This window comes from Nyctereutes procyonoides, unplaced genomic scaffold, assembly GCF_905146905.1.
Source record: "Nyctereutes procyonoides isolate TBG_1078 unplaced genomic scaffold, NYPRO_anot_genome, whole genome shotgun sequence".
Classification (NCBI taxonomy): domain Eukaryota; kingdom Metazoa; phylum Chordata; class Mammalia; order Carnivora; family Canidae; genus Nyctereutes; species Nyctereutes procyonoides.
This window is the reverse complement of record NW_026575046.1, coordinates 67,761,796-67,826,921: the sequence shown is the minus strand read 5'-3', so window position 1 is coordinate 67,826,921 and position 65,126 is coordinate 67,761,796. Positions and strand designations below refer to the sequence as shown.

At 41.9% G+C, this 65,126-nt stretch overlaps 1 protein-coding gene across 1 annotated transcript; it reads left to right on the top strand.

The window, feature by feature from the left end:
* The first annotated feature begins 12,189 nt into the window (after positions 1-12,189).
* Positions 12,190-51,977, top strand: HKDC1 (hexokinase domain containing 1). The gene is made up of 18 exons (XM_055325608.1): positions 12,190-12,252; positions 17,164-17,326; positions 22,688-22,836; positions 22,948-23,067; positions 27,865-27,960; positions 29,039-29,138; positions 31,263-31,446; positions 34,177-34,332; positions 35,369-35,602; positions 36,406-36,710; positions 37,173-37,318; positions 37,414-37,533; positions 41,794-41,889; positions 42,046-42,145; positions 43,578-43,761; positions 46,143-46,298; positions 50,331-50,564; positions 51,830-51,977. Exons 1-18 carry the CDS (start codon positions 12,190-12,192, stop codon positions 51,975-51,977), a joined length of 2,754 nt encoding a protein of 917 aa, XP_055181583.1.
* The last annotated feature ends 13,149 nt before the right edge of the window (positions 51,978-65,126 follow it).

Here is a 65,126-nt window from a genome sequence, read left to right as displayed (position 1 = left end):
CTGCCTTTGGCTCAAGTCATGATTTGTGGGTCCTGGGATTGGGCTCTCTGCTCAGCAGAGTCTGCTTCTCCTTCTCCCTCTGCCTGTCTCCCCTGCTCCTGCTCTTTTTCTCTCTCTGTCTGAAATGAATAAATTAAAAAGTAATTGAGATGGCAATCTTTATTCTTCCATCCTTTGCTTTCATGGAAATAAAGTCTGAACAGGTGGCATTGACTATATTTCTCCCTTGCTTGTGGATAAACAGGAGTGAAATGCCTAGGACATATTTCTTTTGATATTCTGCGTTTAAGCAACTTCACCTTCTTGAATTTGCTTTCCTCTGTGATTTATACTATAGTAGACCTAGTCCATTCTTACCTAGATGGTCTCAAGAAACACTCACGAATTGACCTGGATAATGGATGTGATCTCATTGTATTGAAGTGGTAACGTACGTCACTTGGAGTGTTGTGATTCTCCCACTTACTCCAGGTTGGGGGCCACGTTGGTAAGTCAGAGAAGACAGGCAAGACACTTGTAAACGTAGGCCAGGTAAATGTTAACGAAGCCTCAGATGAAGCGGGGCTAGGGGCTATTGTAAGGGAAGGGCTGCTTGAACACTGAATTAGGGAGAGTAATATTGTTTACCCTCTAACCCTTCTTTTCTTTGTAGGGATGGGAGAGCTTTATGGTTAGGCAGAAGAGACTGAAGAAAGATGATATCAGGTGCAGCAAAAAGGAAAAATGTAATTGGAATGACCCTGAGTAATTCTCTGCAGTGTGTTTACTTGTCGCCAACCAAACAGCCTGGTCTCCCTTCCAATAAGGTCATGTTTTCAGTGATTCTAAAACATGACTGTTTAGTTTTTCCTTGTAGCTTTCTCGCAGGTTTTGAAGTACTTGCATGAAAGCCCTCCTCGGATTACTGTGGATTCAGCTGTACATCAACATAGGCTCAGATGCCCACCTGAGTTACAGCAGAACAGAGCTAGGTAATTTAATAAATTGTGAACAGTAACATAACTGGTTAGGATTAATAACCTTTGCCTTATAATGCTTTGTACGTTGTATTTGTGGACTAGTATAAACCTGCAAAGTGGAATTGGGGGCTTTGAAAAAATGACTTACTGTGACTCACAAAACATACAAAATGATCAAAACACCAGAGTTTCTTATAACTTAGAACCAGGAGTCTGTAGTTATGATGCAGTCATTCTAGGTGTTTCCGACTCAAACCTATTAGGATATAATGAAAAGTTATGGTTTGTTAAGAAACTGGCAAATGGATAAATGAATCAGGCTATTTTCTTGCTCTATTTCAAAGCCAGAAAATATATAAACGAGCAGAAATAGCAATGTTTTTAAACAGACTTCTGAATTATCATGGTTATCTAAAAGCCTGTCACTTAACATAGGGAAACAGTTTCAGACAGAGATAAGTAACAGTTGTCTTTATGGGCAAAAATGCTAGAGAACAACAACAAACTTGAAATAAGATTGGGCTTAGAAGACATTTCAAGAACTACTTTTGGTAAATTTGGGTAGAGGATGTGATCTTAAACTTGGTCCTTCAAGGCTACATTTTTACTGTCTACCCTAAAATTTGATACCATGTGCTCCCTATCAACTCCATGTCCTTAAAAGTCCCTGGTTCTTCTAGAAGTCTGGGAAAGGCTTGTAACCTTAGTGACTACTTTGAACTGCCAATTGACATACCTGTAAATTGCAGTGAAATTGATAATCCCTGCTGGAAAATCTCAAGTACTTGTAATCAGGCCAAGACATGTAGGTATATACATACATATGTATGTGTCTATTAAATATATATATTTAATTCCTTAAGTAATTTGTAATGTTCACAAATTGCCTGTTTTAACAGCTGCATTTTCATCTTCTTAACATGCATAGCACTTGTTAGTCCTTTTAAAATGTAAATAGGGGCACCTGGGTGGCTCAGTCAGTTAGGTTTCTGACTCATGATTTTGGCTCAGGTCATGATCTCAGGGTTGTGAGGTTAAGCCCTGCATTGGGCTCCATGCTTACTTAGCACAGAGTCTGCTTAAGATTCTTTCCCTCTACTCACTCGCACTCTCTCTCTTTAAAAACAAAACAAAAAACAAACCTGATAAATAGGTGGATGTGGATCACGTTTTATCTATAAAATTCCCTTTGCATATAAGTTTTTAAAATATAATAAATTCAAATTCAAAAGAAATGCAGGATATAAATTCAAAAGAAAGCTTTTTTTGAAAAAAAAAAAACTTTAAGCCACACTTCGGCATATTAACTTTAATCTGTATACATAAGTTAAATAAGCTTAAACTACTTTTAAAAATTATTTTTTTGTCAAAGGACTACACACACACACACACACACACACAGTTTAAAAGCCAGAGGCAAGTACTTTCAACTCTATTTCTTCTAGTACTTACTTCACTGACACTACATAATATGCCTCTCCTATTATTTCCTGAGTTATTTTAAGAACTTAGCTACTGATTTCCTGTTTTCAGGTGAGGATTTAGCTTTCTTAAATCTCCCCTTAAATCAACTCATTCTCTCCATTTCCTTTTTGATATAGCTGTTGCTTCTTTTTTTCCCTTTTCCTTTTTTTGGGTTATTGTTAAATTGGTATTTAGAAATTATGTTCATGACGTTTGTACTACTTCACAGGTCATTTCTCTAACTTTATTTTCTAACCTCTCGAAATCTTAGTTTATCATAGTGTTTGTTTCTTAGAGCTCATTATTAAGAGGAGTAACAATAAATGACATAATGTCTTTATCTGAGAATAGATTTAGATACACATTTGAAAGGAAAGATGTAGATACACTTTTGAGTCACAGAATTCTGAAGAATAAAGAGTATATATATTGGGGTGTTGAGGGAAAAAGAAGATAAGAATTTTGTTGCTTCATGTGAGAATGTTGTTATTCTAATAGCTTATGATCCTGAGTTCTAAGAAAGTAGATGCTTTCAGTGCTGGGTGTTTCATGGAGACTTTTGCCATTAGAAGCGTAGAATCTGTACCTTGAGAGATGAAGGAAGAAAACCTCCCATGATTTGGTCTTCTACATTCTACACAGTGATTTAATTTCGTCACCACCTGGTCCATATACCATGACTACTCAGATATATATACCAAATTCATATAAAAGATTTCCAACCGAATTACCAACTCTGCCTGCTGTTATTTAATTTTTAATAGTATTAGAATTCATATATTTCCACATATTCTTTTAACTAAATCTTGCCCTGATGTTAAAGCTTATCTCACGGATTTTCCTAGGCTAATGCTTTCTTCCCTTACTAATGTAATAAATACATCATATCTTGTATTGTTACAGCAAAGTTTACTATATATATATATATATATATATACACATTATTATATTTACTGACAACCTAGGTATAGTATTTCTTAGAGGCCATTATCTAATTAGCTGAATTTAAACTGCTGTAAGCTAATTTAAGAATGCTATAAAATGTAACCAGAGAATATAGATGTTTAAATACTATCAAAATAAAAAATATTGGAAAATGTGTCAGAAAGTATGCCTTTATATCATTCCCAGAAAGTCTTACTAGGAAATTCCTCATAAAGTCATATAAGCTTTTTATCAGTTACGAATTTTTCTAACTAGCCCAAAGTTAAATTTTTTTCTTTGAACTTAAAACTCTTGCTAGGAGTACTGAATTTTTTTAAAGTGTCATATACTTCCTCCCTCCCCACCAAATTCCATTGTTTTTAGTTATTTTGTTTCTTGGATGCAGTATTTTATTTCCCTAAAGATACTTTAGATTTTTAAAAAATTTTCTTCTATTTCATATATATTTTCTTGTTTGGTTTGATTTCTGCCTTTACTCTTGGTAACTTTTCTTGACTGTCTAATAATCTTTGGCTATGTTCATACTTAAAAGTGAGGAATGAAACTACTGGGAAGCTCTGTTGACATGGATAGGGCTTATTAACTTCTGGGTTTTGATGCTGGTTGATTGGATCAGAAACTGGCATTTTAAAGTTAAGAAATAATTGACATATAACATTGTATAAGTTTAAGTTGTACAAGGTTGGTTTGATATGTTTATATATTGCGATATGGTTACTACAGTAACATTAGCTGAATAACTATCATGTCATATTTATCATTTCTTTTTTGTATTGAGAACAGTTAAGATTTAGTATCTTAGTAACTTTGAAGTTTATAATATAGTACTGTTTTTTAAAAATTCTTTTAAAGACTTTATTTGAAAGAGCTCTAGCAGGGGGGAGGGGTGGAGTGAGAGAGAAAGAGAAGCAGACTCCCTGCAGGGAACAAGCTTCTCCCTCTGCCTGTGTCTCTGCCTCTCTCTGTGTTTCTCATGGGTAAATAAATAAAATCTTTTTTAAAAATGAAAAAAAAGTTTTTAAATTTTACATGGAGGCTACCGTGGGGCCTGAACTCATGACCCTGAGATCAAGACCTGAGCTGCCACCTAGACACCCTGATTTTCCATGTTCTTGATCCATTCATCTGTTGATAGACACTCAGATTATTTACATATCTTAGCTATTGTGAGTAATGCTGCAGTGTTCATATGTAGATTGTTTTTTCAATTTATTGATTGTTTCCTTTGCTATGCAGAAGGTCTTTAGTTTGGTGTAGTCCCACTTGTTTATTTTTGGTTTTGTTGTCTGTGCTTTTGGTGACTTATCTAAGAAATCTTTGCCTAGACCAATGTCAAGGATTGTTTTCCTTGTGTTTTCTTCTATGAGTTTTATTATTTCAGGTTATTCATTCATGATTTCGGGCCTTACGTTCGTTCATTCATTCATTCATTCATTCATTCATTCATTCTAGAGAGAGAGCATGGGTGGAGGGGAGGGCCAGAGGCAGAGGGAGAGAGAGGATCTCAAGCAGACTGCACTGAGCACAGAGCTGGACGGACACAAGGCTCAATCCCAGGACCGTGAGATCAAGACCTGAGCCAAAACCAAGAGTCAAGTACTCACCCGACTCTGCCACCCAGGTGTCCCCAGGTCTTACAGTTAAATCTCTGATCATTTTTGAGTTACTTTTGTGAGTGGTGTAAGGTTGGGGTCGCATGTGGACATCCAGTTTTCCCAGCATCATTTACAAAAGAGACCATCCTTTTCCTGTTGTGTGTTCTTGACACCCTTGTCAAAAATTAGTTGACTATATATGTGGAGGTTTATGTGTGGGTTCTCTATCCTGTTTTCCCACTGATCTATCTGCCTGTTTTTATGCTCATACCATACTGTTTTGATTAGTATAACTTTGTAATATACCTTGAAATCAGGTATTACGATACCTGTTCTTTCTCAGGATTGCTTTGGCTATTGGGTTATTAGCTAGCTTTTAAAGTGTATTCTCCAAATACCGGCATCTATAGGGTTCAAAAAAAATAAACTTAAAAAATTTAGAATAGTTTTAGATGTACAGAAGAGTTGCAGAGATAGTACAGAGTTCTCCTATAATCCATACCCAGTCCCTCTTGTTGTAAACATCTTACATTATTGTGCTACATTTATTATAATTAATGAACCAATATAGATTACATTATTATTAACTAAAGTCCACAAATTGTTTAGATTTCCTTAATTCTTAAGGTAATGTCCTTTTCCTGCACCAGGATCCCATCCAGGATACATTGTTACATTTAACTATACTGTTTCCTTGGCTCCTCTTGGCTGTAACAATTTCTCAGACTTTTCTTGCTTTTGATGACTTCAACAGCTTTGAACTGGACTAATCACATATTCTGTAGAATGTCCCTCATTTGGGATTTGTCTGATATTTTTCTTATGATTAGACTGGAATTTTGGGGCTTGGGAGGTAAAGTGGAGGTAAAGTGCTATTCTGATCATATCATATCAAAGGCATGTACTATCAACGTGACATCCCTGATGAGATGATGTCGACCTTGATTATCTGACTGAGGTAGAGTTTAGCAGGTTTCTCAGTTACTCCCTTCCCCCTTTCCATATTGTATTCTTTGGAAGGAAGTTACTGTGCAGCCCACACTTCAGGAGGGGGCAATATGTTCCACATCCTTGAGGGGGTATTTTCTACTAAATTACTTGGAATTCTTCTGTATGGGAAATTTATTTTTTTCTCCCCATTACTTATGTATTCAATTATTTCTTTATATCAGTATAGATCTATGGATATTTATTTTACCCTTTGGGTTATAATCCAATAATACTTACTCTTTTTGCTTAAATTGTCCTAACTTTGGTTATTTTCAGATCTTTTGGTTGGTTCCTTGTGTCCTTGTATCCCATTGACATGTCTCTAACTTTCCTTTCCTTTTCATTTTGTTTTAAGCATTTACTTGTTTTCTGGCACTACAAGATGCTCCAGGCTCATTTTGTGTATACTCTGTCTAGAAATCAGACATTTTCCCAAAAAGCCCAGGTCCCTTTGTGTGTGTGTGTTTGTGTGCATGTGCGCACATGTGCATGCGTGCCTGTGTATATAGAATGACATTAGAAACTAAGATCCAGGTACCAGATGTGCTTGTTATTACTATCATTGCTTCTATGGTCTTTTACTGGATGGATATACTAACTCACATACATATGTTTATCTACAAATATTTATATATCCATATATGTATTTGTCCATGTGTATCTATGCTAAGGTAATTATGAGTTTATACTGATGTCCTCAACTATAATCCAGTAACATGGATCATGGTAGCCTTCTCTCTTTACTTGTTAGTAATTTCCCACTACTACAGAGAAAACCACTTCCTGCCATCCTCTTTCCATTAACTTAATGATCCAATTCCATTATCTGTGGGCAGTGGTTTCAGAATAGTCAAGCTGTGCTCCTGGAGGAAACAGCTTTAGCAACCAGTGTACAGCACTATCCTTTTCTAGCTACTGTACCAGGGCCTGTATGAGGTACAGAGAATAAACAAGAAACTGTTGGGCACCTGGGTGGTTCAGTAGTTGAGCCCGCAGGGAGCCTGCTTCTCCCTCTGCCTATGTCTCTGCCTCTCTCTGTGTCTCTCATGAATAAATAAATAAAATCTTAAAAAAAATAAACAAGAAATGGTTGCTAGGTTGACATTCTTTCTGTCATGACTCTAACTTACTAAAACAGCAGGAACAGGAACCCAAAGTCTTGAATGACTGTTACACTGTCGCAGTCAAATGACCCCAGCAGGGCCTCAAAACCATGACTTCTACAGGAAAGATGAGACTATGGGGATGGTAGAGACATTCTCTTGACTCTGGGGCTGAATGAAAATGAGCAGTAAGTTTGGGGGCATGTCTCAGGGGCTTTAGGGTGAAAAAGGAGCAAGTTTAGTTCCTGTATGTATAGTACATCTCACCCTTCTCCAAGCCCCGATTACTTGGATAATTGACTCCACTCATTCCACTCACTTCCAGATAGACTGAGGTCAGCATCTTCTCTCCCTCAGGAAGACTGTCTCTCATCATTTGTAATGCAGTTAGATTCTTTTGTCAGTCTGCATTGCATCCATGATCTAAATATTTTCGTAAATTCACATACATCAAATTCATTCCTTGTGCTGTAAAGTTCTGTGGGTTTTGACAGATGTATTGCATTATATCAGCATCATGCAGAAGTTTCCCTGCCCTGAAAACTCCCCCATGCTTCATTTATTTAATCCTCTTCTTCAAACCCTGACAGCCACTGATCTGCTTACTGTCTCTATAGTTTTACTTTTTCCACATCTAGGTCCATTTACCGAGGAAAAACTGGGTCTCCCAATTCCTCCCAGTGAAGGAGAAAAGGATGTATACAGATAGATGTCTGCTGGTACAACGTGGACAGAAAAAAAAAATGGTTTGGGATCTCATTACTCAGACGGTTTCAGAGGCTTTGGGGTTCAGTCTCTCCAGAGAATAAAAATCCATTCTCTAGTAGGGCTGATGGTTGGCTGGTCTCCCATTGCTCTGGGTGGAGGAGCACATATGATGCCTGCTTTTTTATATAGACTTTTAGCTCATCTCCCATTTTTGGTTCTATGTCTTGCCTCTTGCTCTTCTAAAGTATCAGGGCCTCCAGTTCCTGAGCATTTTTAAAGTTAAAAATGCCATTGCTCTTTTCTCAACAAAATCATGGTCTGCAGTCACTTATGCCTCAGTGTTTCCTCTACTAAGCTAGTCTCTGTCAGCTTTCTGTCTTCCAAAATTATGTTAAGATTTCTTATTAACCACTGTTTCATTTCTCTTTTCCTTGTGGGTTTACTCCATGTTTAACCAGAAGTCTTGTTTGCTTTTAGAAGGTTACTATTTTGTGCAATTGAGATTGCCACTACTCTAAAAAATGTTAAAAGCCACATGAATTGCATTATCTTGTATGACTAGTTTCTTCTTGATATGTATTTTGCAAATACAGCTCTTTATGTAGTTGTGATTAAAATAATCGTGTGCAGGGATCCCTGGGTGGCTCAGCGGTTTGGCGCCTGCCTTTGGCTCGGGGCGCGATCCTGGAGACCCGGGATCGAATCCCATATCGGGCTCCCGGTGCATGGAGCCTGCTTCTCCCTCTGCCTGTGTCTCTGCCTCTCTCTTTCTCTCTCTCTCTCTCTCTCTGTGACTATCATAAATAAAAAAATAAAAAAAATTAAAAAAAATAATCGTGTGCAAATAATTTCTTCATGGGCATTCCCAATCCTCTCTTGGGCAGGAATAAACCTATAAAAAATGATCAGTAGCATTCTTTTGAAACTTGCTGAAGTTAACATTTCTGCTTCATTTGTGGTTGCTCCCATAGAGACACCATAGTAACTGTAACTGTTGTCAGGGTTTGGAAATTTCTACATTGACTTTCCTGTATGGAAATTTGCTCTCTCACTCTCTTATTCTTTTGCAGCAAGTGGCATGTCAACAGGTTGGACTGATTTATATTTGGACACCTTAATTTTGGATTTATCATGAAAAAGAATATGGAACAGAATTCAAGATCTATTTTGTTTTTTTTTTCCCCCTTTGCCCCAAGATGCATTTTCTTTGGTAACAGGAATAGAACATTTATAAAATTCCTAATCATTCCAGTAATTCCAATAAATGGAACTGGTACCTTCTAATGGTTTCTGGTTGTTTCACTGAATGCACTGAAAGGGCTGTGTGCATTTTTTTATTCTAAGGGACCAAATGGGATGAAATGAAAGGGCAATCTTAAGAAGGGGTCCCTAGCCAGGTGAAGGCTTAGATCAAAGAAATGCTTTTAATGTGCCCATCATGGGCCACATAGATTCTCTTATGTGATCTCATTTACTTTTATTCTCAAAATGACCACTGGGGTAGCCATGAACCCTTTATAGGTAGGAGCCTGGAGCATTTGTCTTCAGTGAGGGTGGAGCCAAAGTGGGATCCCAGGGCATGTGCACTTTGCTTTGTGTTTTCTGGGGCTTTGGGTGGCTTTTCTTGGGTCCCACATTTCCCTATGCTTTCTTTCCAGGTTAGTGAGAGTCTGTATAACACAGTGGTTAAGCATGGACTCTGAAGCCATACTTCCCACATTCAAATATTTATTCCTCTATGTTCCAATTGGCCCCATGCCTCAGTTTATCTACCTGTAAGTTGGAGAGAATGAAAATGATAGTTGCTCTGGGAATTAATATTGTAAAACTCTTAGTATACACTATACAAGTATTTACTAAATAAGTGGATAAATTCCATTAAACTTATAGTCCTCCTACCACGCTCAGTACTTGAAAGAGAGCAGATACTATCTTTAGGAGAGAGTTTTATGGAAATAGAGATGTGTACAGAAGTGAGAGAGTTTTCCTTCTTACATGGGAGATTTAAGTCAGACTGGTAAGATCCTTTAACCAAAATTACAGCAGTGCCAACTCTCAAACGAATTATCTTAAAATCTAAGTGCTTATAAGACTTGCACCCAGTTATCCTTGAATGACTATATAGAAATTTACTAAGAGTGAAAAATTCCAAGGATTGGACTGGAATAATCAGATTATTTTGTTTTTATTCTATAAATGTTTATGATCCTTATAATTGTTAAGCTCAGTTTAGTTGTCTTACTCAGACCTGGAATGGAGATACTGATGTGCCGACATTAGAAACAGAATGATGTAACAGATGAACATCCTCTGATATCATCTGCCTGATTAAAATTCCAAAGACTGCCTATCTGGTGCACACAGTAGCCATGAGATTGTAGAGACCTTTGATTATGGCTTTGGGTCTTTTTGTCCACTGGCCATTGTAGTCTTTTATCCCAAGGGTGAATAAATCAATGGCAGTTGGTGCCATACTGCACCTCAAAGGTTACTTTTTAAATGGAGGAATTAAGACAAGTATTGTTACCACCCGTGGGCAGGTGACCTGCCCCAGGGTGTTATCCACAGCCTGTATGGACCCGGGCTAGCATGTCTGTGTCAGAATACCAACAATTCCACATGGTTTGGGGAACTGAATAGTTTGAGCAACTGAAGGTTAACCTGTGTTTGTTTGTATAATAGACAAAGTAAAGGAGCTAAAAGAAAGTTCATAGTCTGAGGGGTAAACAGGCTGGAAAGGATAGGGTTTCTCAATCAGGAGACAGTTTTATATCAGCATGAGGACAGTATCTAGAGTAATTTTAATCAAACGCCATGCTTACACTGGACTTCCAGTGGCCCATACATATGGTGGACGGGTAAAGAGCTCTGGCTGGAGAATTGGTGGCTTCTGAAGAGGCAACAGTTGGAAGTTCTTTCACTAGGCAAGTGCTTGGTAATCATTTGATTCATGAGACTGTGCAGTAGAAAAGCAAATAAAGCTGAGTCTGCTAAGCTGACAGGGAAAACACGTTTCTTCCCTTGCATTGAAGAGCAGGTGCTATGTAGGAGTAAGAAACATTGGGGTGTTCAGCAAACTTGTGTTAATATCTGGTCTGTTGCTAAATTTTAGGAAGCCTGTGGTTAATATTTGGGAAGTTATGGTTAGGAATTCCTTCGTTATTTCCCCTCACTGAGAAGACCCTGTTGGAATGATCTCTCTGTATTTAGCTATCCGAGTAATGGGAATTCTTGACAGTACCCGACAGAAAGCTGTGCTATTAATAGTTTTCAGTTGATTACTGCACAGAGGAAGAAGGGAGGTGATATGGCATATTGGTTATGAGCTGGGCCCTGGAATGAAACTTCTGGGTTTGATTCCTCATTGTACCATTTATAGGCTTTGTGATTTTGAGTAAGTCACTTACCCTTTTAGGGCCTCAGTTTCCCCATCTATGAAATGGGTACCATAAGTGCTCCATCCTTGCTAGCTACTCTTGTTAACACCATTGTTGTTACTGATTTTGTTAGCTGACCAATGACTGTGGGAAGAGTCCAAGGTCCACTGTACTCACATATCAGCCCTTTTCTGGGTCCTCACATCAGGTATGATGAGTGAGATGAGTGAGTAAACCACATATCTTTGTGATATGAGACATTTCCTGTCTGTGACTTCAGACTTTAGTTTTTCTCTACAGTGGCAGCTTTCTGGTGAGCACCCGTGACTTCAATTCATCTTCTCTCATGGATATTTTTTCCTGGGTCACTACCTGTACAGTCAAGGTTTGCTGGCTTATCATTGTGAATAGATAAATTTTTATCAGTGCTTTTTCATTACCACAGGCTATTAAGCAAGAGATCTGCTCTGTCACAAAGGGAGGGATTTGCCCCAACATTCTTGAAGTCTCCCTGAGCAGGGCAGTGTTTAGTCTTAATTAAGACAGTGCTGCAGAGGGGCAGGGAGTCAGGAGTTATATCCCTGGGCTGAGAAGAAAAGGACTCAAGAGAAAAGGCTGAGACCAGGCACTTGCAGAGCAGCTCAGCTGGTTGAAAGTTGGCTTTGTTTAACGCCCAACTTCTCAGAAGATTTTCCTCGGCTGAGTGGGCTTGGTGGAGCACTGGCTTGAGAGTGTTGCTTAGCAACGAGATTTTGTGGCACTCAATTTTCAGAGTCAAGCAACCCATCCCCTGCCACCCCTCCACCAGCCCTCAGCTACCATCCCAAGCCTCCTATTAGACAATCAAGTGTATGCTGGAGGGAGGGACCGGAGAGAGGGGGCAAAGTTTAATCATTGAACCCTAAGCAGCCTGGAAGTATTTAATCTGCAGCACCTAGTTCCCGGAGGCCTCCAGCCTGAACTGGAAGTGGGCAGCTCTCCAGAGACGAGGGAGTAAATACTGCACGGAAATCTCTGCCCATCTCCAGAGAAGCCAGACTTGGAAAAAATGTTTGCAGTACACTTGATGGCATTTTACTTCAGCAAACTGAAGGAGGATCAGATCAAGAAGGTAAGGACTCACAGAGCTGAGAGAGCACCGATTCATTCTTCACTGGTAGAACTAACTGATACTGTGCTTACATCCAAAAGGATTTAAGAAAGCTTAAGAGAAAAGACACAGGGAGCACAGGACCAGTAAAGAGCTCATGCAGTGGGGAGAGGAAGTGAGTCGTCGTCCACCCCCCCCCCCCCCTCGGCTCAACATTACATATTGTCCTGAGCCTTGCATTTCACTTGGCACTATCCTGGTAGATAGGGGATGGGAGGGGATGAGGAGAAAGTCTTCAGAAAGGTGGAAGATGATTGTGTTTGATACAAGGGGAATTTGGGGGGGAAGGCTACAAAGGAGGGGAGAGAAATTTTGAGAACTTTTAAAGTAATTCACATGATTCTTCGTATGCTTGAAAGAATTTAGCATGGGAACTAAGGGTGTGGGTTTTAATGTACAATAATTGAAATATTTATTATTGGCACATGCTGTTTGCCGATGATAGGCTGTTAATGGCGTGCATTATTTTGTCACTTTGCTCAAGAAACGTCTCCACAAAATTTGTTCCAAGGTAGGCCACTTAACAGTTGCCACGGCTCAACTGGAGCCCATCAGCATTGTCCTTTGGCAGCCTAGAGTGAGCTCAGCCTGCCATGCTAGCCACTCCAGCTGCCAGTGGCAGGGCTCTGGGCACTAGTGTCTTTCAATTAACAGATAATAGAAGTCATCTCAGCAAGCCGACTTAGCCAAGGTCACCCAAGTATTTCAGGTGGAGTGAGGATTAAACCCACGTCTCTGACTTCCCTAGCATTCTTTCCATTGTGCCATGATGCCTCCTGGCTTTAGAGAGAAAAAGCATGGCCCCTTAACAGCCCTCTTGTGCTTGGTGGGGTAAGCCTTCACTAAATTCTATTCATCAAAGATTTGGGTTAGAAGTTATAGCAAATCTTAAAATATGGCAAATCAATCTGATTGAAGCTGTCTTAAATTTCATATAGTGATTCGATTCATGGAGTCCTCTGCCAGCTTCTTAAGGAGGTAGAAAAATCCTCTTCACCGCACTGCTGAAGGATTCACTTTCCATTATTACTTGCTTAGTAAAGAGGAAACCTGCGGTGGTGTCTCTCTAAACCTCCAGGGGGCAATCTTTGGAAACTTTACCTTTGGTTCTGCGAATTAGTTTCATGTTCTTGGGCCCCTTGGTGGTGATTAACCTTTTTTTACATTCTAGAATCAGGGAGATGTGTTTGTCTACCAGCTCAGGTACAGGCTTAGGAGGGAGGTTATGCTGCCTCCACTGATTTGTTCCAGGTCCTCTGGGAGGATGGTCAGCCTTTGTCAAGGCCTGACGTTGGCCCTCCCCTCCTTCAAGAAAGCTGAAGAGTGAGCTGAGTCAGGATAGTCAGGAGCACTGGTAGCCACTTCAAGCAACAGGTGTCTGAGATAGGATGGGCATCTGGTTTATGGGTTGCTGGATGAATCATGGGTTCTGAGAACACAGGTCCATGTACTCTTCCATGTGGTGAAAACACACCTGGTCAAAAGGCACAGGCCCTTTCTCCAGGGTCAGGTAGCTGTCCCCTCCTTAGTTTCTGTACTTCCTGCCTCCAGGATTGTCAAGACCCTGGGCTATACTTTGCTTGTAAGGGTTACTATTCAGACCCTGGACCAATGTTTTAAAATCTCCCTATACCAACATTAAAACAAAGACAAAACAAAATAAAGAAGGAAGGAAGAAAGGAGGGAGGGAGGAAAGGAAAAGAAAGGAGAAGCCACTCTGGTAGCTTCTTTTCCAGTTCAATATATTGACATTATTTGACCTATTGATAATGTTGGGCTGAGTCTGGTCATTGACCTGCAGATTGTTCACTCATAGGAGAAGGACTGGCTAGGTTTTCAGTGTGTACTTTTTACAGTTGAGTAAGTCAGCATTACAAAAAGGGGAAATGTTACCTTTAGTCCCACCCCCCTCACAAACACTGTCAGATCTGCCCTGGGGAAGCCTTTATAGTATGTTTTTACAATTATACTTATAATTCTGAATCTTGTTTCTTTCACTTATTGTTATATTGTAACCACTGATGTACATTTGTCTCATTTCTTCATAATTACCATTCTGACATCTTCTAATATTCAGTCAAGTTGGGTATACTATAATTCAACCTTTTTCCTCTTGTTGGACTTTTGGGTACTTCCCCCTCCCCGCCCCAAATTTTTATTTAAATTCTAGTTAGTTAAGCTAACAGTGCAATATTGGTTTCAGGAGTAGAATTCAGTGAGTCATCATTTACATACAATACCCAGTGCTCATCATAACTCGGCTACTTTCAAAAACACTTTTTTTTAAAAAATGATTTTATTTATTTATTCATGAGACACACACACACACACACACACACAGAGAGAGAGAGAGAGAGAGAGAGAGGCAGAGACATAGGCGGAGGGAGAAACAGGCTCCCTGTAAGGAGCTTGATGCGGGACAATCCCAGACCCTGGGATCACGCCCTAAGCCAAAGGCAGATGCTCAACAGCTGAGCCACCCAGGCGTCACCTCAAAAACACTTTTTAGCAATTAAGATATTGCTTTGAAAAACATAGGAATGTGTTTAATGTTCTCCATCTTTGGGATGATTATAAGGCTAGATTCCCAGAACTGAAATCACTGGGTCAAAGAGGTGAACCCTTTTATGACCCTCAATTCATATAGGACCTTTGGACAGAGCGGTTCATTTCTGGCTGCCACATTCTGTCATTCTACAGGTCTGAGCTTACATCTTTGAATTTGCTCTTCCTATGTTAGATGCGCTGCTCGTAGCCTCTTTTGTTTAGAAGATATCTCGTCTTATGGTTTCAGAATCTTTTCAAAATTGTGCTTGGTTTTCTGCAATTCCAACACACCCTCCCTTAGTGCCTGCAAAGAATGTGCCTGGCTACCCAGGCCCCAGATCACCTGTTTGGATTTAAAATAGAGCTTTTCTTTTGCCCCAACCTATGTTTCATTCTTCCCTTCTAGCTACTGTACCAGGACCTGTAGGAGGTACAGAGAATAAACAAGAACTGTTGCTAAGTTGATATTCTTTCTGTCATGACTCTAACTTACTGAAACAGCAGGTGCAGGAACCCAAAGTCCTGAATGACTGTTAAACTGCCACTGGCAAATGACCCCAGCAGGACCTCAAAACCATGATGACACTATGGGGATGCTGGAGACATTCCCTATACTCTGGGGCTGAGCGAAAATGAGCAGTAGGTTTGGGGGCATATTTCAGAGGCTTTGGGATGAAAAAGGAGCAAATTTCCTGAGTAGTTCATCCCAGCCTTCCCCAAGCCCTAATTACTTTGGATCACATCCCTTCCATCAGTTTTCTCCATGTCTGTGGCTGTGCCAACCAATTAGTCATAAACAGACACAGTGTGAACAGGAAGCCCTTAATGAAGCATGACCTGGTTCCATCCTATCTCCTCAAATACACTGAAAGCCCAATTGTCCTTTTTTTGTTGTTGTTAATGGCTCTCTGATAGTTTTCTGGCCTCTTGCTGGCTCCTGAGTCCCTGGAACCATGAGCCATTTCATTGGCTTGGGTCTCTGATTGGCCCCAGGTTGCACGGGAGGGATTCCCTGCTCACTAGGCCTGGCTGATGGCTATGATAAAGGTCGTGTGGCCCCATTACTTTGGGTGTAATGTCCCTGTTAGGCTCCTGCATGTTGCACAGAACTGTGACACAAAGCCAGGCTGTGAGGTGCGGGGTATGGAGCCTGCATTCTAGTTCCAGTGCACCACTCACCTAGAGCTGTCCCACTGCTGCGCCATGGCTCTGAGCCTTGGGGTCCTCACCTCTCAATTAGAAGCAAAAAAATTCTGGCCTCACCTGGCTGCCTCAAAGCAATGTCAGGGAGATTAAATGAGGTCATGTTTGTGAGAGCACTTTGTAGACTTCAACAGAAGTTCTTAGTTTTAGAGAGAAGTGTGGGAGAGTGATTCCTCCAGGAATGTGCTGGGATCAAGTCTCCTTGTGACCAAGATGGGTAGAGAGGCTGCTCAGTATGTGTATAAAGCAGAAGCTGCAAACACAGGGCACCTATGCCACCCTCCCCGCTCCTGCCCCATCAATAATCATTCCAGTGAGCCCTCGGAATCCAGGCTGCCACTCCCAAAAGATTAGCTTTAGCACGAGGTGGAAGTTGTTCTGCCATTTCTGATAGGACAAACTACCTTCAAGTGGACTGAGCATAGCCATCGTGATTTTTATACCTTCCCTCCATTAGGGTAATGGTCCTTTGCCCCAGCTTCCTGGTTACTTGAGTGCCATTCACCCATTTCCAGCAGCAATTTGAGCTGGCTTTAAAAATTAAATTTCATCTTAATTCAAACAACTTCAGTTAAAAACAGAATGAAAATTTAAAGAACTAGAATTTACAGATTGCAATTGGAACTGAATTTAGCTCTGAGCTTCCTAGCAGCCCATAAACAAAAGGAAACAAGCTTGGATATGTATTGTCATCGCTGGAAAAGAAAGGTTCTATGCTTAGGAATTTAAGGTTCAAGCTAGTCTTTTGCAGTGGAGAGGCAATGGGACTGTGGTACAGGCCCTGAACTGGAAATTAGAAACCCTGAATCCTTTGTAGCTTTTGCCCCTCTATTGTCCCATCAGAAAAATGGGAGAATATTTTCTTCTTCACAGCTTGCCCTTCAGGGGAATAAATTCCTACCTCCCCTCCCAGCCTTCCATTCCATTCTACCCTTCCAACCTCCCACCTTGTCTCTATCTAGCTTCGTGAGGGGTCAGGCAAGGAACCTTTAGGATTCCACATCATGAAGCTGTCCCCAGGGTCAGAAAAATAGCTTTACGATGAGTGTGGGAATTAACAGCCCTGACTGGAGGATCAGCTTCCCTAGCAGGCAGCTGTGGTCACCCCGGAATCTGTTCCAGGTGGACAGGTTCCTGTATCACATGCGGCTCTCCGATGAGACCCTTTTGGACATCATGGCTCGCTTCCAGGCTGAAATGCAGAAGGGTCTGGGGAAGGACACCAACCCCACAGCCTCTGTGAAGATGCTGCCCACCTTTGTCAGGGCCATTCCAGATGGCTCAGGTGAGTGGGGCTAGGGGTTGCCAGGGACCTGATCCCACTGGTTTCTTCTTGGCTGATGAGTATTTCAAGTTTGCTCCTGTACCCTGGTTTACCTCTTTAGTCCTCTGTGCACATTCCTCCCCAGCTCCCTATGCTTCAGTCTATTGAGTACCAGAAGTTTTGAACCAAAGTTCAAATGTACCCTGCTTTTTCTCTGCTCACCTTGGCCCCACACATTTTGTTTATTCACTTGCTGGAGCATCCCAACATTCTTCCCCTCCTGAACACCAACTTAGCTTTCAGTCTCAGGGTAGAGGTTGTCTCCATCCCATGCTGGGTTAGGTGTTTTTTCTATTACCCTGCCATGCCTGAATTTCCCTACTGGCCCAACGCTCCCTAAGGGCAGGGTTTGTGTCTTCTTCACCAGAGTGTTCTGAGCACCTAGCATGGTGCCTGATACATCCTAGGACCTGAAATATTTGTTGAATGGATAATGAATGGTATTTCATGCCTAAGTATCTAGATTCTAGGCCCAAGGCAGTAAGAAAGGAAAGACAACATGATGTAATGGAAGGAAGAGTAAATGATAATTCAAGAAACTTGGGCTCTAGGCCCAGCCCTGATATTTCTCAGTGACCTAAAGCAAAATATTTAGCTTTAGTTTCTGTATCTGCAAAACAAGAGAGTTGGCCTCTGTATTTGCTTTCTATTGTTGCTATAATAAGATACCACACTTAAGTTACCACTTAGCACCTTAAAGATTTATTTATTTATTCATTCAGAGAGAGCAAAGAGAGAGGCAGAGGGAGAAGCAGGCTCCACGCAGGAAGCCCAACGCAGGACTCAATCCTGGGTCTCCAGGATCACACCCCAGGCTGCAGGCAGCGCCAAACCACTGCGCCACCAGGGCTGCCCCACTTAGCACCTTAAAACCATGCACATTTTCTCCCTTACAGCTCTGAAGGTCAGAAGTTTGAAATGTGTCTATAATCAAGGTGTCAGCTGGCCTGCATTCTTCTGGAAGTCTAGGGTAGAATAAAATCTTTTTCCTTGCATTTTCCAGCTTCCAGAGGTCACTTGTATTCCTTGGCTCATCTCCAAACCAACCAGATAGCATTTTTAAATCTCTCTCTGACTCTGACCCTTCTGCTTCCTTCTTTCACATTTAAAGACCTTGTGATTACATTAGGCATACCCAAATAATCCAGGAGAATCTCCTAACCTCAAGGTCAATTGATGAGCAATTTTAATTCCATCTGTAACTTAATTTTCGCTTGCCATGTAACATATTCATAGATCTGGGGATTAGGATATGGATATCTTTGGGGAACTATTACTTCACTGACCACAGCCTAGAGACCTTCAGAAGGAATCCATGAGTTTCCATCCAATGCCTCCATTCTCAGCCTCTGGGCAGAGCCATAGGAGGGACAGGAACTGATGTCTACCAGCCACCTTCTGTGGTCAGGGGTGTTACGAACTCACTGTCTCACATAACCCCATAAGAACACTGAGGTGTTAGGACACCTGGGTGGCTCAGTGGCTGAGTGTTTGCCTTCAGGTCAGGGCGTGATCTTAGAGTCCCTGGATTGAGTCCCATACCAGGTTCCTGAGGAGCCTGCTTCTCCCTCTGCCTATGTGTCTGCCTCTCTCTGCATCTTTCAGAATAAATAAATAAAATCTTAAAAACAAAAAACAAAAACCCTGAGGTTTTGCTCAGGTCAGATGAGAGAGCACTGAGGACCAATGTCAGGGTTGAGTGCTCTGGCCAAGCTCCAGGGGGGGCTTTGGGGTCCTTGAAATAGTAGGGGCTGAAGTTTGGGGACCTCTCAGAGACTTTGGATTAGCCAGGTTCTGGGGCCCTCTGAGCCAATAACTGGGTCAAAGTAGCTTCTGCCATTTAAGAGGTCCTCAGGAACTGTCATGGGGGAAGCCTCTTCCCTCATTGGTGGGTGAGTGACAGGGTAGGCTATGTGCCACCCAGGAGGGACATAAGCTTTTGAGAGAGACAGTCCTGCTTTGAAATCTGCTGAGTTCCAGGCGCTGCTCTATGAGAGTGCTGGAGGGACTGTGGTCCTTGATTGGTCATCCAGGGCCATTCAGAGTAAGCACCTGAGTCATGGGTGTGCCCAGGGGGGCACCCAGGCGATGTCCTCCTAGCTTCCTGTGCTTTGGCTCCTCCTGCAGAAGTGTGTCCCCAGAAGCAAGGGAAAGTGAAAGTTCACAGGGAGATTATCTACAGAGGCAGATTGTTACCTTTTTTGGTTAAAAATTTTTTTTTATGGAGATATACTATATCTGACTGACATAACAGTTTAACATACTGACATAACAGTCATAACAACTGACATAACAGTTTCAGGTGTGCAACATGATTTGATATTTGTATATATATCACGAAATGATCACAGTGATATTTGGCAACATACATAGTTACAAATTCCTTTTTTCTTCTGAGAATTTTTAAGATCTGTCGTCTTAGCAATTTTCAAATATGCAATGTATTATTCTTAACTATTATCACCATGTTGTACGTTACATCCCCATGATGGAAGGTTGTGATAATGATTGCTGTAGAGATCCTGACAGCCCCTCTGTGGCTATTGCCTCTCCTAGGCAGGTCCTCCCTCCCTCAGGGTCCAGTGAGTCCTTTCTCTAGGGTCAAAGTCACAGAAGGGATCACGCCAGGTGGCTTCCAGGAAATCACGTCTTGAGTCACTGGTGAAGCCAGGTGACTACACACTGATAAGGGCCCCTGGCAGCCAGAGGAAAGAATGAATTCATGCTACACTACACTAGGGTTTGCAGATCACCTCTGATCTGAATTGCAGTACAGGAACCTCCTCTTTTATGAAAATCCTCTCATCCATCCTGACTGGCACCAGAGGCATGTTCCCCAAATCTCAACCAGAGCTTGGCACTCCCATGCTTAAAACCTTTCTGTGACTCCCCCTTACCTTCTGGATAAAGCTCAAGCTCTTTGGGGTGGGGCAGTTTTTCAAACCCTTCCTAGTTTATCCTGAGACTACCTGCTAGTGTCCCGCCTTCCTCCAAAGCAGACCCTGCCGCCCTTCCTATGTGAGCTCTTCCTGGGACCTGCTCTGGCTGGTTGCTTCTCTCTCTCTCTCTCATTCTCTCTCTCTCATTCTTCTGCCCTCAGTTCTCTTCCACCTCTTCTGGGGTGTTGACTCCTGTTTTGATTTAGATACCGCTTCCTGTGCTTCCCTAGCACCTGGCATATTATTTGGCACAGAGTGCATGCTCAGTAAATGTTAGTACAGGGATTGTGTGATCTACCCTATTTCTTACTCAACAAGATAACATCTATGAAAGCACTCTTGCTTGGTAGGTGATGAATGCTAACAAAAGTTGCACAGTATTAGGTCCCTGGATTCTTTCCTTCTTTCTTTCTTTCTTTCTTTCTTTCTTTCTTTCTTTCTTTCTTTCTTTCTTTCTTTCCTTTCTTTCCTTTCTTCTTCTTCTTTTTTTTTTCTGGATTCCCTTTCCGAATAATAAATGGCTCCATCAGGCTTCTTTGGGGGCAGATCTAGGAAGATAAGAATCTTTCCTATCTTTCCAGATAATCTCCATTAAAACAAAACAGCCAGCTGGCTGGGTCTGTAAATGACTAAGCCTGTGCTACTCTGACTGTGGTCCACAGACCTGCAGCCACAGTACCTGGGAACTTGTTTAGAAATACAAAGTCTCTGGGGCACCTGGCTGGCTGGATTGGAAGAAAACCCAACTCTTGATCTTGGGGTCATGAGTTCCAGCCCCATGCTGGGTATAGGGATTACTTAAATTAAAAAAAAAAAAACCAACACCCCCAAACACCCAAATCTCAGACCCTGCCTCCACTGAATCACAATCTGCATGTTAAAATTCTTGGGAGATTCACATGCACATTAAAGTTTGCAGAGCACTGCTCAGGCGGGCCTGTGCCTAGCTGTCTGATTGTCAGGAACAGAGAACCCAGGTGAGTCAGGTCAAGAAAGGAAGACTGTAGTGTAAGAACAGGGAAAGCAAAAAGGGGATCCCACAGGATCTCGTGGGAATCTGAAGGCAGGCACTGTGGTACGCTCAGGCCACAGGACTGGAGTTCTCTGTGGTTTCAGCCTACACACATGTGAACACCTTGGCTACCCAGCTGCTCTGGGCTGGCGGAGGCTTTCACTTCAGTCTTTACCACAAACTAACAATTCCTCACTGTTTTATTTCACAAGGAATAAATCTGAATGGCTTGCTGGTGCCTTATCTCCATGCAGCTGTATGTTTGGTCACATGGCACAAAACAAGGCCACTTGAGTAACCAGGTTTGTGGTCATGGTTCACTTACATGTGCTTTGGGTGTATATCATGAAGGTGTCCCTACTTTTCAGGCACAGGCAATTCTGCACAAAGTCTTGTGGGTTCATGAGTTTGCACACTTGCATTCTTGTCCTCTATCTGTGGCTGACGCAGGACACTGGCGGGTCATGGCAGGAATTCTCCCTGGATCCTGAGTTGAAGTCACCCAAGTGGGCTGCTTTGCACTAACTATGCATCATATCCATCTTTTTATTAATAGCATCTCTTTTGTGCTGGGCTGAGTCTGGCCCAAAATATGAAGATACTTGGTCCTGTAAGGGCCATCATTTGGTCCCTGTCTGTTTTAACCTCCCAGAATATATTCCCTCTACCCACGAGACTGAGGCTTGTATGGGGGCTGGTTTCCCTTTCCTACACACCTCCCTGCCTCTTCCTCCTGCCCAATCAGGACTTTGACCACACTTGGAGTATCCACTTCCTTGCTTTGGTTGTGGCATGTTGGATGAGGCTCTACCCTCAAGTCCCGTTTCTTTCTTTCTTTTTTTTTTTTTTAAGATTTTATTTATTTATTCATGAGAGACAGAGAGAGAGAGAGAGAGAGACAGAGAGAGAGAGAGAGAGAGAGAGAGAGAGAGAGGCAGAGACACAGGCAGAGGGAGAAGCAGGCTCCACGCAGGGAGCCCAATGTGGGACTCGATCCTGGGTCTCCAGGATCACACCCTGGACTGAAGGCAGCGCTAAGCCGCTGAGCCATCCAGGCTGCCCTCAAGTCCCATTTCTAATACTGCCTGCCTGAAGTGGGTATATATTTGCCTTCTTCACGTTTATGCCCTACAGCATGGACCAGTGAGCAGGGCCCAGACTGCAGAGCCAGGCAGATTTGGGTCACACCCCAGCTTTGCCCCTTGCTGGGAGGGCTCACTTCTAAAATCTCAGCAAGTGGGTATAATGACACCTAATCCATGGGGTGCTTGTGAGACTTAGTGGCATTTATTACATGTCCAACTTCTAAGGCTGAGCTTGCCATATAACAGACCTTCAATAAATGATAACTTTTGCTTGTTTTTTTAATAGAAAATGGGGAATTTCTTTCTCTGGATCTTGGAGGGTCCAAGTTTCGTGTCTTAAAGGTCCAAGTCTCTGAAGAGGGGAAAAGAAACGTCCAGATGGAGAGTCAGTTCTACCCAACACCCAATGAAATTATCCGAGGGAATGGCTCAGAGGTATTGGGGCAGGGGCTCTATGAAGCAGCGGGGGGTGAGGGGTGGGCTTGGAATCAAGTTTATAAGTGACCATGCCTTAGCCCAGTGTCCTGTGCTTTCTCTTCTGTGTAGCTGTTTGACTACATAGCTGACTGTCTGGCAGATTTCATGAAGACGAGAGGGTTGAAGCATAAGAAATTTCCCCTCGGCCTAACCTTTTCTTTTCCATGCAGACAAACTAAATTGGAAGAGGTAAGGTTCATGCCAGGGAGGGAAGAAGCTGTGCAGGATTTGGGGTTTGGGGCTGGAGAATGTGGGCATGTTCAGGAGTCAGGCTGGAAACAAGAGAGGACTTTTTTTTCTTTTTGAACAGTGAGGTGGAAATGTGAGACAAAGAACTTGTAAATGCAGCAGCCTTGATTTTGCACATGACATGGGCACAGCACAGGCAACAAATTTTACTTTTAGTTCTCAGACTTGGTTGCGTGAGAATCCCCTAGAGGGCTTGTTAGACACAGATTGCTGGGCCCCACCCTGGAGTTTCTTAATCATTGCAGCCTTATATTTGCATTTCTAACAGCTTCCCAGGTGAAGGATGTGGATGCTGGTGGTCTGGGGACCACACCTAGTGCCACTGGCCACTGACGAAGCTGACTAGAATAAGAACAGGAAGGCTCAGGGAGTCTCACCTCTCTAGTGAGCCTTTAGGATGCAGGTAGGGTCACTGGAGTGACAATGTTGTTGAGCAGACACCGTATCTGGGACGTACAATCTCAGCTGTGCCACTATCCAGCTGGGGTCTCATCTCTGTGTGCCTCATATGTTCAACTGATAAACAGGGAGAAGTCAAGCTGAATCTTCTGTAAATCTGTGAGAATAAATAAGGGGCCATAGAAAAGGACAATGAGCTTTCTGGGGTTAGAGGGACACGGTCAGGAGTCAGGTATCCCAGTCTCCAGCTGTCTGGGGTGATGGCCCATGATCTCCTCCTATACATGCCGTCATGACACACAGCTGACAAGTCAATTCATGGAGCACCTTGACATTATGGACTGCCCTGGCATATGTTTGCTATTGCTGAGATGAGCCACTTCTCAGTGGGGAAGAGTGGACAAGGAATGGGTTCTCATGTCCCACAGACTTGTCTTTGAATCATGACTCAGAACAAGCTGTGTTCCCCTGCATAAGTTACTCAACTTATTGAGCTCCTTGTTTTCCCATCTGCAAAACAGCGACTACAAAAGCTACTTGCTGGGCTGAGGAGAAACTTAGACCAGACCTCTGCCGTGTGCCCCATATTGTGCCTGGGCACAGTTGCAGGGTCACCACAATGATTGTCCCTATGTCACTGGTCTCTTGGTGCTTTTGTATCTTGTCCCCTGACTTAACAGATGTTTCTGGAGGGCAGGCACTGTTTTATATTCTTCTTCTCCAATTACAGGGTCTATAGCATGATGTCTTGTATTTTATAGGTGATTATTAACTATCAGACAATTAAAAAGTACAATCAATCATTTACTTGATTCCATTGAGGGAGAACTTGCTATGATCTCTCTAGACAGGGGATAGGCTGAGGTCCACATTTTTATTATTTTATAAAAAAAAGATTAGAAAAAATTGATATGAAGAAGTTTTCAGAAAATGTTAGAAGAGGCCAAGTGGAGTTGAGCTATGAGGTGTCATCATCTTTGCTGGCTGGAGGAGCAGAGGTCATGGAATCTGTAAAGATAGTAGGAGGAGCAGTTGTGGGGAATCAGGCCCCAAAATCAAGATCTGATTCACCAAGTAATTAAACACCTCTTACCTGAGCTCAGAAATGGAAACCTCAGGAAGAAGGAAGAGACTTCTCAAGCTCTGTTGGAGTTCATTTGAGTTTAAGAAACAAACTTGCATATTTTCTTGACAACTAGGGGGTGAATGCATTTTATTTATCTAGGATTTTGGCATTTTTCTAAGCCAAATCCCTACCAGCATCTTTATGTAGTAGTAGTAGTAATAATAATAATAATAATAATAATAATAATGACAGTACTGTACTTCAGACTTTGGCAGTGTATCTTGCACTGTGCTGATAATACACTCTTTTTGTGTATTATCCCATTAAAATCCCCAAGCAATCATATGAAGTAGACATGATTATTTACACTTCATATTTGAGAAAAACTGCAGCTCAAAGATATTAAGGGACTTGTCCAAGGCCACACAGACACACATCTAAGAGTGGCTCAGCCCAAGTTCATAAGGTCCCACCTGCACTGCCTTTCCAGAAAGATAAAGCTCTAGAACTTTGTTTAAAATACCAGCAAGTTCCTGGAAACGTTTTGACCCATTTTGTGCCATTTTCCAATAAGGATTTTCAGGGAAACATTTAAACTAGGGAAGAGTGCTTGATTACATCGAGGAAGGAGAAAATGCTTTTTCTTATCAAAGTCTAGTGGAATTACTTGTATTTGTTTTTTAAGATTTTATTTATTTATTAATGACACACACACACACACACACACACACACACACACACACACAGGCAGATGGAGAAGTAGGCTCCATGCAGGGAGCCTGACATGGGACTTGATCCCAGGTCTTCAGGATCAGGCCCTGGGCTGAAGGCAGCGCTAAACCGCTGAGCAACTGCCGCCCCCCCCCTTCCCCGGGCCTCCCGGAATTACTTGTATTTTATAAATTTTCCCCCCAAACTGCCTTTCAGTGGAGTCTAAAGTTAAGTAGAAAACTCTCAGCTACAGGAAGTGCACTAGTAATAAGCACTAAGTGTGGGCATAGCTGTTTCATTATGGCTCTGCTGCAGACTTAGGTTTGTGACACAAAATCGGGGCTCTTGGAGAAGGTGGAGGCTGAGAAGTCATCTGAGCTCAGGAGATGGCAGAAAGGGGAAGCCTTCCTGAGGAGGGGTGGCTCAGGAGGCTTCTTTGTGAAACTAAAAAATGATTAAAGAAAATAAGAGCCTGGGCATTAAGAGGGGAGATTACTTTACAATAGTTGTTTTGTTCGTTGTTGTTTATTTTTATTTTTTAAATTTTAAAAAAGATTTTATTTATTTATTTTAGATGGGGAGAAAGAGAGAGAGAGCATGAGCAGGGGGAGGGAGAAGCAGATTCCCTGCTGAGCAGGAAGCCTGACTTGGGGCTCAATCCCAGGACCTGGAGATCATGACCTAAGCCGAAGGCAGATGCTCAATGACTAAGCCACGCAGGCACCCCTGTTTCGTTGCTTTTAAATGAGGGAACAGAAAAGTTTTAGCCAAAGAGAAATGTCTTTGCTTATGTGTGTGTTTCTGGTGGTAAAATAGTAAAACTTTTCAATATAGAAAAGAAAAAAAGGGGCTCCTGGGTGGCTCAGATGGTTAAGCGTCTGCCTTCAGCTTGGGTCAAGATCTCTGGGTCCTGGGATCCAGCCCCATGTCACGCTCTCTACTCAATGGGGAGCCTGCTTCTCCCTTTCCCTCTGCTGCTCTTCCTGCTTATGCTCTCTGTCAAATAAATAAATAAAATCTTTTTTAAAAAGAGAGAGAGAGAGAGGGGAGTAGGATTGAAAAGTTTAAAGAAAACAGAGACACCCCTAATCTCAACCTTTAGAGATACCCACTACTTGAATTGTTGGTTTTCTTTTCTTTTTTTTTTTTTTAAGATTTTATTTATTTATTCATGAGAAACACACACACACACACACACACACACACAGAAGCAGAGACATAGACAGAGGGAGGAGAAGCAGGCTCCATGCGGAAAGCCTGATGTGAGATTCAATTCCGGGACTCCAGGATCACGCCCTGAGCCAAAGGCAGACGCTCAACCACTGAGCCACCCAGGCGTCCCTGTTGGTTTCCTTCTAGTCATGTCTATATTAAATAAATGATGTCATGTTGTATGCATAGTTTTAAAAAATATAATTGCATGTAGTTTTAAATCTTCCACTTAATTATATATCACAAGCATTTATTCTCCATTCCTCCCATACACTCTGCCCCAAGTAGGTCGCACATTGTCTGTACTACCCTTTTTGGGGGATGCCACCCTACAGTTTCTTACTCCTCTTTCCCATGAAGCAGGGATGTCCTCATGACCTATGAAGACAGAAATTAGGGAGATCTGGCACTAGGCGGCGCTGTGGTGCAGGGAAAGAACCCTAGTCACTGGTCAAGGAGTCAGACCATTGCTTTCCAGATGGACTCTGTCCTTCACTTGTTGTGAGATCTAGAACAGTTTCCTTCCTCTGTAAATCTCAGCTTCTCTATCCGTACACTGAGAGGATTGGGAGGGTGTGGTTGGGGAGTTTGAGAGTTTGGACTCAGCTACTTTTGACTGTGTGGCCTTGGACAAATCTCTTAATTCCAAAATTCTCTTCCATTCTGAAACAATCTATGATTATTTGCTATTTTACAAAACTCTTGGGAAACACAAAGTTTTTAAAAAACATTTTTAAAAAATATTTTATTTTTAAGTAATCTCTACACCCAGTGTTGGGCTCAAACTCATGACCCCCAGATCGAGAGTCACACGCTCTACTGACTGAGCCAGCCAGGTGTCCCAGGAAACACCAATTTTATGCAAATAGAGAAACATTTTTCTAAGTTGAAATTAAGTTCCCAAGGGAGTCCTGCCAGATAACACCACGTTAGTTCTGTTTTGTGGACCTGGCAATTCATACATTCTGCACACATAATGTGTATCTACCACAGGCCAGGTATTTCCATCAGAGCATTTCCTGTGACAGAGACAGGGAAATGAGGTTTCTTTCTTTCACAGATGAGTAAACTGAGGCTCGAGATTAAGAGACTTGACTAATGTCTTGTGAGGCCAAGTCCTCAACAATTGTTCTTTCTGCCACTATATATACTGTTTCAAACTGCTCAGATGAAACAAAGATGTTTATATGGTTAGAAAAAGCCTCTGAAGGAATGTTGAAAGAAATGGGGGTGATTCAGCTTCAAGAAGAGAAGCCCATGGGGATACTCTTTATGCATGAATTTTCTGCCACTCATTTTCAGAACTGAGGGCCTTCTTCACTTTAACTGGCTCTGAAATCTTCCCCCAGGGTATTCTGCTTTCATGGACCAAGAAGTTTAAGGCACGGGGAGTTCAAGACACAGATGTAGTGAGTTGTCTGACCAAAGCCATGAAAAAACACAAGGTGAGGGATTCGCCTCAGTGTGGGAGCTCCCCTAGTCCTAGCCCCTTTCTCTCGACGTGGGATCTCCTACTGTGCCTGCCCTGGAAGGAGAATCAGAGAGGGAATTGATCTTGGGGAAGGTCTCACTGTAATATAAATGTGACCAATTGTGACCAATCTGGATAAACCCATTGGTGAGCCTTGGTTATGTGGAACTTGTTCTAGTTGCTGTTAAAGTATGGTCCCCTGCTTCCCTGGGCTCTCCCCAGCTGCCACAGCCCCTCTCAGAGGGGCTTGGTTAGACCCCACGCATCTATAATGCTCTCATTGCCTTTCCCCTCTGAGCTTAAAAGATCACTTTCTTTATAACCTGACTGTCTCTCCTATTTTCCACTCTAATATTCATGGGTTATCGCTATTCATTGAATACATTTTATAATAATCTATACTGAAAAACCAAAACATGCTCCTTACTGGCTGAAAAGTACACAACTAAACCCAAACTATTTGTTATCCTGACAGCAAGAGGAATATTTTGAGGGATACCCTTCTAGTCTTTTTTCTCTTTAAAGATGCAATCATAATCTTTTATATCCTGTGTTTTTCTTTTATTGTTTCATTTTATTTTAGAATGCTCCCCCAAACCTTGGGGAACCATATTACCTTGGGGTAATAATCCAAGTTGACTTGTCAACTTGAGAAATCCCTGGTGCTGTCCATGGAGAGGACTTGGCTGAGGCTGGTTAAACTGTCCCCATGGGCAAGGGAGGACTTTGCTCCCAGGATAAGCATCCTTTCCTTAGGGGTGTCTCAAATAAAAACTGGATTCCTGGTAGTCTGTCCATCATATTTCCATTGCACAGAGGCCTCCACCCATAAGGCAGGAGCATGAGTTCCACTCTTCAGTTCCCAACTGCCTTTTCTCTCTTCTAGATGCCTGAACTTGCCAGAGGCCCTGTCTCTTTCAGGCAGGCCTGGCAGGCAGGATCTAGTGATTGTCTCATCATCTTCACTGCTTTTGCTTCCTCTGTGGGGAAGGATAAAGGGATGATGCCTCCTTCCTGCCCACTGATGCCTTCTGAGGTTTGTGTTCCAACAGGACATAGACGTGGACATCCTGACCTTGGTCAATGACACTGTGGGAACCATGATGACCTGTGCCTATGATGATCCCTACTGTGAAGTTGGTGTCATCATTGGTAATTCAGTTTCACTTGATTTTCTAGGTTGGGAAAAGGGGCTAGTGTGCGGCTTAGTTTTAGCAAACTGAGTAAATTCTGTGAGAGGGTATTGGCACTTTCTGTTTATGAGAAGTAACATAGGGACATGGAAAATTAATACATTCATTTGACAAGCATTTACTGCATGCCTCTTGTGTGCTGGGCCTTTGCTCTGCATTGGGTTTTCAGTGGAGTCAATACCTAGAGGTTCCTGTATTCATGCAGCTTTTGGTGGGTAGGTGGATGAAAGGCCTGGAAGGTCCAAATGAGTAATCTTAACTCTAGGTCATGGTTGGTGTGATGGCAAGAGTGAAGCAGGGTGATGTGACTGAGAGTGAGAGTGGTGGGGTGGTGGCGGCAGGTCTCTGATGGTGACATCTGAGCAAAGATCTAAGGGAGGAGGAGGAGGGAGCAAAAGGGAGATGGAGAGGAAGAAAAGCCCTGGCAAAGCAAAGAGGGGACCTATGGCCTCTAAGGTGAGATTGAGTCTGGGATGCTTGAGGAGCCCTAAGAATCTGAACGGTGGCTGAGCCAAAGTGAGCTATTCAGGTTAAGGAGTGGGCTATTCAGGTCAGAGAGGATGGACAGGACTGGGCAGGTTGTGTAGGACACAGGACACAGTCATTGTAAGGTCTTTGGCTTTTATCCCGAGGGGAGGCAGGCAGGAAGGCCTTTGAGGACTTTGGGTGGGGGATGGATAAATGGGGTGTGCATTTTTAAGCAGCTCATTTTGGCGGCTGTGTCAGACAAAGAGAATTGACTACTGGGGGCAAGAATAGAAGCAAGGTGACCAGACAAGAGGCCATTGCCCTGTGCAGGAAGGACATGGTGGGAGCCTAGATCAGGGATGTTGCTGCACAGGGGCAGTGTCTGGTGGGTGGTTCTTAACACCTGAGCTGGGAGGGGGGTTGGCCAGAGGTGTCCTAAGAAGGCAGTGTGGGGGACGATAAAGCCTAGTGGATTGGATTTGTTGGTTGTTCTTGAATAGATCCTACCACCTTCCCATTCCCTTCCCCCTACTGAGGAGAGCTTTCCGAATTGCCTTTTTTTTTTTTTGTAATTTCCAGTGCTTCTCCTCAGCTGGACTTTCCCAAAGGGCAGGATCTTTACACCTGAGGGGTTTGATCTGCCTCCCCATTTCTGGAGCTCCACGGCTCAGAATGGGATAGGTGCTTGCCAGTCATGGTTTCTAGCCACCGTCCACTGTGTCTCAGCAGCTGTGTCTGGTAAACTACAGATTGGCTGCCACACCTAAATTGTGTCCATACTTTTCTCAGAAAAGCTTTTTCCAGGTATTGCATTATATTCTGCTTCTATTATTTTTTATTTCTCGTGTTGACTTTAAAATCCTCAGACCAGAGTGTTAGGGGAAGATACTTTACAAAAATAATTTTTAAACAGCTTTGAGCCATAAAAGCCCTGTTATTTAAGGTGTACAATCCAATGATTTTTAGTAAATGTAGTTTCCTAACCATAACCACAATCCAATGGTAGAACATTTCCATCATCCTGGTAGATCCCAAACATACTGTCCCCTTTTATAGCCACTCCCTTAATATTCTAGTGTTTGAGGCATTTCCTTGGGGTGATTCTTTGAATAATGGAATGTTTCTTATGTGATAGCTAATCATTGTCAAAGATAAGGATGTAGCTTATGCTAGGAACAATTTGTGGCAGGCCATGAATAAAGAATATTTTTAGTATCAAGTAGAGAAGAGGCTAAGTTGCTTAGGGAAAGGATTAAAAAAATATTGTGGGTTGGTAATTTTTTTTTTTAAATTTACAAGATTAGGTTAACTCATCCTCTTTGTAAATGTGCTTTGTCAGCTTTCATGCATATTCATGAGGGACTTCTTCACAATCGACCTCTTTCATGACAGCAAACCATTAACATCTGAGAAGTGTAGACTCCACATGTCAGCTTTATTCCTCATGAACTCCCAGGCTTGCCAAAGCTGCTTCCCTCAGTGAGAACCAGGCCCGGGAAGTGGATCAAAAGCACTTTGTGGTACATTCAGAGGACTCTCAGGCAGTTAAGAGTTCTGTCTTTGCCCAGCTGGGAGCCTTTCCGTCTGTGCCTATTTGCTCTGATCCCCTGTTCAGGTACTGGCACCAATGCGTGTTACATGGAAGACATGAGCAACATTGACCTGGTGGAAGGTGATGAGGGGAGAATGTGCATCAACACGGAGTGGGGGGCCTTCGGGGATGATGGGACTCTGGAAGATATTCGTACCGAGTTCGACCGGGAGATAGACCTCGGCTCTCTCAACCCTGGGAAGCAACTGTGAGTCCCCTTGTGCTGTAACCTGGGCATCGGCATCAGTAAATACCCAGTCACTCAGGTACACTTTGAACCTGGGAGACTTTCTAGTTGTGACTAGTTATCCATCACAAGGAATTTCTGAGGACCCCAGCAAAAGTGAAGGCAAGAACATGGAGTGATCTCCCCTAAGTCATAACCCTAACTATTCCAGTTCAGTCCATATTTCTGGAACATGTCCAGAGGTAGGGGACATACAGCTGTGAACCAGGTGGCTCCGGTCCTGCCCTCTTGGTGCATTTGGACGAGTGACCATAGAACTAAACCAGTGCAGCCCAAGGGAGCAGGACTCAGGCAAGTCCCTCATTTGTGTTTCCAGTGCTCCCCTGACACCCTGCTTTCTTGGAGGTCTAATCACAACACCTGGGGCCATGCCTTCCCAGCTTAGGTCTTAGGGAGTCTTTCTTGGCTCTCATTCCACATTCACACTCATTCCACAATAGAGTAACTGTTGAGAGTGCCTCAGCTCTGCCTACGTGCTGAGCTCCCAGAGCACAAGTTGGATTTTTTCTTTCCTTTCTGTGCATAGTATCTTACACATTTTTGCAGCTCATTAAGTGTTTGTTGAATGAAAAGGCATTTAAAAAATTAAATAATTTCAGGCTTACAGAAAAGTTACAAAAATGGCATAAATTCCCCCTTCACCCAGATTCCCTAAATCAGATTACTAATACTCTTGTCTGTTATATATGTATATATATATATATATATATATATGCACATATACACAAAATATCTGAATGAAGTAACTTTTCTGAATCATTTGAGACTGCAATTGCAATTATAATATCCTTTCACTCCTAAATACTTCAAAGTGTATTATCTGCAATCAAGAGAGTATATTCTATTACAAAACCAAAGGATAATTATCAAAATTAGGAAATTAACACTTAATAAGTTCCAATATTTAATTTACAGACCTTATTCAAGATTCATTAGCTGCCCCATTAATGTCCTTTATAAAAAGAGAAAAAAGAATGGTCCTGGTCTAGGTTCCAGTTCAGGATCATACATTATATTTTGTGGCCTTTCTCTTTAGCCTCTTTTAACCTGGATATCCTCTGAAATATGTTTGTTTTTCATGAGCTTGAAGATACAAGCCATTTATTTCACAGAATGTCCCTCAATTGTCTGATGTTTCCTCATGATTAGATTCTGGTGTGCGTTTTTGACAGGACTATCACAGAAGGGATGTGTGTCCTTTTCAGTGCATCATATCTGGAAGCACTCAATGTTTGTTCCATTCCTTGTGATGCTATCTCAGATCTCTTGGCTAAGGGGCTGTACAACAGGCTTCTCTCCCAGAAGGTTGTTATTATTCTTTCTATAATGAATATGTATCTGGTAAAGAGATACTTTGAGACTATGTAAATATCCCCTTTCTCATTAAACTTTCACTCTATTTTTAGCATCCATTGATGAAATTCTAAATCCATCATGTTTATTAGTTTTGTAATTCTACTATAAATCTCGGCTTTTCTATCTCCTCCATTTATCTCTTTATCCTAATATGAACTCATGGATTCTTTCTGTTATTTAATGGGTATCATTTATTCCTATCATTATTTATTTTGATGCTCAAATATTTTCACATTTGGCCAATAGAAGCCCCTTTGAACTGGTCCCTGTGTCTTTTCGATGTGTTCCAATCACTCTTTAGTACTTCCTTATTTTCTGGCACACTAAGATGTTTCAGGCTCATCATGCATTTTTCTAGTCCTGGCCATTTTTCCAAGAAACTCTGGTGAATAAATATTTAAAATACCTCCTAGAAACCATTCAAACATTAGCACTGCATACCCGGAAAGCAAATTTCTGCTTTGGATATACCTGCTCACCAGGCACACACCCTTTTCACTGGTGACACAGAGCAGTCATGGCCCAAGAAAGACCATTTTTTTGGACTTTTTCACCCTCATTCTCTCTATTTCACTTAAAAAATGAATTCCATTCCTCCAAATCCAACCTGGATTTCTTTTGGCTGTCTTCTGTTTCTGCAGCGTTCTACCACGTTTTATAATGGAACAGATAAAGCTAATTAGAAAACAGGCTATCCTTGATTTTGTGCCTTATTATGTTTGGAGAATAAAAATCATATTTACTTATTTACCTGGGAAACAATTAGTAGGTGCTTGTCAGATGCAGATTACAAGTCAAGGTGTAGGTAGCCTGGTGGGATATTTCATTTACACTATTATCAAACCTCTCTGGGACTATCCAAGCCCATCGCCCAGACACAGCATCCTTCTCTCTTGGACAAAAGCATTGTGTGGGAGTTGAAGCATTTGAAATTTGGATTTGTCATGCCGTGGTTGGTAATCTTGGGATCACCTGAAGTCACTGAAGTCGAGATTCCTTATGCCTAATATGAGAATGGTACCCCTCCCACGGCCAGGGGTGATTTGCGATTAAGATTCTTAGATTAAATCACTTTATGAGCAGGAAAGAATCTTAGGTCTCCCTCTAGTGTAGTTCTCTCCTTTTATAGGTGAGGGGAGTGCAGCCCAGAGAGGATAAGTGAGCTCCCAAAGGTATCCTATCCAAAAGCTGGGATGGGGACTGAGACCATCTGACCCATGGAGTGGTCCTTCCATTACTTATGGTCCTGACTATGGGCTGTGGTTCATGGCTATTGAGAAAGGGTGCTACATAACCATGACCATAACTACTACTGATCTATTCACCAAATCATAGGTTTGAGAAGATGATCAGTGGCCTGTACCTGGGCGAACTTGTCAGGATTGTATTGCTGAAGATGGCCAAGGCAGGTCTCCTGTTTGGTGGCAAGAAATCCTCTGCTCTCCACACTAAGGGCAAGATTGAAACACGGCATGTGGCTGCCATGGAAAAGTAAGCTGCTGGCTGGGTGCCTTTCCCCTTGACTCTGCAGAGGGTTAGGGTGGGTATCCAAGGCGTGGTATGCTCATGGTAGTTGCACAGCAAAAGGGGCCAGGTCCATCCAGATATTCACCAAGACAGCTTCAGACCTGGGCCTAGCTTTAGGTGAGTTAGCAATGCCTACTGTAACTCAGATGTGGCTTCTTGTCGGTTTCATCAGCCAGGGAATCTGCGGTTGGTGGTCTGTTCCTTTCTTCTATTTTGCTGTATTCCTCCTCCCCCAAAATGGTAACTTAAAACTTTTTTTTAGAGTCACAAACTTCTTGGAGGATCAAATTCAATCAAGTTCTGGATCTTTTACTACAAAAATGCATATTTGTACTCCATTTTGCTTACAATATTAGGGCATCCTCAGACCCATTAAACCCATGCATGGAATCTAAGTTAAGAATACCTACTATAGCAAGAGCCTTTTCTATCTGGTATTGTTGGGAATTGGCCTTGGCTTTAGCGATTGAGGCCCCACACAGAGGTCTCTGCAGTGGAGAGATGGCTGGTAAAGGCAGCTGGCTCCAGTCTACTTGGGGTCCTATTCCTCTGGCTTAGAAACCCAGGTGTTGCCCTGAGCTTTGTAATCAGTTTAGATTCTGAGCTTTACAGAGTGGCATCAGACTCCTAGAGTCTGTTTGTGCAGAGCATGGCAGGGACTGAGTTTCTTTGAAAGGCAGAAGAGAACAGGGTGGTTAAAAGGATGGGTTTTGTGATCTAACTGCCTAAGTTCAAATCCTGACCCTTGTAATTACTAGCTATGTGACTGTGGACAAGTAGCCCTCTCTATGCCTCTCAAAGCTTTAGACAAGTGCCTGGCACATAGTGAGTGCTTGATAAATGGTGGCTGCTATGATCGTTGTTGATATGGTTATCATTATTATATTACTATGTGCCAGTTTATTTATTTTCACAATCCTGAGAGGTGAGAAAATGGTTCTCTGAGGGGACTTCCATGGGATGGAAAAATGTGGTCCTCTCATTCCTGTCCCCTGGCCAGGTATAAAGAAGGCCTTGCCAATACAAGAGAGATCCTGACAGACCTGGGCCTGGAGCCTTCGGAGGCTGACTGCATTGCGGTCCAGCACGTCTGCACCATCGTCTCTTTCCGTTCAGCCAATCTCTGTGCAGCAGCCCTGGCAGCCATCCTGACACGCCTCCGGGAGAACAAGAAGCTGGAGCGGCTCCGGACCACAGTGGGCATGGACGGCACACTCTACAAGATACACCCTCAGTGAGTGCTGCCTGCCAGCCCACACCCCCCACTAATGAGGCTTTCTGGAACAGAGACCCAGTGATCTCTCCAAGCTATGCTGCTTTCTCTGGGTTGCTGGGACCAACCATCTCCTCTTAGTTCTGAGCTTATAGGGGAAAGAGAGATTGTATTCATCTAGCTGGCTAGGTTGTTTTGGGGGGATCATTCTTAAAGAAATATTCTGCTAAACCCAGTTGCCTGACTAGAAGGGCATCCAACCACATATTTAGCCACCTGTCCATCTACCCATCCATCTATCTGTCTATTATTACCTACTATGTGGTAAGATGGGAAAGTAAAATACATTTAGTTACATGGGGAAAAATCCGAATGGCAGAGGTTGCCAAGTTCTCAGGAAGGATACTGGTAGGAAAATACAAGGAAATGAAGATTTCCCAGAAGGACGGAGTGCGAGAGCCCCTCTGGCTAATAGAGGTGGTATTTTAAGCCAGGGAGGTACACACTGGAAAGAGCTGGAGAAAGGATCCTTCCCCTTTGGATGCAGACGATGCTCAGCTAATACATTATGAATGGACATGCCCTACTGAGTGAAATATTAGTGATCAAATAGCTACCTCTTTGAGCCTCCAAGAGTCCTTTCTGCTACCCTCACTGCCCTAGTCACCCCCCTGCCCTCCCACCATCCAGCAACCAGAGGGGTGAACCCAGCCCAGCAAGGTTCCCCAGAACCCCCATCCCACTGTTACCCCTGTGTCTGTTTCCGTTAGCCAGGCCTGGGCCTTTATGACTGTTACCTATTTTGCCGTTGCCCCTGCCTTCAGATATCCCAAACGCCTGCACAAGGTGGTAAGGAGGCTGGTTCCGAACTGCGACGTCCGCTTCCTCTTGTCAGAGAGTGGCAGCACCAAGGGAGCTGCCATGGTGACAGCGGTGGCCTCCCGGGTGCAGGCCCAAAGGAAGCAGATTGACAAGGTGCTGGCTTTGTTCCAGCTGACTCAAGAGCAGCTTATGGATGTGCAGGGCAAGATGCGGAGGGAGTTCGAGTATGGACTAAAAAGGGACACCCACCTCATGGCCACAGTCAAGATGCTGCCCACCTACGTCTGCGGAATGCCAGATGGCACAGGTGGGCCGTACACAGAGCTCCCACCAAGACACCTCCAATAAGTTAGGGTTTTAGTTTTAAAAGCCCTGGATTCATGTCTATAATGGAGGGAGAGGGCGTGGGGTAGAAGATGAATTCTATTCATCTTGGTTGATCCCAGGCAGTAGAAGAATACCTAAGTGATGTCACCTGTGTGTGTCTGTGTGGTTGAGAACATGGCATGTACCTCACACTATTGGCAGACAGAAGACCCGGGTTTGTCCCCTGGAGCTGCCATCTGGATACTTGGACTTGTCTGCTTGTCTCCTGTCTACTTCCCTGCCTCTCTTCTCCTGGGGCTTGGCTCTTGCTTTCTGCCCCTGACATTTCTGAGCCTTGATTCTTCTCCCAACCCTCTGTGCTCCTCTTTCCTATCAATGCTTCCATATGAGTTCCTGTTCTGTGCATGCTGGTGGAATGCAGCTCCCACTTTCTCCACCACAGAGAAAGGAAAGTTCCTTGCCCTGGATCTGGGGGGAACCAACTTCCGGGTCCTCCTGGTAAAGATCAGAAGTGGACGGAGGTCAGTGCGAATGTACAACAAGATCTTTGCCATCCCCTTGGAGATCATGCAGGGCACCGGTGAGGAGGTACATGCTGGGCTGGGGAGTTCTGTGCCTGGGGGAGCCAGCCTGCCGCCCTGTATCACTGCTGGCCAGGTATGACTACCACTGTTTCCCCGCAGCTATTTGACCACATCGTGCAGTGCATCGCTGACTTCCTGGACTACATGGGCCTCAAGGGAGTCCAACTGCCTTTGGGCTTCACATTCTCATTTCCCTGCAGGCAGACGAGCATTGACAAGGTAAGACAGCCCAGCAGGCTTCCAGAAAGCCTGATGCGCTTCCTTCCTCCAGCAGAGGAATCTCATGGTACCTCTGGGTCACTGTTTATTTCCTTATTTACAGGTCTCAGGTTCAGGGCAGTTGGGAAAATGTAATCAAGAATTTGAACCATTTAATATTATCTATTTATTATGTTCCATTTTCATTGTTATTTTTTGGATTCACAAAAGATTTCGAGCAGTATATAATAAAGGGACACATGCACGAGAGTCCTGTTAAACGAGAGATTCAATCATGTTATGGAGACATATAAAGAGGTAACGACCAGAAAAGCCAGTTAAAACTCTTAGGCAGCAGTAATGTCTGTGTCTTCCCATGGGGCCAGTGTAAACAGGGAAACACAATAGGTGGCAGGCTGTTACCTGAGAAAGCTTACCGGTGCGTTAGAAGGAATCAGACAACAAATATATCACATGAACAAATGAACACTTACTTAGTTTACATTGAAGACCATTGTGGATAATAATTTGAATAAACCCTTCATAATAATTTAGAAACACATATCACAAAGTCTTCCTTGGAATTCTTGGATAAAAAGACCATTCACCAGCTTGTGGAGAATGGAGCACACACACTCTCTCTGACAATCAGGTTTACAGGGTGGGAACAGAACATCACTAAAAGCAAAACACCACTTTTTAAAAATATATTTGATTTATTTTTAGAGAGAGAGTGAGAGTGAGAGAGCGAGAGAGAGCATGAGCAGGGGGAGTGGCAGGCAGAGGGAGAAGGGGTTTCCGGCTGAGCAGGGAGCCCGATGCAGGGCTCGATCCCAGGACCCTGTGATCATGACCTGAGCCGAAGGCGGATGCTTCACCAACTGAGCCACCCAAGGGCCCCCAGAACACCACTTTTTAATTTATAGGGAAAACTATGGTCAACACAAAAAGTCAACCAGAGAGCTAACGATAATAAGAATGGCACCAAAGATTTGTTAAGATTTCTTCTAATCCACTTGATGTCCCCATGATGTACATACTATTTTTGTTTTGTTTTATTTTTAACCATTTTTAAAATTATGGTAAAATAGAAAGAACATAAATTGGCTATTACTTTAACCATTTTTAAGTGTACAGTTCTTTTTTTTAATGTTTATTTATTTATGATAGTCACACACACACACACAGAGAGAGAGAGAGAGAGAGAGAGAGAGAGAGAGAGAGAGGCAGAGACACAGGCAGAGGGAGAAGCAGGCTCCATGCACCGGGAGCCCGACATGGGATTCGATCCGGGGTCTCCAGGATCGCGCCCTGGGCCAAAGGCAGGCGCCAAACCGCTGCGCCACCCAGGGATCCCTAAGTGTACAGTTCTATGACACTAAGTACACTCTCGTCATCATGAAACCATCACCACTATCCATCTTCCAAACATTTTATCTTCCCAAACTGAAACTCTATACCCATGAATAGTAACTTGCATTTGCCCGTCTCCCTACTCCTGATATTCCCCCAACATCTACTTTACAGCTCTATGAATTTTACTATTTTGGGTTCCCCTATCTAACCGGAATCATACAGTATTTGTCCGTTTGTGACTGGCTTATTCCACTTAGCATAATGTCCTTAAGATTCGTCCATGTTGTAACACGTGTCAGAATTTCCTTCCTTTTAAAGACTGAATAATAGCTCATTGTATGTGTGTACACTATTTTTAATCGCCACATTGTAGTTAAGAAAAACAGAGGCACAGAGAAGTTAGTTGTCCACGATGCCACATCTATAAATAGCATTGGAGGGTTCTAGTGTAGGACACAGGCCTGAGAGCGCAGGCTCTTTCACTTTGCCCTTGGGGAGACCAGGACCCAGAACCTGTGTCAATGAACCATTTTGGCTAAAATACACAGTACACCTACATATATAATTAAAACAAAAAAATCAATAAATAATATTCTTATTATATGTAACACACTCTTTTCTATCCCATTTCATTTTTCTTATGAGAAAATTGAGCCACGTGAGTCTCATCTGATGGGTTGGTACAGAACTGGAACAGATTTCTTCAGGGCTATGAGAACACCATGGAAACATACATGGCAGCAGTCCTTCCCCACCCTAATTATTCAGAGAATGGGGAGAGAGGGGATCACAAGTCTGGTAATACGGCTAGCTCTCTTAAAATTAAATGTGTCAGAATGCTAAGAGCCAGAAGATCCATTTCTCAAGATTCCATTTCTCAAACATGTGCCAAGCAGGAGTGAAAAAAAATGTTCACTAGGGCAGCCCTTTATAATAATGAAACATTCAAAATCATTCACATGGCAGTGGAGAATGACTAAAGAAACTCTGGCATAGAAATCATGTGGAATTAATTACTTGATTTGCGTTTACCAGGCACATGCTTGCTCGGTGTTGGACACTATTCCAAGTGCTTCACAGACATTGCCTAGTTGACTGGGAGGCCACAGAGTGAGCACAGTAGTTAAGAGCATGGGTTCGAAGCACACTGAATCTTGGCTTCTCCACTTACTCACTTGGTGATCGTGGACAAATTATTTAACAGCTCTGGACCTTGGTCTCCTCATTTGAAAAATGAGGATAAAAATAGTACTTATATTTCATAGGTATTTTTTTTTATTTCTATGCAATTATATTTGAGGACTATTCTGCTCAGGGGAAGATTGTGGCAGATCCATATTAACTGACCTGGAAAGGTCTAGAAAATATGTATTAAGTGGGGAAACCAAATCACAGTCATCTATACACTGTGTAAATTTGTTTATTTAAAAATATATGTAAATGGAGAGACAAAGGTCTGGAAGGAATCATATTAGCCTGATAATAGAGGTTACCTCTCAAGTTGGGGGAATGGGAAGTTAAAAGGCACTTGGCCCTTATCAGTAACAGTTTAATTTTTTATAAGGGCTACACATTATATGAGTGCTGCCATTAAAAATTAATACACCATTCGGGAAGGCAGCCACATACAGCTGTCCACAGTCCCCAGTGATCAATGAGCACCAAGGCACAGCTGCTCTTCCTGACCCAGGACACTGGGTCTCTAGGCCTCTCCCAGAAGTTCTGACAGGTTCATGGATATACAGTTGAGAGGGATGGGGAGACAAGTGGACAGCTGGGAGCAAAGCCACTGAGGGCTAGGGAGAAAAAAGACTTTTAAAAATATGATTTTTGTGTAATTGCAACTAAGAAGAAAGACTTTTCAACTAGGGGTGAATTTCTAGTGTTCTACATCTATCCACCAGGGAAAGAACAAGGGACCTGAACTTCCCAAGGACTGTGGAGAGAAAGAGGCAGACCCCAGGGCTGAGGGCCTCAGGGTGAGATGGCCATCTAGCCCACGGGGGTGGGGGCACTGCTGCCGGAGCCGCTAGCCCCCTTTCCTACCTATCCCAGGAGCTCTCCTGGCCTACATGCACCAGCTTGACCTGCCCTCCCCCACCCCCAGCTCTAGACTGTGGAGTCTGAGACTGGATTAACTCCTCCATCTGGCCAATAGTGTCATCTTGGTCTTTCTTGATATAAAAATTATACATGCTAACTTTGGGAAAACTAGAAAATATGGGCACACAAAAAGAAAAGACCAGAAGGCACCCTTAACCTTGTACCTAGAGAGGACCACTGCCAACTTCTTGGTGTGGGCATTATTCCAGACCTTTTTCTAGATATGAGTGTGTATATATGTGCATGTACATGCGTGAGTGTTTTTAAAAGAATAATAGTGTAATTCGCCATCTACATTTGTTTAATATATGTTCACTTTACAGTGTATGGTGAACATCTTTCTCTAATATTCAATGTTCTCTTACAGCATGATTTTTTATGACTGTTTAACATTACCTATATCGATACACAAGATAATAGATCTATGATATTGGAACGACAGGATGCCTCTAGTTTTTCACTGTGGAACCATGCTTTGATGAACATTTTGTAGCTCTTATCTTTAATCACATCTTAATCTGTCCTTGGCTGAATTAGACATAGATTGACTGTGATCCAGGCTTTTGTTCTGTGCAGTCATGGCCAGGGAACACAAGCTGACCCTTGATGAATATGAATTGCTATAGTTATTCCACTCAGCAACAGACCTCATCTGGGCATCATGCTCCGTGATACCTCTGGGCCCAGTGTTAGGGCTGCAGAGATGGAGCAGTCGAAAGCACATACATTTGACTAGCTACTGACACAGACTATTTGATGATGAGGTTGGGTAGTGGTCCTGGCAAATTATTGCTCAAATGAATTTCTCCTTCTTTCTTGTAGGGAACACTCATTGAGTGGACCAAAGGCTTCAAGGCCACTGATTGTGAAGGGGAAGACGTGGTGGACATGCTCAGGGAAGCCATCAAGAGGAGAAATGTATGTTATGGTGTTGAGGCTCATGCCTGACCTTGCCCCTTCTCCCAGGCCCCTTTGCTCTGACATCCTGTGCCCAGCCCCATGACTCTGGCCTCCATGCACCTTGGGTTGATATGCCCCTCCTGAGCCTATTTGGCATGGCTGCTTCCTTTGCAGGAGTTTGACTTAGACATAGTTGCAGTTGTGAATGATACAGTGGGGACCATGATGACCTGTGGCCATGAAGATCCTAATTGTGAGATAGGCCTGATTGCAGGTAAGAGATCAGGCATGTCCCATTAGCCTGCTCTCATCTGATCTTTTGGTGGTTTCCTTTTAACATAGTGCAGGACTGGGGGTGGGGGGAGGGGTTGGGTGGAGCATTTTTCCATTACACAGAGGCTCTAAAGCCAGCTTTATCCAAGACAGAGATGAAGTTCAGATTAGGATTTCAGGTCTCCTAATTTCTAAATGTTTACTTAATATCTTTCTCCTTAAGGGTCCTAAGCCAATGTTGTCCTTTTGTTGAGGAAGGAGAATGACATAGAAAGAGGAGATTTCCAAATTAGGGGCAGATTATCCAGGGTAGAAAGAGACCACTGTTGGCTTGGGTCTGATTTGCATGCAGCTCCAGTGTATACCTCCTCTATTAGCAGACCTCTTCTGGCCATGGGTGCACATGATGGGGAAGAGTTGGAAAGAACCTAGAAGAGAAGGGAGTGGCCTGACACATGATTTAGCCATTTGAGGGGGCTTTGGGAGAAGTCTGGCAGTGATTAAGGGCAAGAATGGATTTCAGGGAGTTGACTCTCTCATTGATGAGGGGATGGATGGGATTTGAACAGGTAAAGATGGAGACAATAGGCATTCCAAGTGACTGGCACAAGTTAGTAATGACAGAACCTGGAAAAATTGTTCTAGCTGTCTGTCTAGGTTTCCTGAAGGTGAGCAGTGGGTAGAACAAGGAGATGGGGATATAGTGAGATGCCTCCAATGCCAGCTAAGAAGTTTCATCTCACTGTAAGTCTTACCCATTTTATGACTATGGACAGGTTACTTTGTCTAGATTTGAGTTTCCTCATCTGTGGGAGAGGTCAGGCGAGAATTAGGAAGGCAAAGGGGTGAGACTTGTTTGAATATAATAGGTGTCTGCACTGCTGTACCAAGGATAGTTCTGAGACAAGGTCGGGGCAAAGGACAAAGTAGGTGGCCTATGGACGCCAATGTTTACTTCTCCCAAGACCGGATAATTCCTCATGATCCCTTTTAGCTCGGGCTGCTGTGACTACTTGGGAGCTCACTTTGTGTACCTATAGCCTAACAGTAAATGATGAGGATGATGATGTGATGGTGATGTAATGCGATGGTGGTGAGGAGGAGGAGAATAGTGTTTTCTCAGGCACAATTTGCTAGGTGGAGGGATCTTGTGAACATCATATCATTGTTTTCTTTTTAACAAATCTATAAGGCAGGTATTATTTCCTTTTTACAGATGAAGAAATTGGACCTCTAAAGATGAGATACTTGTCTCTATAGTCAGTCACCTAGTTAAAGATGAGATACTTGTCTCTATAGTCACCTAGTTAAAGCTGGAATTCACAGCCAGTCGTATCTGACTCCAAGCCTAAGTTCCTCTCCAGCACTACTCTGCCTCTTTAGGACCTGGTGATATCTTTTGAAGACTGAAGTCCTTTTATGTTTCCTTTTAGGAACAGGCAGCAACATGTGCTATATGGAAGAGATGAGGAACATCGAACTGGTGGAAGGGGATGAAGGGAAGATGTGCATTAACACCGAGTGGGGAGGATTTGGAGATAATGGCTGCATAGATGACATCCGGACCCAATATGATGAGAAGGTGGATGAGGGGTCCTTGAACCCCGGCAAACAGAGGTGAGGAGGGTGGATGTGTATATTAATGTAGATTGTGCAGTGTATGACTTTATCAGACCAGGGTGGGGGATACTATATTTGCCTCAAAGATGCGATAGCTTTGTATTTTTATTACAACTCTTCATCGGAGGTCAGTGAAGTGTCTTATTGGAACAAAAGCAAAATATAGGACAAGTTTCCAGCAAGGAGAAAGAAGGGGTGCTTTTTTCTGATTACCATAAGGTACCATAAGATCTACTGGTGGCTTTGGAATGATTCAGAGACTGTCCCAAAGTCCACTCACCATGGGCCAAGTGTCACAGAACAGGGGCACACTGACTTAGTGAGTCCCCTCATGATGGGCTTCTGCTAGATCCAGTTTAGAAATCAAGATCCTCAGCCTTTCCAAAGCTAGCTACCAGGGGGTGGGGAACTGGTAGCAGGTGATGGATGGGAGTACTGGTTCTCAATCATGATGTCATATCCCACCATGGGTTACAATCACTTGGGAGGTAGATTCCAATGACTAGCCATATTAAAAATACTGAAAACAATGAATGATTCTTTTTTTAAAAAATTGAGTACATTTTCACTTGTGTTCTCATCTAGCTTCTTGAGTAAAAGAGAAAGGGATAGCATGCTAGGAATTGATAATGAAACCAGGCCCATCTGTGACAGCAGGTGTTGTCAAACTTTTTCTTTTCTTTTTTTTAATTTTTTTTTTATTTATTTATGATAGTCACTCACAGAGAGAGAGAGAGAGAGAGAGAGAGAGAGAGGCAGAGACACAGGCAGAGGGAGAAGCAGGCTCCATGCACCGGGAGCCCGACGTGGGACTCGATCCTGGGTCTCCAGGATCGCACCCTGGGCCAAAGGCAGGCGCCAAACCGCTGCGCCACCCAGGGAATCCCAAACTTTTTCTATAAAGGACTAGATTATAAATGTTTTAGTCTCAGGGTATATGGACTTTTTCACAATGAAACTCAATGTCTCAATACATAAAATAAAATGAAAACATAGGTTTATCATGATGATGAGATCCCAGTGCAGAAGTTAAACAGATAGGAAATGTAATGAGATATGTGGGCCACAGATGCTTGATAACTGAACCCGAGTACCCTGTTCAGGAAGATACTCGGGCAAGGCCAGGACCAGCCTTAATGGTCCTTGGTCTTCCTTTGGCACTAGTCTTTTTTTTTTTAAGATTTTTATTTATTTATTCATGAGAGACACACACACACACACAGAGAGAGAGAGAGAGAGAGAGAGAGAGAGAGAGAGACAGGCACAGAGACACACAGGCAGAGGGAGAAGCAGGTTCCATGCAGGGAGCCTGACGTGGGACTCGATCCTGAGTCTCCAGGATCTGGGCTGCCCTGGCACTAGTCTTTGTGGATGGCAGGAAGGTGAGTTGTGGGAAGCCCAGATGAACCAGGGGTTGCTCCAAAAAGAAGGAGCCTTATCTCTGAATCCCAAGTTGGGACATTCAAGTAATCATGGCTCTTCTCCAGGGGCAAGTGTCTTCTGACTTACTTTTGTATCTGAATCCACTGGAGGCTCACATTTTTAGAGTGAGAGTTTAATGGGGGCAGCCCATTTGAATCTGCTTTGCTGTCACCATTGCCTGAGTGTTGGTTCCTTAGACTGAGGAGGTCCTGAGCAGTGAAGCAAATACAAGTCCAGTACACAAGTCTCAGGCACAGCTTCCACTTGATCCTGAAGGCAGTGGCAGTCCAACTTGTCACTGTTACTAACACTGTCACACAGGCCTGTGCAGAGTGCCTGGTCAGTACCTGTTGATTACAAAGCCCCTTTTCCTCTTGTTCCTTCCCTCATGGAGCTCATAACATGGTAGAAAGGGTGGCTTGGCTTCCTTCCAAATTTTTAAAGAACCCCTGGTGCAGTGTAAGTATATTATTTCATGGAGCAGAATCTCAAATGGAACAGATTTCTCCAAATACAAAGCCAAGGAGAATCTAGTCAACGAGATTTATAACACAAAGACAAGGAGAACTGCTTTGGGACCTAGAAAGGGACTTGATTTCACTTAGTGCCTGCTGTGTACCAGATGCTGGCCTCCCAATACTTTTGTGGGGTCAGGATTTTGCTCCCTGTTTTATAGATGATGGCTTACAATGTTTGTTCCTGCAGCTAGTATGGGGCATTTCTGGGACCTAGCTTCTTCCTGGTCAACAGGGCTCCAAAGACTGGCTTTCTCACTTCATGTAGACCTCTGCATTGCATTTCTCTAGGTCTACTGCCCACTCTGAACCACTCCAAACCAGGCTGTTGTTGGACGCCAGTGGCATACCTTCCATACCCAGACCCATGGTCCTTTGGTAAACCACTCACCAGTGTTGATTTTCCTGCTGTTACCGATCTTATCTCTGTTCTCCAAACAGATATGAGAAGATGACCAGCGGGATGTATCTGGGGGAAATTGTGCGGCAGATCCTGATTGACCTGACCAAGCAGGGTCTTCTCTTCCGTGGGCAGATTTCAGAGCGTCTCCGGACCAGGGGCATCTTTGAAACCAAATTCCTGTCTCAGATTGAAAGGTGATATGTGATCAAGTTCACCAGCTCAGTGTGGGAGGCCCTGATTGGGATGTGCTGCTGTAAAGTGGGGGTCCAGCAGCAGACGTGAGATTTAGAAATAAAACCAGTAAAGGATCTGACAGGATGAGGGGTTTCCTCCTAGAGCTGCTCTGTCTATCTAGCTGCATCAGGACCACAGCACACAGCCAAAGGGCCAGCTGTGTTCCTGGGCCCTCAGGTGCCTAAAGTGTTACACAGCAGTTAGGTGAGGCTAAAAAATGATCCTTCTTTGTTCCTAAAAAGATGATGTGTCCGTAATATGAAAGAAAACTCTCTTAAAAAATAACCCATAAGCTCAGGATTAAATACAGTTGTTTCGATTTTTGTATATTCCCTTTCAAGTTTTTAAATGTGTGTAAACTTATTTTCATAATTGCAATCATACCACACATATCATTCTGTATATTGTTTGTTTAGTGTTCGTACATGATAATTTTCAGTTACAATTCTGAGGTTTTTTTTTTCTTAAGCATATATAGGAGTAGAGGGAATGGTAAAATGAATCTAACGTTTGCATCACCACCTTCAACAATGGTCAACTTGTGGCCAAACTTGGTCTGTCAATATACTCCTGCTTTCCCCACCCCCAAATTGGATTAATTTGAAACAAATCTCACATTTTGTGTCAGTGTATCTATAAATATTTTAAGTTGTATTGCTAAAGTATTATTTCTTTAAAAAAATAACCTTCTACTCCTGAAACCAATATTATTACACTATGTTAACTAGAATTTAAATAAAAATTTGAAAAAAAACAAAAAAATCCTTAAAAACAATAAAAAATGAACATATTTTCATCACCACACCTAAAATAGTTAATAATAAACCTTAATCTCAAAATATCCTGCCAGTGTTTCTATTTTCCGGATTGCCTAAAAATATGTTTTTTACAGTTCATTTGTTTGTAACAATATCTAAACAAGGTCCATTCCATGCATTTGGTGATATGTCTTTTAAAAATCTCTTTTAATGTATAGACTTCTCCTCTTGTTTCCCTTTGGGATACATTTGATGAAGAAATTGTCATTTTATCCTAGAAGTTTCCTGTGTTCTAGATTTTGCTGGTTATAGCATTTAGCATTTTCCTCTCCCTTGTATTTCTTGCAAACTCATAGGAAGACCCAGATGCCTGGTTAGATTCAGTGCTGAAGTTTGGACAAGAATATTTCATAGGTGGCATTGAACTGTCTGTTTGTCTTTTATGATGTTAGCAGTCATTGATGCTCATTGTCTCCATCTGTGATTGTAAAACAATGCCAGGTTAATGCTAACACTCCTGCATTTTTTAGCTGGAATACTTCTAGAAAGAGAAACTTACCCATCTCGACTCTTTGGTAGAATTATCATTTTAAATGGCTGTGTAATGTTACGTTATATTGCTATACTGTAATTTGCTAAACTTTCCCTTTAGTATAAGATGTCTAGCTTATAATTTATGAATTTCTGCAATTCTCAGTAACACCATAATTATTCTTTTTGTGTTTTCCTTTGCATCTCACAAATTATTTCCTTAGAAGTAGAAGCATTTCCCTACGGACACGCTTTTAAAAAGATAGTTCCAGTTTCCATCACCACAAATGTGTCAGTTTCACTGCTTTTCCTACCAGCACTGGTTCCTATCAGAGACTTTGTATTTGGAATTTCTGTCAATTTGCATTCATTCATTTAATTTTACTGGTCTCTATGGCTTGATGCCAGGAGCCAGAAATCACTTTGAGAAAAAAGGAAAACTCTTTAAAACCGAAAGCAGTGTACTTAATGAGAGAAATCAGATGGACTTTTGCAGAGTAGATCTTGCTGTCTAAGGAGATGGTGATAGATTCAGTAGCAGCAGCAGCAATTTTGTGTTTTTGAAGAGTTGGTAAGCAAATATCCAGCATCCTTTTTTTTTTTTTTTTTTTTGTCTGGCTTCAACCCATTGGATTCAAAAGTGTAATTTAATAATCATCACCTTTGATGACCAGAGGGATCCTCTTTTGCTGTGGGGGCAAAGCAAATGGTTTCTTCCTCATGTATGAGAGATGAGCAGATTGACCATGTTTGCCTTGCTTTTTCCCCCCCGAATACAAAGGAGGATGTTTTTGGACAAGAGAAAGTTAGCAGAACCTATGTGCCTCCAGAAGTCTTTACTTCTGCCACACAAAAGATATCTGCTTTGGGTGCTATGCTGACTGTGTCCCATTTCAAAGCACATTGTCCAATGGATTCAACAGGGATTGCCGGGGGGAATCCTGGATTTACAGTCTCCGAGCTTGAGTTTAAGATGGCTTATGCTGTGTGACCTGAGGCAAGTTGCTTTACCTCTCTGGACAACAATTTCTTTCCTTATAGAAGATAAATGGTCTACTGCTTAACCCTAGTGATCAACCCCAGGGTCAACTAAGGCAATGTATGTGTAAGAACTAGGTAAACTGTGACAGGATAGACTGTGGAAGGAATTTCAGGTTTTATTATCTTACACACTGAAAAAAAATCCACTTTTTTTTTCATCTTATACAAATATTACTCATTCATAAGCAAAAGGAAGGGGCACCTGGCTGGCTCAGTCAAAGAGCATGTGACTCTTGATCTCCGGGTCATGAGTTTGAGCCCCATGTTGGGTGTAGAGATGAATTAAATTAAAACAAAACAAAACAAGCAAAAAGAAGAAAGTAGGAACTACTGGTAATCCTACCAGTATCTGAATAGATTTCCTTCTGCTCTGATTTTTTTTTCTTAACAAAGACAAACATTCAAAAATAAAAACCAATAGAACTCCAATAAAAAAATACAAAAAAACCCCAAAACAAAAATAAAAACCAAGATCATATGGCACATAGTATTTTATAATCTATTTTTTCACTTACTACATAATGAATATTTGCCATAGCATTAAATATTCTCATGCAAACTCATCTTAGGGTCTATAAAGGATTCTATTATCTGACTACACCACTGTTTACTTACCTGACGAATCCTCTATCTAGCCAACAGGTTATTTCTCAGTTTTTCTCCCTTTTTTTTTTTTAAGATTTTGTTTATTCATGAAAGACACACAGAGAGAGGCAGAGACACAGGCAGAGGGAGAAGCAGGCTCCCCGCAGGGAGCCCAATGTGGGACTTGATCCCTGCACCCGGGATCATGCCCTGGGCCAAAGGCAGATGCCCAACCGCTAAGCCACAGAGGCATCCCAGTTTTTCTCCCTGATAACATTCTTCTTCCCTAAGTATTCCCTGAGACAGCCAGGGATATAATTTTACATTGTTTCACTTAGGAGTCAGAGCCTGAGAGTTCACCATGAGATGAGTGTCTAGACTCGAGGCCAGCCTGTACCCATGACCGGTGCTCCTCTGCCATGTGCTCATGTGCTTGTGGTTCCAGGGGCTGGTTCCTGCTCACTAAGGGGCTGATTGTACATTGTTATATTCACTTCCCCATTGAGTGCACACAGCCCTATGCTGGCTACTGTTGAGAATACAGCCTTACTCTCAAAGAGCATGTAGTCTAGCTGGGAAGAGAAAGCAGAAAATCAGAAGAAGCTAAATAGAAGGAAAGTTGGCTTCTAGTTGAATGGGGCCAGAGCAAGGAGAGCTGGCCTGCTCAGTGGGGGAGGTGGAGGTACTTGGTTTAAGAAAGCATGTGCTTGGGTCCCTGCTCTCTGTTGTCTGTGGGTAAGTCTCCAGCACTCTGAACCTCAGATTCCTCTCCTGAAAATGCACACCTGATGTGTTGGTTGCTGAATCTAATAATAGTTTCTAGTGAGATAATAGATTTGTACATGCCTAACACTAACAGTCCTCATACTTTCCTTTTTAAAGATGGTGGGACTTCCAGGAGTGTGTGTCAGGCTTTCTTGAGTCCTGGCTTCTTTGGCATTCTGCTCTAACTCAACTATTGCCTGGATCATCTTTTCCTCCTTCCTCCTAAGGCTTCTGAGGATAGGGGGTACTGTGAGCCATGCTGAGCAGGTTCCAGGGCCCCAGGTTCTGATGTCCTGCTCTGCTTGCCTGCAGCGATCGGCTAGCCCTCCTCCAGGTCAGGAGTATCCTGCAACAGCTTGGCCTAGACAGCACATGTGAGGACAGCATTGTGGTGAAGGAGGTGTGCGGAGCTGTGTCCCGGCGGGCGGCCCAGCTCTACGGTGCAGGCCTGGCTGCTGTCGTGGAGAAGAAGAGGGAAGACCAGGGGCTTGAATACCTCAAGATCACTGTGGGAGTGGATGGCACCCTGTACAAGCTGCACCCACAGTGAGTGCCCCAGAGAGGTGGGAATGGGAGGGCTCCAAGGCGAAATATGGATCCCATTGAATCTAGCAGATAAGATGTGAGCCCTTGGGGCTCTGTTTCTGAGTGGTCAGCATGTAGGAGTGTTGGCCGTCCTCTCTGAAAGCCATGTTTCTCTAGGCAGTAATAATCTCTGCCTCACAGGGCAATGAATACAAGTGATTATTAGTAATGTATTCCCACCTGACCTCACGGGGAAGTAATGCGAACTGAATATTTTGCACAGCACAGAGCATTTGTCAAGTATGAACTGGTTATAACTTTCTTAGCTCAGAGTCAGTAGACAGAAGGATTAATGTGACTTTGAATTCTGGCTCCACCACTTAGAAGCTGTGAGACCTAGGGCTAGTTTCTTACCTTCTTTGAGCCTCAGTTCGAAATCTATAAAATGATGACAAAGATCTTACCTACCTCAGAAGTTGTCATGAAGACTCAGTTAAATAGTATCTATAGAGTGCATGGCACATCACAAAAAAGTCAATGATTAAAGCTATTGTTATTTTTTGAAAGCTATTATTGTTATTTAATATTTAACATTTTGTTTTGGTGAAGAGGAAAAATATTAACAAGCTTATAAAAATTTCAGTCATACTGAAACACATACATGAACATCCTGTTATTGTAATCCTTAATCGTTAGCTCTTCTTGTGCAGATGACTATCCAAAAGAATGGATTGTGTCTTTTCTTGTTTTTCCCTTTGGAATAACTTATTTTTGATGTGGTTCCTATAAGCTTCTTCTTAAACCAAGACTTGACCAAGGCACAAAAGCCACATGATCATTTCTTTTTTGTTTTTAAAAATATTTTATTTATTTAAGAGTGAGCGAGAGAGTGAGCCAGTAGGGGGATGAGCCAAGGGGGAGAGAGAGGGACAAACAGACTCTGTACTGAGTGCAGAGCCTGATGGGGGCTTGATCTCATGACCTTGAGACCATGACCTGAGCCAACTGAGCCACCCAGGGATTCACTAATAATTGTTTTTAAGCTGTTGTTTATTACACTTTGACTGTATGTATATTATGTATGTAAAACACCTAGTATAGTCTCTGGCATTTGTAGTTGCTCAATAAAAGGTACAATTAAAACAGCTATTTAGGAAGCAGTTTAGGAAGCTCTTCTAGAGTCTTAAGAAGCAAGCCAGAAGGAGCAAACCAGATTGGAATCATTCAGAAATATGTTAGTCCCATATGTAAGTGGTGATGATGCTTCTCTCTCTCTCTCTTTATAGCTTTTCCCGGATATTGCAGGAAACCGTGAAAGAACTAGCACCTCGATGTGATGTGACGCTCATGCTGTCAGAAGATGGGAGTGGAAAGGGAGCCGCTCTGATCACTGCTGTGGCCAAGAGGTTACAGCAGGCACAGAAGGAGAACTAGGAACTCCCTCGGGGTTGGGCCGGACGTGCCTTGGATACCGACCAGCCTTTCCTCCGGCAGATGAATTGGTCAGGGACCAAGAGGCAAGCTTCTAGCTGACTTCACATTCTGAATGGCCGAAAGAGAACCCCGTGTTCTCGGTACTCTTAGCATTTTGTTACTCAATGTTGTTTTCAGGGGCATTAAATGACATCTCTGGTTGGCATATTTGGGCCAAAGATGGGCTAATTTGTAAAATCAAAGCAATTGGACCCGAGAGATTCCGCTTTTAGCAAATTGTTTGGTTGAGGCCTGGGCTGTTCATTCTCTATGGCTTTTGGTCCTGTGGCTGTTGGACTTGGAAACATAAACACAATCTGCCCACATGGCCTGGCTGACTGAGCTCCCCACTGGGATGCTTTAGCCATTGCTTGTAGTAGGTTGGGTCCTCTCTTGTGACTCCACATTTGAGAAAGATACTCATGTAATAAACTGGAGATCTACTCTAACTTGTCCATACCACATCACCCTGACTTAGAACATGAAAAGACAACAAAGACTTTGGACTATCGGCCCCAAGATGAAGAAGGGTTGGTTGCCAGGCAGCCCTGCAAGAATCTTTTCATGCTTAAAGTGAGTTATGTAAGCACCTGTGAGATTTTGTTTTTCAGTATGTGTGTGTGATGGGGAGGGGTGCTGTTTGGGGCACCTGCTTTCATTTTACACGTGGTTCGTGTGGCTGCTGTGGATAGTTGTTTTAAGGACTATTAGGTATACGAAATCCAGTAATTGAATAAAAAATATTTGATTTCCTAAGAATCTTTGCATGAGGTATCAATATTTCATTTGGGAGGCTTGCTTGCTGACTTCATGCTCTGCTAGTGGATTAAGGGACACAGAAGTTTCTGAGGGATCACTCTAGCCAAAGTTCTTCCCAACAGCAAGGGGAAATATATGGAGTATCTTCTCTAATACCTTACCAGTTTATCCAAATCTCATTTGAGCAAATACTCTCCATGACTAGGCATTTACCTCATGATCCTATAGCTCTTGCTTTTGAACAGCTAAAGTTGACTGGAGGTCCTTTTGACTTCCAAGCTGACTTCTATGTCGCTGGAACTCAGCCCTCCCCACATGCCCATTAGCCTGCCTTCTACCCCTCCAGAACTAAGTGGAATTGGGCTGTCCCTGACCATTTCCCCAGTGAATGTCCTCTCTTTTTCTCTATCCACCCATCCCATTAACCCAAACCACCTGTGACTTCCTACCTTGTCACAGAGTTTACCTGTGTTTCTCCTCTGGCCTAATAGACTGAAAGCCCTTTGTTAAATGCATTTTTGTGTTGCTCCAGTGAACCCAGGACTATGCTGTTTCTTATTAAACACTTACTGGATGGAGGCATGATTGAAAAATGAAGTGTTCCAAGAAATTTTGTTTGGAAAAAAGTAGAGGCCATTATCATGGGCTACAGAGTGAAAAGAATGATATCCCAGATCACCCAGATTGATTTTATTTTGATTTATGTACTTAATTCCTTGTGATAATTGTCACCATTTGTTGAAGCAGGATGTTTAGGCAGACAGAATGGAGGAGGCTCAGGGAGCATAAGAGAGGGGCTGGCTGGGGCTGGGGGTAGATGAAGAGCTGAGGTTCCCTAGGAAATAGTTTTTTGTACATTCCGTAAGCATGTAGAGAGATACTGTTGTGGGTGGGTCCTAGATTTAGCAAAATGATTTTTTTTTAAATTTTAAGGTTATACCTCTCTGGGGAGATGTTGTATGGATTTATTAAATTTATCTTTTTTATATTGAAGTTATATTTCTTCAGGGAAATATTTTCCCTTATCAGATTTTGTCTTAGTCCCAAACCTTATTGTCCTTATCTCTCCTCAGGAAGACATGCCCAGTCCCCAGTCCCTGTTCCTCCTGGTTCTGCTGGAAGTCTCTCTCTTTGCCCTTCTGCCTGGATGGGTGATTTGGCCCAGAGATGCAGGCAGTCGTGCCATCACATTGTCCCACACCTGGTCTTTTACCACGTGTTTCGCAGGTTTGAGGAGTTCACCCAGCTCTGATCTTTTACAAGAAAAAGAACCTCCAAGGTATCTAAGCAACCTTACACATTCTGACTAATTGATAGCATCATAGAATCTTTGAATCAGAACGGAACTGCAGAGGGAGCATACATCCATCTTGCTGTCTTTGGACAGGCCAGCCCCTGAAACACCAGGGACCATGGAAGGCTAACTTCTCTTCATAGTTTACTAGGCAACACCAGCAATCACACCGACAAGGTAAACTGTCCTCCTCTGGACCTCAGACTTTTTCCCTTAGGAAGGGCATCTTAGTTGATATTTTCTACCCTGTGGTTAGTTTCTCTCAGTCACCTCTTAGTTAAAAAGAGCTGATAGATTTAAGAACTAGATTTTCCCCATGACTCTGACTCTCCAGAACACATGACCTCATTCCCATTTGTCTGTCTTCAGAAATCTTGTTTTCTTCTCATTAGCTGGAATGGGTGCTCTATGAGAATAAGGACTTGGATCTTATCTTTCCTGTTTTCCCCAGAGGCTACCCCAGTGGCTGGCATTGAATAGCCATTAGATAATTCTCTAAATGGATGAATGAATGAATCCTCAAACAAGTATGTGAATGAATTTATTACTCTCCTTTGAGTCTTTTCATTTTTTAGCTTTCCCCAATGGGACCTGAGCCTTATACACATTAGACATTCTATAAATGATTGCTCAGTGAATGCCAAGCTCTGTTCTAGGTGCTGAGGATCCAAAGGAATAGAAGATACCACTCCTGCTTTATTAGAATTCACATGCTAACAAGGAAGGAAAGACACATAAATACCTGCAATACAATATGGTGAACAAGAACAAGAGGAGAACACAATTCCTGACCATCCTTTAGGTCAGGAACTCTTGTGTGGGAGTGTGAGTGTGTACATGTGTATACATGCACATATATGTACACATGCACCATAAACCCCTTTGGTAATCGTACAGAACCTATAGATTCTTTCTTATAATGCCGCTTTTTAAAAGAGATTTATTTATTTATTATTTATTTATTTATTTATTTATTTATTATTTATTTATGAGAGAGAGAGAGAGAAAGAGAGAGAGACCGTGCATGGTGGAAGGGTGGGCAGAGGGAGAGGGAGAGAGAATCTTGAGCAGACGCCATGCTGAGTGTGGAGCCTGATGTGGGGCTCAGTCTCACGACCCCAAGATCATGACCTGAGCCAAAACTGAAGTCAGCCGCCCAACCAACTCTGCCACCCAGGTGCCCCTCATGATGCTTCTAAATGCCTAAAAATACATAGGAGTACAAAGGAAATCAATGGTATTGAATTACAATTATTAAAGTGGTGATTAACATGTGTACTTATTTTTTTAATGCACTGTAATGAGATGCACCAGGAACCTAATAACAATTGTAATTCTGAAATCCTGATGAGTGTAAACAGTATTGTGAGACATTTGCAATAATATAACACATATATATGGGATCCCTGGGTGGCGCAGCGGTTTGGCGCCTGCCTTTGGCCCAGGGTGCGATCCTGGAGACCCGGGATCGAGTCCCACGTCGGGCTCCCGGTGCATGGAGCCTGCTTCTCCCTCTGCCTGTGTCTCTGCCTCTCTGCCTCTCTCTCTCTCTCTCTCTCTGTGACTATCATAAATAAATAAAATATATATATATATATAACACAGATATGAAGATGTCCATGGTTTCTCCTGAAAACAAAATCCCAGGTGCTGCTGCCACTACTATGGTTTGTTGCCCACATTCAAAATGGAAGGAAATGCTAAATTTCAATTAGAGGTGATTGAAAATAAGTCCCAAAGAAGTTCATGGACACATTGGGAGTCTCCCCCTCAGGGTCTAGGTTAATAACGATCGAAATGTCCTACTATGTGTGGCACTTAATTAGGGCTAGCATCTTAGATGGCAGAGAGACAGTATGGTTTGGACTCAGAAGAATCAGGCATGCTATTCCATCTTTCTGAACTTCAATTCTCTCACATAAGAATGGAGGATATAGTATAACAGCCTAACAAGGTTATACAAACTGCACAACCTAAATATGTGGACACAGGGATAAGCTATGAGCCACTTGTACATGTGTGAGTAGTTGTATTATGATTGTTGCTACTGTTAGGCAGCCTGTCTTATTTTTAATTTTAATTTTTAAAAAGATTTTGTTTATTTATTCATGAGAGAGGCAGAGACACAGGCAGAGGGAGAAGCAGGCTCTTTGCGGGGAGCCTGATGGTGGACTTGATCCCAGGACTCCAGGATCATGCCCTGAGCCCAAGACAGATGCTCAACCACTGAGCCACTAAGGTGTCCCAGGAGGCCTGTCTTATTGATATGATCACCTTGAACATCAACCTGCAAGTCCTCCCAAGCCGACTGTGCAGACATGTGGGTGGGTGAAGAATGGCAACTGGGGGAAATGCATTTCTCACAATCCCTTCCTTCCACCTCCACTATCTTGATGTACTTTCTCTCTTGCTGTTTCACAGTTGAAACTCCTCGTGGACCATGTTTTATCAGAGGAAGGGTGGGACTCAGGCCACGTCAGGGACTACAGAGGGATCTGGTATCTCCTTTCTGGGGTGAACTAAGAGGGACAGTTAGGATTAGGAGAAGAGTTGACTTCCTTTCTGACTTCCTTTCTTTCCAGCCAGGGAAGGCTAAAAATCTTCCAGTTATTGCTGTTCAATTTACCAATATGAAAGAAAGATAGTGAGAAGGTAGGCTATTGATAATTTAGGAAGTCAGAATGGTTTGGGGATTGACCTAAAATATAAGGATGCATGAACAGCACAGGGGCTCTTCCAGGGGGTGCCATTCACATCACTGTCCATGGCGCGGTTCCTCCTGAGTCCCCTCTGTGACAGCTCGCATGGTCTAGAGTGGCCTTTCATAGAGTCGACTGGGCTGGAGTCATTCTTTCCTTTAATACTCAGATAAAAACGATTCAGTTCCCCATCCCACATACTGCAGAGAGGCCTCTCTCCTGCACTAAAATTTCAACATTCCTGAATGGAATGTTCCATGTATCTTCCAGTTACACCTCTTATTCCTGCCTCCAGTTTGCTTCCACTCATCTTAGTTGATGTCACAATTCCTGCAGCTACTGCCTTTCTCTGTGTCTCTGTCTCTGTTTTTGTCTGATTACAGAACTATCCCTTCCTATTGGATTCCCCAAATACCATGAACTCCAGTGTCTAGAGCAGACAGAGCTAAAGGCTTGGGGATTATGGAGAATAGGAAACAACTTAAATATGAATATTAGATATTAAAGTTCTAGGACTGTCTCCACCCTAGAGAATTTTTCACTGGCTATCATTCTCCATAGGCTCTGCTGACAACATGGGTTATGGATTCTCCCCAATTCTTCTGCAGGCTTCTTTCTCATATCCTTCTCTTCTCTGAATGCTGGACTCTTTACATAAAATGAACATTTCCTCTTATTCTGTTTCATAGAGCTAATCACTCTTCTATAGTCTCAACCCACCCCTAGGCCCACCCAAGGGAGCTCATCTCTCCCAGCCAAAAAAGTTCCCCTTGAGGTATTTGAATTAAAAAAGGGATTTTCTCTCTAAAAGGAATTACTTTGTTCTCTGACAGTCAAGCTACAGCAAGCTTTTTTTTCTTGACATCCAGCAAACTGCCCATATTTCAAGTGATAACATCATTACCATAATGAAGATAATAAATGTATCTATCACCACCAAAAGTTTCCTTGTGACCCTTCATAATACTTCCTGTCTGTCCTGCTCCTTTTTCCCTATACTCAGTTAAGTACTGAGCTGCTTTCTGTTTCTATATAATTTAGTTTGCGTTTTTTAGAATTTTATGTAAGTGGAAGCATATAGTTGGTATGCTTTTAAAATCTGGCTTTCTTCCCTCAGTATACTTGAGACTTATTCATGTTGATGCAAGTATCCAGTTCATTCCTTTTATTGCTGACTATTTGATTGTATGGATATACCACAGTTTGTTTATCCTTTCATCTGTTCATGAGTATTAGGGTTGTTTCCCGTTTGGGGCTATTAGAAATAAGGCAGCTATGATCATTGTATACACATCTTTGTATGGACATATACCTTCATTTCTCTTGGGTACATACCAAGGAATAGAATAGCTAGGTCATTGGATTACATTTTTAGGCAGAAGCCAAACTATTTTCCAAAGTAGTTGAACCATTTTATACTTTTCCAAAGCAGTATATGAAAATTTGAGCTTTTCTACATCTTTGTCAACACTTGGATTGGTTGGTCTTTTTAATTTTAGACATTCTAATAGGTATATAGTAATATATAATTGTTTTTAATTTGTATTTCCATGATATTTAACATTTCTTCATATATTTATGGACCACATGTTTTTTGTTTTTTATGAACTGTTTTATTCATGGCTTTTGCCTATTTTTAAATTGAGCTATTTTTTCCTTTTTATTGATTTGTAGGATTTCTTTATATATCATGGATCTAGTCCTTTGTCAGTTTTAGGCAATCCAAGTATATTCTCATCTTTTCCTTTTCTTTAAGGTTTTGACAAATATAGTTCTTAATTTAATATTGTCAAAATTCTTAATCTTTTTTAAAAAGTTAGCATTTTGCAGCACACCTGGGTGGCTCAGTCAGTTAAGCATCCAACTATTGATTTCAGTTTAGGTCATGATCTCAATGCCATATGCTCAGTCTGCTTGTTCCTGCTCCTATCCCTGCTCTCTCTCTCTTAAATAAATTTAAAAAATTTTAAAAAGTTAACATTTTTTGTTTCTTAACCAATCTTGCCTTACCTTCAAGCTCAGAAGGATTTCAACAGTACTGTCTTCTAAAAACATTTAAAGGGACACCTGGGTGGCTCAGTGGTTGAGCATCTGCGTTCAGCTCAGGGCGTGTTCCGGAGTTCTGGGATTGAGTCTCACATCGGGCTCCTTGCGGGGAGCCTGCTTCTCCCTCTGTCTATGTCTCTGTCTCTCTGTGTCTCTCATGAATAAATAAATAAAATCTTTAAAAAAAAATAAAAACATTTAAAGCTTTGCTTTTGAGGAGTGCATGACTGGCTCAGTTGGTGGAGCATGTGACTCTTGATCTCAGGGTTGTGGGTTTGAGCCCCATATTGGGCATAGGTATTATTTAAAAAATATAAAATGATAAATTTTGCTTTTGACGTTTCTTCTTAATCCAAATGGAGATGACTTTAATGTATGGATAAGTTATAAACCAATTTTATTTTCCCTTCATTTAGGTAACTAGTTTTATAAACTCTGTTTCTTAAATAGTCTCTCCTTCACCACTGACATGACATACCAGCTTGTTAAATTCCACAAAAACCAAAATTCAAAAAATTCTTTTGGCAATTGTATTGATGTTACATTGTGTTTGTAGATCAATTTGGGGAGAATGTTCTCTTTAAGATATTAATTCTTCCGGGCAGTCCCGGGTGGCCCAGCGGTTTAGCGCTGCCTTCAGCCCAGGGCCTGATCCTGGAGACCTGGGTTCAAGTCCCACATCGGGCTCCCTGCATGGAGCCTGCTTCTCCCTCTGACTGTGTCTTTTCCTCTCTGTGTCTCTTGTGAATAAATAAATAAAATCTTTTTAAAAAATTTTAAGATATTAATTCTTCCTAGCCATTAACATGGATTGTCTCTCCATTGAGATTTACGTCATCTTTAATGTTTTCCAAAAAGCTTTGTAATTTCCTACATAGGTCTTACACTCTTGTTCTTAGATTTATTCTTAAGTAGTTTATAGTTTTGTGATACAGTTTTGTATTAAAACTCTAGAATTAAAAAAAAAAAACTTTAGTTCCTAACTGGTTGCTGATACAAAGAAATGCAATTGACTTTTATTATTAATCTTATATCCAATCACCTCACTAGACTTTTCTGTTACTTTTATTAATCTTGTTGGTTTTAAAAAGCCTGAAATCTATAGAAAACTGGCAAGAATGTTACAATGAACTTCCATTTATCCTTCACCTAAACCCATTAATTGATATTTGCCAGATTTGTTTTATCTTCCTCTCTGTGTATTTTAGTATATGTGCTTCCAAAGCAAGCACTCTTCCTCTCTGTTTATATACATAATATAATATAATAGGGATTACTTACTACTCATATATTCTAGTTTTGCAAAATCATTCAAAAGTGGATTGCGGGGATGCCTGGGTGGCTCAGTGTTTGAGCGTCTGCCTTTGGCTCAGGGCATGATCCCGGGGTCCTGGGATAGGGCTCTCTGCGTGGAGCCTGCTTTTCCTCCCTCTTCCTATGTATCTGCCTCTCTTTCTGTGTCTCTCATGAATAAATAAATAAGATCTTTTTTTAAAAAAAAAAGCAAATTGCAAAGATAATGAAACTTTACCTCTAAATAATTCATCACATATCTATTGAGAACAAGGACAATCTCTTATACAACCACAGGGAAATTATCAAATTTAGGAATCATCTCTTATTTCTAGTTATTTAGCTGAGTTTGGATTTTATGTATAGACGTATAATCCACCAATTTTATCAGTTGTATGTTTTTCTTTCTACACTTTTAATTTTGTTTCTTGTCTGTATCACCTAAACCATGCAGTACAATGTTGAGGTGAAGTAGTAGTGGTGAGGGTGTTTACCTTATTCCTGATTTTAAGGGGTATAACTACACATTTCTTCATTTAGAATGATTTTTTTCATATGCATGGTTAGTGATTTATTTTTGAAGAATGGGTCTGAAACATCACACCAACACAAGCTGTGCAGTAAAGTTTAAAATAGTTTTATAAGGATCTGTTACAACATATGTAATGACTATACAAAATCTTGATCACAGAGCATAGGATACACCTCGTTGGCAATAGCACCAGGTTTTCCAGACAGTAACTCAGCATTTTTCTCTTATCTGCACAGACTTCTCATTAGGTGCCTTCTGCTTTTGCTGTGTGATCTAGGAGTCCCTCTGCTTTCTCTGAAAGGTAGTTAAGGTATACTCTTTTCTTTTTTCCCTTGCTAATTTTCTGGGATTTCTTCATGTTTTCCTGATGGCAAGTTCTTGTTGATTTCCACAGGCCCTGCCAGCTGCTGGACTGAGTCTGAAAAAGACTAGGAAAAGAGGGGCTCCCCCCCACACTCAGGGGCAACCCCCATCTGTGGATCTTGAAGGCTGAGCCGATGCAAGCCCACCATGAGGCAATGCCTCTGCTCCATCCACCTAGAATGATTTTTATGTGTTTTTAGGAGTACCTTTTATCAGCTTAAATAAAGTCTCTTTGGACCATCTGGGTGGCTTAGCAGTTAAGTGTCTGCCTTTAGCCCAAGATGTGATCCTGGAGACCCCGGGCTCGAGTCCCACACTGGGCTCCCTGCATGGAGCCTGCTTCTCCCTCTGCCTGTGTCTCTGCCTCTCTCTTGCTGTGTCTTTCATGAATAAATAAACAAAATCTTAAAAAAAAATAGCAATAACCTGATTACTCCTATAATTAATTATTACATTCAGAACTGTTCATTTTTTAAAAAGTTCTCTTTTAGTCATAGTGTACTAAAACTTTTTGTTTTCCCACAAACAGGTATTGAATTTTATCAAATTATTTTAGTACACTATGGATGTAGTGTAAATTTTTTTCTCATTTGCTTACAAAAGAGAATGAAATCTAACCTATCTTGGTTATGGTTTATTATCATTTTTATAACTGTTATATTTGATTTATTTATATTTTATTTAGAATTTTTGCATCTATACTTATGAGTGAAATAAGCTTATTATGTTTTCTTTTTCATACTGTCATTGTCTTGTTTTTGGACTGGTATACTAGCCTCTTAGAATGAAATTTTATTCTCTGAAAGAGTTCATTGAAAGTTTTGTAGAATCCACTTCAAAAGCCATTTGAGACTTACATTTTCTTTGGGTTAAGATTTTAACAACTGCTTCAATTTTTTGAATAATCAGATTATCCAGGCTTTCCATTTTTTTGTTCAATCAGGTTGGTGGTAGGTTATATTTTTTCCATGAGTTTATCAACTTTGTCTTATTTTTCAAATATAATGACATAAGTTTTTTGATCTAGATATAATTCAAACAACATATCTTTTTTAAAGTGTAAAAATCAGCATTCTTTAAAATATTAACAAGCTGTGCAAACATCACTACCATCTAATCCCAGAACATTTCGCAGCCCCAAAAGAAACTCCATACCCATTAGTAGCCACTCTGTATTCCTCCTGGGTCCTAGCCCAGGCAAATACTAATCAGTTTTCTGTCCTTATGGACACTGCTGTTCTGAACAGTTCATATGAAGGAATCATATCATATGTTCCCTTCTGTGTCTGGAGTCTCTGGCTTAATGTTTTCTTTTTTTTTTTAAGAGTAAAGTATTAATACTTTATTTATTTAAAGGTTTTATTTATTCATGATAGACATAGAGAGGGAGAGAGGCAGAGACACAGGCAGAGGGAGAAGCAGGCTCCATGCAAGGAGCCTGATGCGGGACTCGATCCTAGGACTGCAGGATCGTGCCCTGAGCCAAAGGCAGGTGCCAAACCGCTGAGCCACCGAGGGATCCCCTGGCTTAATATTTTCAAGCTTCCTTCGTGTTATACCATATGTCAAAACTTAACTTCTGTTAAATGCCAAGTGAAATTCCATTGTATGGAAATACTGCATTTTGTTTATCCATTTATAAGCTGATGGATATTTGGTTGTTTCTGCATTTAGTTATTATGAGTAACGCTGCTGTGAACGTTTGTGAACAAGTTTCTGAGTGATCATATGATTTTAATTCTCTTGGATATATGTCTAGGAATGGAATTGCTGGACCATATAGTAATGCTATGCTTTAACTTGTTGAGGAACTCTGAAATTATTTCCCAAAGTGGCTGCATTATTTACATCCTCACCACAGAAATGTGTGTGTGTGTGTGTGTGTGTGTGTGTGTGTGTGTAGTGGAGCATTATACCACCACATCCTCATCAACACTTATTATTGGCAGTCTTTTTAATTACAGTCATCCCAGTTGTTATGAAGTAGTATCTCACTATGGTGTAGATTTGCATTTCCCTAGTGACTATTGGCATTGAGGGTCTTCTTACATGCTTATTGGTCATTTGTATATCCTCTTTAGAGATGTCTACTGAAATCCTTAGGCCATATTAAAAGTTGGTTCTTTTCCTTTTTGAGTTTTTTTTTAATTTTTTTTTATTTATTTATGACAGTCACAGAGAGAGAGAGAGAGGCAGAGACACAGGCAGAGGGAGAAGCAGGCTCCATGCACCGGGAGCCTGACGTGGGATTCGATCCCGGGTCTCCAGGATGGCGCCCTGGGCCAAAGACCGGCACTAAACCACTGCGCCACCCAGGGATCCCCACCTTTTTGAGTTTTAAGTGTTCTTTATATATTCTGGATACTAGACTCTTCCAGATATATGATTTACAAACAATTTCTCCCATTTTGGTGGCTTGTCTTCTCATTTCCTTGATAGTATCCTTTGGAGCCTACAAGTTACACTTTTCATAAAGTCCAATTTATTTTTTCATTTGTTTATTCTGTTGGTGTTATATTTAGAAAACGTCTGCCTAGCACAAGGTAAAGAATTACCCCTATGTTTTCTTCTCTGAGTTTTATAGTTTTAGTTTTTACACTTAGGTTTCACACATTTTGAGTTAATATTTGTATATGGTGTGAGGGAGGGGACCAACTTATTCTTCTGCATTTGGCTATCCATTGTTGAATCCCAGTACCATTTGTTGACTGTTCTTTCCACATTGAAGGTTCCTGGCACTCAATTGACTATAAATGTATGGGTCTATTTCTGGACTCTCAATTCTTTTTTAAAAATTTTTTTATTTATTCATTCATGAAAGACAGAGAGAGAGGCAGAGACGTAGGTAGAGGGAGGAGCAGGCTCCATGCTGAGAGCCAATTGTGGGACTCGATCCCAGGACCACAGGATCATACCCTGAGCCAAAGGCAGATGCTCAACCACTGAGCCACCCAGGCGTCCCTGGACTCTCAATTCTATTCTATTGATCTATATGTCTATCCTTGCGACATGAAGTTTTAACTAATGTTCTCTCATTATTTAAAATAATCTCTAGTGTATTTCAAGTTATGTTCACATTTTCATTCATTATGTTATCCTAAGCCTTCTCTCTTTTTTGATGATCAATTTTGCCAGAGGTTTTTTGTTTTGTTTATTTATGTCTACTTTGTTTGATACTAAGATATTTGCATCAGCGGTTTTATGGTTAATGTTCTCACGTTATATTATTTTCTGTGCTTTTATTTTCAACAATCTGTACCCTTATATTTAAAGTGTATCATTTGGGTGGCTCAGTGGTTGAGTGTCTGTCTTTGGGTCAGGTTGTGATCCCTGGGTCCTGGGATCGAGTCCAGCGTCAGGTTCCCCATGGGGAGCCTGCTTCTCCCTCTGCCTATGTCTCTGCCTCTCTCTGTGTCTCTCATGAATAAATAAATAAAATCTTTTTTTTAAAAGTGTGTTTCTTGTGAACAGCATTTAGTTGGATCTTATTTTGTCTTGTTTTATGTTGTCTGATAACTTCTGTTTTCTAAATGGAGTATTTATTCTATTTACAGTGTAATACTGTTATGGGTGGGTTTAATCCTATCCTCTTAATGCTTTGTTTTTAATTGTCCTGTCATTTGTTTCTTTATTTCTGTTATCCTGACTTCTTTTGGATTAATCAAAGTAGTATAATAATTTCATCTTATTTTATCTATTGCCTTTTATTTAATTTTTTAAAAAATATTTTATATATTTATTTGAGATAGTGAGAGAGCACCAGCAGGAGGAGCAGCAGAGAGAGAGGGAGAAGCAGGCTCCCCAATGAGCAGGGAGCCCAGTGCAGGGCTCAATCTCAGGACCCTGGAATCACGACCTAAGCCAAAGGCAGCCGTCTAATGGACTAAGCTACCCAGGCACCCCACCTTTTAAATTTACTGATTTTAAATTATACTGATAATTTTAAATTTTTAAATTATACTGATTTTAAATTACACTGATTGTTCAATGCTTTTATTTTCTTTTGAGATAATCTCTACATACAATGAAATGAATAAACTAAAATGTTTCATGTGGCGAGTTTCAACAAATGCATGCCCTGATACAACTTAAATATACATTATCTTCACCCTGGAAAAGTTTAC

What these genes read in the sequence shown, in the direction of transcription:
- HKDC1 (XM_055325608.1), top strand. Translation starts at nt 12,190, where the DNA reads ATGTTTGCAGTACACTTGATGGCATTTTACTTCAGCAAACTGAAGGAG. An exon ending in GGCAGACGAGCATTGACAAG is followed by an intron (nt 37,534 to 41,793) that starts GTAAGACAGCCC and finishes TCTTTCTTGTAG; the next exon opens with GGAACACTCATTGAGTGGAC. An exon ending in TTGAACCCCGGCAAACAGAG is followed by an intron (nt 43,762 to 46,142) that starts GTGAGGAGGGTG and finishes TTCTCCAAACAG; the next exon opens with ATATGAGAAGATGACCAGCG.